General features: G+C 47.4%; 1 protein-coding gene across 3 annotated transcripts; it reads right to left on the minus strand.

Annotated features, from left to right (window-relative positions):
• Positions 1–2,741: 2,741 nt before the first annotated feature.
• On the minus strand, positions 2,742–58,274 carry LOC125686438 (mothers against decapentaplegic homolog 7-like). 3 transcript variants are annotated; one of them, XM_048930415.1, is made up of 4 exons: positions 58,228–58,274; positions 57,920–58,040; positions 44,930–45,001; positions 2,742–9,399 (listed from the first exon to the last, which is right to left on the minus strand). In XM_048930415.1, exons 2-4 carry the CDS (start codon positions 57,969–57,971, stop codon positions 8,861–8,863), a joined length of 663 nt encoding a protein of 220 aa, XP_048786372.1. In that variant the 5' UTR covers positions 57,972–58,040; positions 58,228–58,274; the 3' UTR covers positions 2,742–8,860. The 3 variants fall into 3 exon arrangements, with proteins under 3 accessions (XP_048786372.1, XP_048786371.1, XP_048786370.1); XM_048930414.1 differs by lacking the exons at positions 57,920–58,040; positions 58,228–58,274 and adding exons at positions 55,734–55,787; positions 56,459–57,049; XM_048930413.1 differs by lacking the exons at positions 57,920–58,040; positions 58,228–58,274 and adding exons at positions 55,734–55,787; positions 56,459–57,049 and having other exon boundaries at positions 44,930–45,004.
• Between the last annotated feature and the right edge of the window lie 13,815 nt (positions 58,275–72,089).

Below are 72,089 nucleotides of genomic sequence, written 5' to 3' on the forward strand. Positions count from 1 at the left end.
TGGGTAAAGGATTTAAAGCAATGGTGTTACTCACAACCTACTGGCCAATAATCCATTTCACACTTGCGTGTTGTGGAATTGCATTCATATATAACTACCTGGGGGCACTGATGGAGACACCTATGTTTTACCTACTTGCAATGTGGTATGATTTGAGTTTTGACATTTACATCCCCGAAGGAATGGCTAATTTCACAAACAGCCACATCCCAAATGGAATAGCTAATTTTACAAACAACACAAAGTTCAGACCAGTCTCCGGGTTTTCTTCTCGATTTGTCAAACGTTTTTCGAATCTTGAATTAATACTCATGTTGGTGAGTGTGTCATCAATACTCATGTTGGTGTGCATGTCGTTAATTTTCCTGAATGTACTCCAACACATTCGTAATAAAGAGTCTCCTCCAAAACTAGAGAATGATGACTGGCAGGGAATATGGAGAGGTTTAGGAAAAATCTTAGAAGCATGGGGACCCGCAATGCAATGGGATTTCACTCTTGAACACCTGTGTGATCCCGAAAAACTAAGCCATTATTTGAGTCAGGGACTATGCGGCTTACGTAAATCTAAGGAGGTACAACTTATTTGGGGTTTGGCTTGTGCTTAACCGCGCCCTATATAATACTATTCTGGAGAGAGAGAGTTTCCGAGCTGAGGTTCAAGCCAAAGGGGAAAATCTGATCGATCACAGGAGACACCAGTAACGATGTCAGTTGCCCCTGTGGAAGGCGAGAAATGTCCTCACGTCTAGAACGGAAAGAAGAAGAAGCAGAGGAGGAGGTAGAGGAAGATCCAGGTGAGGGGTGCTCCTCAGAACCACCATCATCAAGAAAGGCAAAAGAAAAACTAAGAGACATGGAGAAGAGAGTGATGAAGAAGTCTCTATTACTACTCGTCGACCTCTGATGATGACTGAAATCCAAGGCTCAAGAAAGGAGTTTAGACAGCACCTGAACGAAACTCTCATTTCCTGGTTGCTTTGCTGTTTGGACAGCGGGGCCAGTAGCTTGTCTCTAGATGGTAATGAAGCTCCCCAACTAGGATGCATTGCCAGAGATGCAGCTATTAATAGAGGGATTAGTAGATGCTTGGATGGGGCTGCCACCCTCTGGGAACAAGTGTTAACATCCGTGAAGGAAAGGTACCCCTTCAAAGATGGCTTGAAGCCTGTGATGAAAAAGTGGGATACAATTGAAAAAGGTATCCAGTACTTGAGGGAAATAGCCGTGGTGGAAATGTTGTATGACCCTAATTCTGTTCCTAACCACCTGCATCAAGACCACGACCCAGAGAGAGTGAGGACGATGCCTGATATATGGCAGAAACTCACAACAGCAGCACCAGAAAGATACGCCAGTACACTAGCAGCAACGTTTGACAGGTACAAGGACCAACACAGAAGACCCTTTGTTTTTTATTTGATTCTTACACTCCAAAGCGAGGAACAACAGCTATCCCCAACTCACACTTCCATTTCCGCCATCTCACAAGTAATGGACCAACTGAATGAAATGCGAGAGCAAGTGTCTCTATTGATTAATCGTGACAAACCTGTACCAGAAATGCTTGATGAAGATAAGGATAGTCAAAGGAATCTAATGAAGGAGCTGATCAAACTAATGAGAGTCCAACTAATTAAAGATGGTGAACCCTCCTTCTCACATGCACCATCAAAAATCTCAGCTATTAAAGGCACAAGGCATATTGCCTTGTGGTGTTCCCTAAGTGACCATGGAGAAGGCACGAGGAAGTGATATGACCAAGCTACTCGTGTACTACGAGCACAGGTGAGAGAATTACAAAACAGATCAATCACCAGTACAGTTAGTCCAGTTAATACAGGTAACGAATAGAGAGGCCCTGCCCTCAGTCAGGGGGCTGAAAAGGATAGCAGGGTTTATTGTACTGTGTGGATTTGATGGCCTGGCACATCAGAACCACAAAAATATGAGGCACTGGTGGATACAGGTGCACAGTGCACACTCTCAAGAATTGACTGTGTTGGAGGTTGAGATAAGCCTCACTGGTAAAGACTGGCAAAAACATCCTATTGTGACTGGCTCAGGGCCAGTTGATACTTGGTATCGATTACCTCAGAAGGGGGCATTTCAAGTATCTCAAGGGGTATAGGTGGGCCTTTGGAATAGCTGCTGTGGACACAGACAACATTAAGCAGCTGTCTGTTTTGCCTGGCCTGTCAGAAGATCCGTCTGTTGTGGGGCTGCTGCGAGTAAAAGAGCAGCAGGTACCGATTGCCACAAAAATGGTGCACAGGCAACAGTACTGCACAAATAGGGATTCCTTGCTCCCCATTCATAAGTTAATTCGTCAACTAGAGAGCCAGGAAGTGATCAACAAAACTCACTTGCCTTTTAACAGCCCCATATGGCCAGTGCGTAAAGCCAGTGGAGAATGGAGGTTGGCGGTGGACTACCGTGGCCTGAATGAAGTCACACCCCCACTGAGTGCTGCTGTGCTGGACATGTTAGAACTCCAGTATGAACTGGAGTCAAAAGCAGCTAAGTGGTATGCCACCATTGACATTGCTAACGCCTTTTTCTCCATTCCTTTGGCCAAAGAATCTAGACCACAGTTTGCTTTCAGCTGGAGGGGCATTCAGTATACCTGGAACCGTTTGCCCCAGGGGTAGAAACATAGTCCAACCATTTGTCATGGGCTGATCCAAGCCGCACTGGAACAGGGAGGTGCTCCTGAGCACTTACAGTACATTGATGACATTATTGTGCAGGGCAACACAGCAAAGGAAGTTTTTGAGAAAGGAGAGCAAATAATCCAGATCCTTCTCCGTGTTGGTTTCGCTATTAAGCGAAGCAAAGTGAAAGGACCTGCCCAGGAAATTCAGTTCCTAGGCATAAAGGGGCAAGATGGCCGTTGTCACATCCCGACAGATGTGATTGACAAAATCACTGCTATGTCTCCACCCATTAGCAAAAGAGAGACACAATCTTTTCTGGGTGTAGTGGGCTTTTGGAGAATGCATGTTCCAAACTACAGCCTCATTGTAAGTCCCATGTATTATGTGACGCGAATGAAAAATGAGTTTACATGGGGCCCTGAGCAGCAGCAGCATTATCAGGTGTCGCAGAAGAAGTAAAAGTCTGTGTGGGGTCCTGAGCAAAAGCAGGCGATTAATCCTTAGCAGATTAAACTGGAGATAGCTTGAGCTGTGGACCTGGGGCCAGTACGGATGGGACAGGATGTAAATAACATCCTCTACACTACTGCTGGAGACAAAGGTTCCACTCATAGTGGCGAAGAGCTTCAGGAGAGACCTGTGATCGACCCCCTTGGATACTGGAGCCAAGAGTACAGGGGGTCTGAAAAGTGCATCACCCCAACTGAAAAGGAGATCTTAGCCGCGTATGTGGGGGTTTGGGCTGCTTCCAAAGTAATCTCTACTGAAACACAGCTCCTTTTAGCACCTCGACTGCCAGAGCTAAACTGGATGTTTAAAGGAAAAGTTTAAACCCATAGCGCTACTGATGCCACTTGGAGTATGTGGATTGCGTTGATTATTCAACAAGCTCAGATGGGGAACCTCAGTCACCCAGAAGTCCTAGATGTGATCGTGGACTGGCCTGAAGGTTAAAAGTTTGAAACATCACCAGCAGAAGAGGCCCCACCATATAATGAACTACCATACAATGAAAAGATATGTGTCCTGTTCACAGATGGATCATGTCACATTGTGGGGAAGCATCGCAGATGGAAATCTGCTGTGTGGAGCCCCACACAGCAAGTTGCAGAGGCCACTGAAGGGAAAGGAGAATCAAGCCAATTTGCAGAGGTAAAGGCTGTCCAACTGGCCTTAGATGTCGCTGAATGGGAGGGGTGGCCAATGCTCTATCTTTACACTGACTCATGGATGGTGGCAAATGCCTTATGGGGGTGGTTACAGCAGTGGGAGCAAAATAACTGGCAAAGAAGGGGTAAACCTATTTGGGCTGCTGAACTGTGGAAAGACATTGCTGCCCGAACAAAGAATATGGTTGTGAAGGTGCGCCATGTAGATGCTCATGTGCCCAAGAGTAGGGCTACTGAAGAACAGCAAAATAACCATCAAGTAGACTGATCTGCCTGAATTGAGGTGGCGCAAATGGACCTGGACTGGCAGAACAAGGGTGAATTATTCCTAGCTCGGTGGGCTCATGAGACCCCAGGCCATCAACGAAGAGATGCAACATACAAATGAGCTAGAGACAGGGGTGGACTTAACTATGAACGCTATTGCACAGGTTATTCATGACTGTGAAACATGTGCCATCATCAAACAAGCTAAGAGGATGAAACCTCTCTGGGAGGAAGGGTGATCGCAGAAGTATAAATATGGGGAGGCGTGGCAGGTTGATTATATCACCTTGCCACGATCTCACAATGGTAAGCGTTATGTGCTTGCTATGGCAGAGGCAGCCACTGGGTGGCTTGAAACATATGCAGTACCCCATGCTACTGCCCAAAACACCATATTAGTCTCGAGAATCAAGTCCTGTGGTGGTATGGCAATCCAGAAAGGATTGAGTCTGACAATGGTACTCATTTCAAAAATTCTCTTGTAAATACTTGGGCCAAAGATCATGGCATTGAGTGGATTTATCATATCCCAGAATCACAGAATCACAAGGTTGGAAACGACCTGCAAGATCATCTAGTCCAACCCTACCTGCATCCCCTACCATGCACCAGCTTCTGGTAAAATAGAACAATACAGTGGGTTGTTAAAAACTATGTTGAAAGCAATGGGTGGCGGAACATTTAAGCACTGGGAGAAGCATTTGGCAGAAGCCACCTGGTTGGTTGGCACTTGAAGATCTACCAATTCCCGTGGTCCTGCCTGCTCCATACATACTGTAGAGGGATTTAAGGTCCCTGTAGTACATGTAAAGAACACGTTGGGAAAAGAGGTTTGGGTCTTCCCCGTTTCTGAGATGGGCAAACCTCTTCGTGGAACTGTTTTTGCCCAGGGACCTGAGTCCACTTGGTGGGTGATTTAGAAAGGTGGGGATTTTTGATGTGTTCCACAAGGGAATTTAATGTTGGGGGCGTGTAATCAGTAATTCTGTGTATATATTTATGTGTGTGTGCATGTGCGCATGTGTGTGTGTTTAATGCTTGTTTATTTTTGTTTTTTTACTTTGTGTATATTAATCATGATGTAGTTATTTGGAATAAGGGGTGGAATGTTACAATTTTATGGTTTTTGGTTACTGGTATTCCACATCATAACATTGTGTAGTGCACTGGGAGTTTAAGAGTTAATGCTCCAGTTCTGGGTACCTGTCCCAGAAGAGAACTACATACTCCAGAGGTCATTGAGTTCAGAGAGAGGATATAAGTTTTCTTAGATCATCTGACCTGTCCTTTTTTGGATCTTTCCTGTCTGTGCTGCTCGACCCGACTGCATGTCTCACCTCAGCATTATGGTAAAGTCTTCTGTTTTTGGATACTCTCTCATTATATTTGATCTATGAGCTTCAATTCTAATTGTATTGTATTGCAGTGTTTTATCTTGCATTCCAGTGCCATATTTAGTAAATTAGTTTGTTTCTCCTATGGTAGTTGCCGCTGTTTTAAATTTCTTTGGGGTCCCCTGTTTCCCTTTCCTGGAGGTGTGGATTTGCGAATCCCTCTTCCCCACTAGTCATGGAACCGGGCCAAACCAGCCCGTAAAACATTGATGTGGAATACCGATAACCAAAAAATCATAAAACCATGTCACCTCTTCCTCCAAAGCTCTCTGCCCCAGGTGCAACCTTGCCCATGGCAGAGATTAGAACTGGATGATCTTTAAGGTCCCTCCCAACCATTCTATGGTTCTGCAGTTCTATGATTTTTAAGGTCACTATCATGCCTAGGTTTGTCTCTCCACTGAACTGGGCCAATGTGTGGGTGCACAGGTGTCTGTATTCCACTAGGACCTAGACAGGTAGCATCACATGACCTGGTGGTACCAAGGCTCTGTCTCCAAACATGACATATATTTAAACACATGTAGAAAACACAAAAAAATGCTGTTTCCACATGAAGGAAACATGCAGGTGTTTTTTATTAATTCACCTTAAGCTGGTTCTTCCTCACTTGTGCTTTCCTGCAAACTCAGATGTGTGCATATTTAAATGTGGCTGAGCTAATGTTTTCAGATTAAGTTATGCTCCGCCAGTGCTACTTTCCACTGGTGAACACTGGGGACAAAGTACAGCACAAAGCAAATATTCTCCTAAGGTCTTGTAATGTGTGGAGCTGCCATTCTGTAAATACTCCATTGCCCTGACATCTCCATGAATCCCTTCACCCACTGGACTTGCTAAGAACCTGCAAGACAAGAGCCCACTGATTCCTTGGGGTCCTTGGGATGGTTTGGGAATGAGTCCCATGCAGAGAATCACCCAAGTAAAGTAGGGATTATTTCTGCCCTGTGGAAACCACTTGATCCAATAATCTCACGATGGTGGAGTAGAGGGAAACTGTCCTACATCACCCATCTCAGGCACTATCTTTGATCAGCAGTTGACAGTTTGAGCAGATTTCACATATGTTTTATCAAAAAAAAAAAAGTGACACGCTTTGACCCTACTTTATTGCACTCTTCTATTACCACTCAGCAACAGTTGAGAAAAAAAGGTGCAATTGTACCATAATTGACTGGGATGCAGGATATCTTCAGATGATTTACTGCCAGTTTTGCTGGAGCCTCAGTACATAGTGAGATTATGGTTAACCAGAATGGACTGATTTCAGTCATCCCAAATTCCCAAATTGCTACCACAGAACAGACTGGAGCACTCCTCCTTGACCCTCCCACACTAACTGCTGTCGCTGGTTGACCACTGAACCATGGAGATGTGATGAGGTTATTGAGTATTTCAAGTCTTCTGGAACAGAATGGAAAGGAAATGAGGTAAACTGAACTGTAGATAGTCACCCCAATGTCTGCCCTCTTGGGCACACCAAGCAAGACAGGTGGGTACATCCATCACACATTATCCAAAGCCATTTTGAAGCCCTTGAAAGGAATCTAGCTGAAGGCACAGTCCATTCAGAGCAAACCAAATATTGCATCTCAATAAATCCCTTTGGGTAGGGCATGTTGAACAGACATGCGCAGTGTCAGTTGAACCTGGTTCTCATGCTCACAAAGACTAATCCACCACCACATCCATCCACTTCGTGAAGGCCAGTAGGGTCCAAGACACAGATGCTGCACCCCTCCAAAGCCTCCAAGCTACACAGAGCTGGTGGTTTTCATGCAGAAAGGTTTACCTTCACCCAAGATGAGAGTTCAACCAGCCGTAGGGACTTCTCTCCTGCTGAGGACATGTGGATGTTGGATGTGACATGGAGTACCAGTCAAAGTGGTGGGCCAGCCCAGATCACACATTGGCCTCAGAGCCATTGTATTTTAGGTATGGGATGGTATAGGATGAGCACTGGGCTGCTGCCATGGCAGTCTGCTCAAGGTGACATGACAAGCAACAGGAACACCTATCCTGCAGCTCCTCCCCACCTCTAACAAAGCCATTCTGCTCCATGGGTCAAGTGTATACTTTTATTTCTTAATGGAACATAAACTCCTTTAGAAAAAAAAACACAATCTGGATAAGAACATGCACAGAAAAAGACACCAATCTCGTGGTTGTTTTTTTTTTTTTTTAATTTGGCATTTGTCATTAGCATTTATATTAAAGCAAAGTGCATCTTATTTTTCTCATTTATACACATTGCACATTACATAAATAATGATGCTTATAAAATGTCTTTGTATTTACAAGTAATAATATATTTATATATAACATAAAATACATTTTTTTCTTTAATAAATCTCAGTTTTTTTTTAAGGAATCCTTTTTTGTGTTTTCTTTCCAAAGCACTACAATGCCAAAGTTCCGATGTGAATGCTCTCTTGTTCATTTAAACCTTTTTAGAAAAATAGCTTATGTTAAGTTCTAAACATGCTCATTGAGCTAAGAACAATGTAAAAGTATCATACGTGTATATGAATTCAAGAAGAAATGAAAGCACAATGGCATCTCCAGATATAATTGTACCAGCATAACTTAAGTCAACAGGTTCTGACAGACTCAACTATCCTTTTTCTTTTTCTTCTACTATCTCCAACTATCTTCTTTCCTTTTTCACTTTTTCTTCCCCATTTGTTTTTATTTTGTTTTGCTTTGTGGGTTGTTTTTTTTTCAGGCTTATGTCATGTTGTATCTCAGCTCCAATTGCATAACATGAGCCATGCATGGTTTCTTCACCACTGTTTTCTCCCCTTCTACCAATCCATGATGATAAAATGGTGGAAGGATGAGTGTATGGATGGACAGCGTACAGGATAGACACAGGGACAAGACGCAAACCTAACAACAATGACCCAATGACAAAACTCAATGACAGAAACTACACGGGTGGGATAAGACCTGGTGGGAAGTTTGTGCACCATTGGTGGTAGCTACATTGGATTAGCACTTCCGGGTAGGGGTGCCACCAGCACTGGGATTGGAGAGTGTGAAAAATAAGGGGATCCCATCATGCTACCCAAGAGCAAGTGGCTCCCAACCCACCCATCACATAGGATAATCCTTTTGGAAGTGGGAAATGGTTATTGTATACAGTCTGCTCCCACTCCACCCTTTACTTGCCCTTCTGAGTTACTGGTTGTTCACACTTTAAAAAAATAGATCTATTTATCAAATACCTGGATGAAAATCTTTCCATAAGCTATTTCTTAAAATGGGAAATGACAACAAACAAAACAAGAACAAAAAGGTTGCATGAAAAGCAAGCACTCGGAAGTAATAACAGCAAAGTAGTATGAATGCTATGAGTCTGCTCCGTCTCATGTCATCGATCATTAAAAATAACTTCCAACCAGCAAGGGCAGCTGCTGATGAACTGCCTGGTATAGCATTGGCCCCAGCCCTTCACAAAGCTGATCTGCATGGTAAATCCAGTCCATGGCTGCTGCATGAACTCGTGGTCATTTGGCCTCTGCAGGCTGCATGCCTTCTCATAATCAAAAGCCTTGATGGAAAAACCAGGGAACACTTTGTGCACCAGCAACGTCCTGGAGTCAGGGTTGTCCAGTGTGGCCGACTTGATGAAGATGGGGTAGCTGCTGCGGTTGTAGACCCACACGCCGTCCACCTCCTTGGTGAGCTGGATGCCGTACCCGATCTTGCTGCGTACCTTCTGCACCAGCTGGCTTTTGTTGTCCGAGTTGAGCTGCCCGAGACAGAAGCCATTCCCCTGAGGTAGATCATAGAAGATATCCAAGGAGGGCTCTTGGACAGAGTACAGCCGACCCACACGCATCTTCTCTTCCCAGTATGCCACCACACACCAGTGTGAGTGATCCCCCATCTCCTGAATAACTTGAGAATCTACAGGGGGAGAAAAAAAGGATAAGGAGAAATTGAGGACTGGGGGCTATCGTGATCCAAAAGCGATACGACATCATAAGGTCCATCTCTTCATGATGCTCTCCACACACACCCTGACACCTTCAGCACACTGGAGGTGCCCATGGCCAGCCTGCACAGGGCCCTGGGCAAACTGGTAAGGTGGGAGGTGACACTACCCACGGCAGGGGGTTGGAATTTCAGGGTCTTTAAGGTCTTGTCTAACTCAACCCACCCCAACCGATCTATAAGGTCCCTCCAACCCAGCAATTCCACGATTATGTGACCTTCAAGGTCCCTTCCAACAGAACCATTTGCTGGTTCGAAGAACTAAAAGGTCCCCATTCTGTGGCTCCAACATTCTGTAATGATTTTATGATCATTGTGGGAATCAAATGTTGTTTCAGCATTAGAATTGGATTAAATTATTTTTATTTTATGATCTCCGCAATCATAGTTCTTTTTGGGAGTCCTTCTACTTAACCTAGGGAAGATCTCTGATAAGTTTCTGTATATAGGTGTATATATGTATATTTTATCATACACACTGCAAGAATATCCTGCACGAGAGCAAACCAGAGAACAAGCCATGGCATGCCCAAGGAAGCGCCTGAAGAGACATTGGGAAGGCCAGACATCATCCCCCAAGTGCTCTTTGATTAATGATGACTTTAAAGAAAATTGTACTTTTGCCATCGCCCTTCCCTCCAGAGAGGTTTCATCATCTTGGCTTGTTTGATGATAGCACATGTGCAACAATCATGGATAACCTGTGCAATGGCATCCATAGTTAAGTCCACCCCTCGGTCTCTGGCCCATTTGTATGTTGCATCTCTCCCTTGATGACCTGGGGTCTCATGGGCCCACCGAGACAGAAATAATTCACCCTTGTTCTGCCAGTCTAAGTCTATTTGAGCCACCTCAATTCTGGCAGCTCGATCTACCTGATGGTTATTTTGCTGTTCTTCAGTAGCCCGACTCTTGGGCACATGAGCATCTACATGGCGCACCTTCACAACCATATTCTTTGTTCGGGCAGCAATGTCTTTCCATAGTTCAGCAGCCCAAATAGGTTTACCCCTTCTTTGCCAGTTATTTTGCTCCCACTGCTGTAACCACCCCCATAAGGCATTCGCTACCATCCATGAATCAGTGTAAAGACAGAGCACTGGCCACCTCTCCCTTTCAGCGACATCTAAGGCCAGTTGGACAGCCTTTACCTCTGCAAATTGGCTTGATTCTCCTTTCCTTTCAGTGGCCTCTGCAACTTGTCGTGTGGGGCTCCACACAGCAGCGTTCCATCTGCGATGCTTTCCCACAATACAACACGATCCATCTGTGAACAGGGCATATTTCTTTTCATTCTCTGGTAGTTCATTGTATGGTGGGGCTTCTTTAGCACGCGATGCTTCTTCTCCTGGTGGTGTTCCAAACTTTTTACCTTCAGGCCAGTCCATGATGACCTCTAGGATTCCTGGACGGCTGAGGTTCCCCATCCGTGCTCGTTGTGTAATCAGTGCAATCCACTTACTCCAAGTGGCATCAGTAGCATGACGGGTGGAGGGAACCTTTCCCTTGAACATCCTGTTCAGCACTGGTAGTCGAGGTGCCAGAGGAAGCTCTGTTTCAGCACCGATTACTTCAGAAGCAGCCCAAATCCCCTCATATGCAGCTAAGATCTCCTTCTCAGTTGGAGTGTAGCCCTCTTCTGACCCTCTGTAGGCTCGACTCCAGAATCCCAGGGGTCGGCCTCGGGTCTCTCCTGAGGCTCTTTGCCACAAACTCCAAGTGGGACCGTTCTCTCCAGCAGCAGTGTAGAGGATGTTCTTTATACCCTGTCCCGTCCGTACTGGCCCCAGGGCCACGGCACAGGCTATCTCCTGTTTAATCTGTTCAAAAACCTGCTGCTGCTCAGGGCTACATGTAAATTCATTTCTCATTCACGTCACATAATAAAGGGGGGGTTACAATGAGGCTGTAGTTTGGAACATGCATTCTCCAAAAGCCCACTGCACCCAGAAAAGATTGTGTCTCTCTTTTGCTAATGGGTGGAGACATAGCAGTGATTTTGTCGATCACATCTGTCGGGATGTGACGACGGCCATCTTGCCACTTTATACCTAGGAATTGAATTTCCTGGGCAGGTCCTTTCACTTTGCTTCGCTTAATAGCAAAACCAGCACAGAAAAGGATCTGGATTATTCGCTCCCCTTCTCAAAAACTTCCTTTGCTGTGTTGCCCTGCACAATAATGTCATCAATGTACTGTAAGGGCTCACGAGCACCTCCCTGTTCCAGTGCGGCTTGGATCAGCCCATGGCAAATGGTTGGGCTGTGTTTCCACCCCTGGGGCAAACGGTTTCAGGTATACTGAATGCCCCTCCAGGTGAAAGCAAACTGTGACTTACATTCTTTGGCCAAAGGAATGGAAAGGAAGGCATTAGCAATGTCAATGGTGGCATACCATTTGGCTGCTTTTGACTCCAGTTCATACTGGAGTTCTAACATGTCCGGCACAGCAGCACTCAGTGGGTGTGTGACTTCATTCAAGCCGTTTCTGAAGGGATGCTTTTCCTTTACAGCTATTAACACTCGTTCCCAGAGGCTGGTAGCCTACTCTGATGTCCTCGAGTCATGAAGGGACAGAATCAATCCATATTTCTGGAGTGACCGGGGGCTCTCAAGAATTGACTGTGTTGGAGGCTGAGATAAGCCTCACTGGTAAGGACTGGCAGAAACATCCTATTGTGACGGGCCCAGGGGCTCCATGTATACTAGGTATTGATTATCTCAGAAGGGGGCATTTCAAGGATCCTAAGGGGTATCGATGGGCCTTTGGAATAGCTGCTGTGGACACAGACAACATTAAGCAGCTGTCTGTTTTGCCTGGCCTGTCAGAAGATCCGTCTGTTGTGGGGCTGCTGCGAGTAAAAGAGCAACAGGTACCGATTGCTACAAAAATGGTGCACAGGCGTCAGTACCGCACCAACAGGGATTCCTTGCTCCCCATTCATAAGTTAATTCGTCAACTAGAGAGCCAGGGAGTGATCAGCAAAACTCACTCACCTTTTAACAGCTCCTTATGGCCAGTGCGTAAAGCCAGTGCAGAATGGAGGCTGACGGTGGACTACCGTGGCCTGAATGAAGTCACACCCCCACTGAGTGCTGCTGTGCCGGACATGTTAGAACTCCAGTATGAACTGGAGTCAAAAGCAGCCAAATGGCATGCCACCATTGACATTGCTAATGCCTTCTTTTCCATTCCTTTGGCCAAAGAATGTAAGCCACAGTTTGCTTTCAGCTGGAGGGGCATTCAGTATACCTGGAACCGTTTGCCCCAGGGGTGGAAACACAGCCCGACCATTTGCCATGGGATGATTCAAACTGTATTGGAACAGGGCAGTGCTCCTGAGCACCTGCAGTACATTGATGACATCATTGTGTGGGGCGATAGAGCAGAAGAAGTCTTCACGAAAGGAGAGCGAATAATCCAAATTCTTCTGAGTGCTGGTTTTGCTATTAAGCGAAGCAAAGTGAAAGGACCTGCCCAGGAAATTCAGTTCCTAGGTATAAAGTGGCAAGATGGCCGTCGTCACATCCCGACAGATGTGATCGACAAAATCACTGCTATGTCTCCACCCACTAGCAAAAGAGAGACACAAATGTTTCTGGGTGCAGTGGGCTTTTGGAGAATGCATGTTCCAAACTACAGCCTCATTGTAAGCCCCCTTTATTATGTGACGCGAATGAGAAATGAGTTTACATGGGGCCCTGAGCAGCAGCAGGCTTTTGAACAGATTAAACTGGAGATAGCCCGTGCCGTGGCCCTAGGGCCAGTACGGACGGGACAGGGTATAAAGAACATCCTCTATACTGCTGCTGGAGAGAACGGTCCCACTTGGAGTTTGTGGCAAAGAGCCTCAGGAGAGACCCGAGGCCGACCCCTGGGATTCTGGAGTCGAGCCTACAGGGGGTCGGAAGAGGGCTACACTCCAACTGAGAAGGAGATCTTAGCCGCTTATGAGGGGGTTCGGGCTGCTTCTGAAGTAGTCGGTACTGAAACACAGCTACTTCTGGCACCTCGACTGCCAGTGCTGAACTGGATGTTTAAAGGAAAGGTTCCCTCCACCCATCATGCTACTGATGCCACTTGGAGTAAGTGGATTGCACTGATTACACAACGAGCACGGATGGGGAACCTCAGCCGTCCAGGAATCCTAGAGGTCATCATGGACTGGCCTGAAGGTAAAAAGTTTGGAACACCACCAGGAGAAGAAGTGTCACGTGCTAAAGAGGACCCACCATACAATGAACTACCAGAGAATGAAAAGAAATATGCTCTGTTCACAGATGGATCGTGTCAGATTGTGGGAAAGCATCGCAGATGGAACGCTGCTGTGTGGAGCCCCACACGACAAGTTGCAGAGGCCACTGAAAGGAAAGGAAAATCAAGCCAATTTGCAGAGGTAAAGGCTGTCCAACTAGCCTTAGATGTCGCTGAGCGGGAGAGGTGGCCAGTGCTCTATCTCTACACTGACTCATGGATGGTGGCAAATGCCTTATGGGGGTGGTTACAGCAGTGGGAGCAAAATAACTGGCAAAGAAGGGGCAAATCTATTTGGGCTGCTGAACTGTGGAAGGACATTGCTGCCCGAACAAAGAATATGGTTGTGAAGGTGCACCATGTAGATGCTCATGTGCCCAAGAGTCGGGCTACTGAAGAACAGCAAAACAACCATGAGGTAGACCGAGCTGCCAGAATTGAGGTGGCTCAAATAGACTTGGACTGGCAGAACAAGGGTGAATTACTTCTGTCTCGGTGGGCCCATGAGACCTCAGGTCATCAAGGGAGAGATGCAACATACAAATGGGCCAGAGACCGAGGGGTGGACTTAACTATGGATGCCATTGCACAGGTTATTCATAACTGTGAAACATGTGCCATCATCAAACAAGCCAAGAGGATGAAACCTCTCTAGGAGGAAGGGTGATGGCAAAAGTACAAATATGGGGAGGCATGGCAGGTTGATTATATCACCTTGCCACGATCTCCCAATGGTAAGCATTATGTGCTCACCATGGTGGAGGCAACCACCGGGTGGCTTGAAACTTTTGCAGTATCCTATGCTACCGCCCGAAACACCATATTAGGGCTTGAGAAACAAGTCCTATGGCATCATGGCACCACAGAAAGAATTGAGTCAGATAATGGGACTCATTTCAAAAATTCTCTTGTAAATACTTCAGCCAAAGATCATGGCATTGAGTGGATTTATCATATCCCCTATCATGCACCAGCTTCTGGTAAAATTGAACGCTACAATGGGTTGCTAAAAACCATGTTGAACGCAATGGATGTCGGAACATTTAAGCATTGGGAGAAGCATTTGGCAGAAGCCACCTGGTTAGTCAATACTAGAGGATCAATCAATCGCGATGGTCCTGCTAGCTCCCTACATACACTCAAGGGAGATAAGGTTCCTGTAGTACATGTAAAGAACATGCTGGGAAAGGCAGTTTGGGTTCTTCCAGCTTCTGGAAAGGGCAAACCTCTCCGTGGTACAGTTTTTGCTCAGGGACCAGGATCCACATGGTGGGTAATGCAGAAGAATGGGGATGTCCAATGTGTACCACAAGGAAACTTGATGCCGGGGGAGCGCAGTCAGTAATTCTATATATATATGTATATCCATGAGTGTATAATGCATGTTAATCATTTTTTGTTTGTTTTTATATATATGTGTATATATTTTAAACATGATGTAACGATGTAGAATAAGGGGTGGAATGTCATGGTTCTATGTTTTTGTTTTTGTTTTGTTTATTTATGGTTTCAGTATTCCACATCAAAACATCATGTATTGTAAGGGGTATTACAGTGTCACTGCCCCAATCCCAGGTACCTATCCCTGTACATTACAGCAGTCACGGGATCTGACCCTTCCGGGTGGGGGGGGCACTCTCTTGCTGCCTTGCAGTGGGTGCTGGAGGGTGCTTTCCTTGCTGTTCCAAGCTTTTCAAGTTTGAATTGTTGCCGCTGTTCTTTTCCTCCCTTCCTTCCTTCCCATTTTTGTGGGACTGGGGTGGGGGGGGAGGGCAGAGGCCTGTCGCCCCTGTCACGGACATAGATTGATCTAGTCAACTCCGTGACAACTGCGGGTCCCCATGCTTCTATAACCTTTCCTAAACCTCTCCATATCCCCTGCCAGTCATCATTCTCTAGTTTTGGAGGAGACTCCTTCCCCGTATTACGAATGAATTGGAATACATTCAGGAGAATTGATGACATGCACACCAACATGAGTATTAATTCAAGATTCGAAAAACGTTTGACAAACCGAGAAGAAAACCCGGAGACTGGTCTGAACATCGTGTTGTTTGTAAAATTAGCTATTCCATTTGGGATGTAGTAGTTTTTGAAATTAGCTATTCCATTTGGGATGTAGTTGTTTGTGAAATTAGCCATTCCTTCTGGGATGTAAATGTCAAAATTCAAATCATACCACATTGCAAGTAGGTAAAACATAGGTGTCTCCATCAGTGTCATTAGGTAGCTATATACGGATGCAATTCCAAAACACGCAAGTGTGAGCTGGATTATTGGCCAGTAGGTTGTGAGTAACACCATTGCTTTAAATCCTTTACACAGTGCCCCCACGATAACGAGTGGGTTCATCGGTGGTGCCTGCTAAAAAGGGGTGAATGAATTGAAGCTAACAAGAGGAGGGGAAAAAAAAAGAAAAAAGGCACTACCCAGACTAAGTAGTGCTCAAAGTTTACAAATATCCCAGAACACTGGCAGTACGCCTAATCTTTCAAGGTCAGGTTTTCCAGCACAGAAACCTGAACTACTGATAATGCTCCCTAACGAAGCTCTCTAAGAGCAGAGAGAAAAAAAGATTCGTTCTAAAAGCTAAAAAGCAGCGAGCCGCATGTTAGGCGCCAAAAATCTGTCACGGAGTTGACCAGATGAATCTATGTCCGTGACAGGGGCGACAGGCCTCTGCTCTCCCCCCCCACCCCAGTCCCACAAAAAATGGGAAGGAAGGAAGGGAGGAAAAGAGCAGAGGCAACAATCTATGAAGGAAAACTTACTTTACTATAATATCGGAATACAAGATAACACAATATATACAATTTAATTGAAATTGAGATTAATAAATCAGACAAGATGAGAGAGAGAGTTCCCGGGACCGAGTCAAACCTGAAAAGCTTGGAACAGCTAGGAAAGCACACTCCAGCACCCACTGCAAGGCAGCAAGGGAGCGCCCTCCCCGCCCACCCGGAAGGACCAGATCCCGTGACTTCTGTAATGTACAGGGATAGGTACCTGGAATTGGGGCAGTGACACTTCAATGCCCTGTACACCACATGATGTTATGATGTAGAATACTGAAACCTAAAATAAAAAAAAACAAAAACAAAAACAAAACAAAAAAAAACATAGAACCATGACAGGTGTATATATGTATATTTTGCCATACACACTGCAGGAATATCCTGCACGAGAGCAAACCAGAGAACAAGTCATGGCATGCCTGAGGAAGCGCCTTAAGAGACATTGGGAAGGCCTGACATCATCCCCCAATTGCTCTTTGTTTAACGATTACTTTAAAGAAAATCACCATATCAATAGGACAAGGAGAGCACGGAGACATCTTGGAAACAACAGGATGACTACTGACTGGCACCAGATAACAAATAAATTAATAAATAAATAGCAAATGTAAACCTTCTGATAAGATTGTGAACCTGGAGTACCCAGCCATGGGGAAACGGGAGGGGGGAGGCAAGGGGGAGAAAACCGGGTATAAAGGCTGTCATGATGTGTCCATAGGCGTGCTCCTGCTTGCAGGACACCCACCATTGCAATTGCGAATAAATTCTGCTTTTATCAGAGTTACTGTCCTGACAAAAATTACTTGGATATTTCCATCAAGTGCAAGTTCAGCGTATCACACCCGGTAATCCCCCTTTGCTGACTTCAAGTGGCATTGGTGAGCTGGTAACTGTGCTATGCCTCCCATCTTCTGCTGAGATGGAAGAAATTGAGACACTCAACCAAGATGGAAGGGATGGAGAAGTGATGAATTTGGCTGAGTTCTTCAAGGAGTCACCAGGAATTGAAGCAAAGTGCAAGAGCACTGAGCATGCCCAGAGCTAATCAAAGCCAAGGGAAATGGACACAAAATAGGACAATGTCCCTTCTCTCCTAACCTCTCAGGTCATTCACAAGGTCCTTGGGCAGGGGAACAAACAAATAGAAAAAAAAAACAAAAGTCTAGAAAAATCCTTCAGAGACAGATTTCCAGGTATGCCTTGCTAAAGCAAAGAGAAATCCAAATTAAAAAACATTGTTTACTGTAGAAAAGGGTCTTTGTGCCTTTCCTGGAGCTTGTGGGCAGACACTGCACAGGGGAATGTTTGCCCCAATCCTTTTCTATCTCAGGTCCCTTGCTTTTGATGGTCGGGGTTGTTTCTGAAAGGCAAATTTAGCGATCTTCGTGTGTTCCACTCCACAGCAATAACCCCCCAGGGATGCTCCCACTGAAGGGACCATGTTGAGTCCCGTAAACGCTGTGACAGTCAGTCATGCCAACACATGCTTCGGGAGCCCTTAATCTATGGGTTATTCACACTGTAGACCCTCACATCCCTTTAGGAGCCATTCCAGCCCATCATGTCATTGGGTGCATAGGGAACCCTTAATCCATGGATCAACAGGCTAGACCTTACATTTGTGTCACTCTCTAATTAGGCAGCTCTTATTACCCAACCTATACAGCAGTCATGCTGGCTAAAGAGCCTTAAGATGATTTCTTTAATTTATTAGTGAGTTGCCCACCCAACTGCTTTAATGGCTCCTTGATCTCAGCAAAATAAGTCAACCTTGAGTAAAAATCCATATCCATGACTTTTGTTCACAGCAGTGGGATAGAGTCTGGAATTTCCCAATGTTTCCAACCAGGGCTTTGGTTCAATCCCATTTAGTGGTGTGCAATGCATTAATGGGAGTGTTCTGCTCTATATCCCATGGGTATTCCATATCCAGGCATTCCATGGGGACCCAAGCAAGAATTTCCAGTGCCTTCACGGCAAAAATCCCTTTGTGAAATCAGGACAGAAATGAGATGGGGTTGGATGGTTGGAAGAAGAGAGGTGCTCCCTGAGGATATCCCTGATGGTTTCCAGCCCAGTGTGGTGGCACCTTGAGCTACCCTTCTTCTAAGGGAGTGTCCAGCTGGAACCTGACCCTGACCCTTGGGGCTTAATGCAAGGCATAAAAGTAAGAAAACAAACCCTATAAGGCACACTGATGGGACAGAGGGGACAGCAATGAAAGAACACAAGTGAAACTGCTGGGTTCATGGAATCCACCAACCCACAAATCTGATTCACAAACATCCTATTAGTCATTGCTACTGCCTAATTACAGTGATTAATCAATTTAAAAATTACCCGAGAAGAATCCTTTGTGCCCATTTTCTTTCCAAGCCACTGGGCTGAGCCTGATGCAGCACAAGGGGAAAAAAATCCCCATGCACACCCCAGAAGCGCCTGTCTGCCGTCTGCAATGGTTAGAGTGGAGCCAGCTGACTCCAGCTTCCTCTGCAACAGGTTTGGGGCTTCATCAGCCATGCAAATTATAGAGTAGTGCACTGTCTGAAAGCCAAATTTCGACTCAGCTCAGAGAAGGCCTTAGAAGCCTTAGAGGAAGGGTGGAGATGGAGAAGGCAGCCAAATCCATTCATAATATTTACAGTAAATGGGCCTCTTTACTGTTATTTAGTATACAGTCAGTCTAATTATTTTTGAAGTTTTAATTTAAAGAACCTTCTTTATCTGCCTTTCCTGCTACACCCCTCAAAGGTGTGGGAAACTGTTCTTTTTTCTCAAAGCAGCAGAATGGGAATTCCTCCTCCTCCTGTGCCATGCTGCACCCTGCTCGGATGGAGTGGGAAGGAAAAGGGGAGTGGGGATAGGGATACCCCTCTGGGATGGTAGGTGGTTTTCAAGGGGGTTTAAGCCAACCTCCTCACAAGACCCCATTTATACCATGTGTGTCCCCACTGCATCCCAAAGACTCTGGGATGCTCCAGCTGGGCATTTCATATGAGCCAGTATGATCTCATTTTAATGTCATTCTGGGAGATTTCAGCAAGCCCCAATGATCACAGAATCACTGAGGTTGGAAAAGACCCCCAAGATCTCCAAGCCCAACCCCAATCCATCCCCACTATGCCCACTGACCACATCCCTAAGTGCCATATCTCCACATTTCTTAAACACCAACCATTGGGGGGTGGTGCTGGCCCCAGATCCTGTCAGTGAGCCAACATCTCCCTGCCTGGATCCAGCAGAGAATACCCCTTCTGCACCTCAACCCAACCCAGAGACCTTCAGAGAAAGGAGAAACCAGCAGACAAAGAGCTCCTGGCTTCCAACTAGGCAAATCAGCCCTGAGCTTGTCAAAACTCCCACCCTGATGACAGCACCTTGCCTGTCACCCTTCCAGCACAGCCATAAATCGTGGCCATTGAAGCCGTAGCAGGTCATGGTCCTCCCAAATGCAGCCCCCAGCCCTCCCAGATCACAGAATCATTAAGGAGGAAAAGACCATTAAGATCACCCAGTCCAACCCCAACCCATTACCATCAATCCAACCCTGAAGCACAAACTGGGGAATTTGGTTCCAGAAATGTGCTGGAGCATGAAGATGTGAGGGCTCCCCAAGTGTCATCCCCCTTCTGACAACACAGAATCATGTGGGTTGCACTCTAGAAGGGTTGTAAAGGCCTTTCTAAACCCAGTGGGGCACTATTTCCACATATATACCCAACACTCAGATTTGTGCTGGGATCTGATCTTGAGTGCATTCTACACACACACACAGCATCCCATTGCAATCATGAAAAAAAACCCTCCCTGCATCATGCTGACCTGCAGTTCTCTCCAAAGTTATAGCAAGAGTGAAAACAAGTGTTTCCCTAAAAACAATAATAATTTTTTTTTATAAGCCCACCACCCACCCTGCTCCACATTCCTTCCTAGAGGGCAGGGAAAGGCTTCTGCAAAACATGGAAATGTGAAACAAAAGTCCTTTTCACACTGCTGTGCCCCTGCTGGCCCCACTGCTGGCCCCACTGCGTAACCACTATGATAACAGTAGAGCGGGGTTGGCACTTGGAGCATTTACTGCATTCCTGACAATACATTCCACTCCTGGATCTGCTGTGGAGCAGCCCTCTCCTCCTTCATTCCTACCAGCTGGCTTTACAGCCTCATTGCTGCCGTGGGGCCAGGGCCCTGGAAGGGGGGAAAAGCACCCTGCACCAGACTGGAGACAGTATGCAGACAGAGCAAGTTAATGATTACTGCTGTCTGCCTCAGTAATCTAATCACAAATGCTCCTAGGAGCATGTGGGAAAGCCCTGGTGCTCAGTGGGGCTGGGGCACGGAGACAGATGGACAGACAGATGGACAGACAGACGAACCAGCCCAGAACCCCCAAATTGGCCAACCAAGAGCCCAAGGGCCAATGAAGGATTCTAGGATGGAGTTGACAAAGCAAGAGCTGCCTGGCCATGCAGCCCTCCCCACACCTCTCATTTTGTTCAGGATTAATAATGCAGAGCAATTAGAAACAGTATTATGTTCATTGAGTAATTAACCCTTCCAGTGCTGTGGCGGAGCTGGCACCTCCATTCTGCGAGAGCTGGGGCCAGTGGCTTGTCCCAAGCCATAGAGCAGACAGGAATGAAAAACCCCAAAAGTTGCTTGCTCCCAGGTAAAGAACCCCAACAGCTGCTTGCTCTGTGCTGGAGGTGTCTTTGCCTAGCAGCATGGTGGCACCAAGGCCACCTGTCCCCACATCCCAGCTCTACTCCCACGCACCGTGCCAACTCCCCAGCCTGTCCCACAAACTGCAGGCAACGGCAGTGACACCACATTTTCTACTCTGGCTCTTATGGGGCTGTGACAAAGTGCAGCAAACCCACAGGACTCTGGGCATGAAGATTTATGGGTTTGTTCCTTCTCGTGAGCTCCAGCATCTCAGCTTGGCTTCCAAAAAAAATGAATCCATCGCTTCAAACACAGTGATGCAACCTCAGCTCCCCACTCCTTTTTCAAATAAAACTGCCGCTATCCAATTCCTGCTTGAAGGATGGCTTCATGGGTTTATCCACTTGCTCTGTTCCAAAAAATTGAGGGCGCAGCAACCCTATAGGGCTTCCATATGGAGCAGCACATCCTGGGAATTTGTAGCACACCATGGCAGTGCCATTGGTTCCACCACTGTGAGTCAACCATGTGTGAGCCAACTCCTTCAGTTGTAAAAGAAAAGGGTGTTTGGACTTCCCCCACCTCCCTGAAATCTGCATTCTCAGCCTTAAAAATGAGATTTGGGAGGTTTGGGATGGAGGGGATGGGATATGGGGTGGCTCTGTCCCATGGAGCCATGTGGCTGCAAGGCACACCGCCATGAGCAGTGTACTCGCTGAATCAGCATTGGCATCCCTAGAAACAAAATCTACGCAGAAAGAAAATTACTATACATCGACTTTGGCTGCCTTATTGTGTACACAACTATGGATGTACTTGCAACAATGCTCCAATGGCTCAACAGACAGAGTGATTCATTTCAGGCAGAAATCTGTCTTCCCACCTGCCCAGCAAAAAGGGAAAATCATGAGGGGCTGTGCTTCACTCTAAAACGTCACTAAAAGTCATAGAGTCACAGAATCATGAAGGTTGGAAAAGACCTCCAAGATCCCCAAGCCCACCTCCACCCCCACCACACCTACTGACCATGCCCCCAAGTGCCACATCTCCATGGTTATCAAACACCTCCCGAAATAGGGACTTTCAAGAAAATGGTTGATGTGGCCTGTGCTGGATGCCCCACTCCATCCCCAAGGTGGTTATGGGTACTCATGAGCTGGGAGAGTGATGGAACATTAGGGTTGTGAAAGCATAAGAAGAGACTGAGGAGAAAATGGGGGAAAATGGACAGTGAGGTTCAGAAATGGGGAGAGGAGATGAATGAGAAAAGGGAAAAATGGGCAAGAAACAAGCTGTTAACTGCCAACCATCCCCAGGTTCACTCCAACATCCTCCAACACCATGGTCACAACTTGGGGACCTGGAACCATGATGGATTCAACGCAGTGAGGTTAGAAAGGTAGAAAAGGGCTGAGCCAGCTCTTACCGAGCTTCTCCCTCTCTATTTTTTTTATTTTTTGCAAGTTAAAACCAAGATAATGTCACTGGGTGGGGACCAGTCTGGAGAGCTGAGCAGCCAAACCAAAATGCACCTCCATGCCAAGTGCTTCCCAGCCTCACCATTTCGAGAAGGAAGCTGAGAGAAGCCATGAAACGATCCCTCAGTGCACTGAGATGTGTGGCCAGGTGGAGCGTTCAGGCAGAGGTGACCCCACTAGTAAAATATTTTTCAGTGGAATGAAAATAAAACAGAGCACTCAGGCTGCAAGCTGGGCTCTGTAGGGCTGCATCCCTACTCTGCTTCTCCTTTCTCCTCCTCCTTGGCACTTCCTTCCTCTCTCTAGTAACACTGTTTTCTCACATTTCTTTTTTTTTTTCCCCCTTTCTTGGCTCTTGTCACCTAAAGCCTAATGTAATTTTGTGTCCTGTCCCAATGTTTCATGTTCATTAACAGGGTTAAAGTTATCATTATGCATTTCAACAGAGACTCAAAAAGAGGTGAAAATAGCAAAAAGCAATGGAAGAGAACATTGGATCAGATCACAGAATCATAGAATGTCCTGGGTTGAAAAGGACCACGATGATCATCTAGTTTCAACCCCCCTCCTATGTGCAGGGTCTTCAACCACTGGACCAGGCTGCCCAGAGCCACATCCAGCCTGGCCTTGAATGCCTCCAGGGATGGGGCATCCAGAACATCTTTGGGCAACCTGTTCCAGTGTGTCACCACCCTCTGTGTGAAAAACTTCCTCCTAATATCTAAATTAAACATCCCATGTCTCAGTTTAAAACCATTCCCCCTTGTCCTATCACTATTCACCCTCGTAAACAGCCATTCCCGCTCCTATTTATAAGCTCCCTTCAAGTACTGGAAGGCCACAATGAGGTCTTCCCAGAGCCTTCCCTTCTCCAAGCTGAATAAGCCCAGTTCCCTCAACCTTTACTCATAGCAGAGGTGTTCCAGCCCTCCAATCATCTCAGTGCCCTTCTCTGCACCTGTTCCAAGAGCTCTCAAGATCTTCCCCCAGCTTGTATAAATACCTGGGATTGCCCCGATCAAAGTGCAGCACCCTGCACTTCACCTTCTTGAACCTCATTAGGTTTTCATGGGACCACTTCTCCAGCCTGTCCAGGTCCCTCTGGATGGCTTCCCTTCCTTCCAATATATTGACTGCACCGCTCAGCTTGGTGTCATCCGCAAACTTGCTGAGGGTGCTCTCGATGCCATTGTCTGTCACTGATGAAGATGTTGAAGAGCACTGGTCCCAAGACCAACCCCAGAGGGACACCGCTTGTGACTGGCCTCCACCCTGACACAGAGCCATTGATCACAACCCTTTGGCTGCATCCAGCCAGCTAATTCCTAATCCATCGAACAGTCCATCCTTCAAATCCATACCTCTCCAATTTAGAGAGAAGGATGTGGTGAGGGACCATGTGAAAGGCTTTGCAGAAGTCCACGTAGATGACATCCACCGCCCTTCCCCCATCCACTGAAAACGTCACTCCATCATAGAAGGCCACCAGATTGGTCAGGCACGATTTGCCCTTGCTGAAGCCATGCTGGCTGTCTCGAATCACCTCTTGATCTTGTATGTGCCTTAACACAGCTTCTAGGAGGATCTGCACCATGATCTTCCCAGGCAGAGGTGAAGCTCACTGGCCTGTAGTTCCCCAGGTCTTCCTTTCTCCCTTTCTTAAAAATGGGAGTAATGTTTCCCTTTTTCCAGTCACCAGGGACTTCACTGGACAGCCATGATTTTTCAAAAAGCGGCTCGGCAACCACATCAGCCATCTCTCTCAGAACCCTAAGATGGGTATCATCCGGCCCCATGGACTTAATACACGTTCAATTTCATGAAGAGGATTCAGACTTGTTCCACCGTTACAGTGGGACAGAAACCACTCCCCACACCCTCACCTAGAGGCTCAGGGTCCTGGCAGACACAGGAAGCCTGATCACCTGTGAAGACTGAGGCAAAGCACTCACTGAGTACCACAGCTTTTTCTGTCTGAGGAAGCCAGCTCCCCATTACGTTTCATCAGAGGGGGAACACTCTCCTTGACCTGTCTCCTGCCTATGTACCTGTAGAACCCCTTCTTGTTATCTTTCACATCCCTCGCCAAGTTCAGCTCCATCTGCGCCTTGGCTTGCCTAATCCTATCTCTACACACACGGATAACAGCCCTGTGTTCCTCCCAGGATACACTACACTGCTTCTACTTCCTGTACATTTCCCTCTTTTTCCTCAGTTTAAGCTGCAGGTCCTTGCACAGCCACGATGGGTCGATGGGTCGCCTGCCTCCCCTGCTCAACTTCTTTTGTTGGGGGATGGAGAGTTGTTGTGCTCTCAGAAGGGTGTCCTTAAAGAGCTGCCAGCTTTCTGTGCCCATGCCCTTAGGTACAGTTTCCCAGGGGACACCACTCAGCAGTTCCTTGAGCAGTCGGAATTTTGCTCTCCTAAAGCACAAGGTCCTAGCTCTGCTTTTTGCCAGGCCCACATTCTTCAAGATCACAAACTTCACCAAAGCATGGTCACTATAGCCCAGGCTGCCTCCAATCTTAACCTCTCTAACGCTCTCCTCTGCATTTGTGAGCACCAGGTCCAGTAAGTCTTCACCTCAGGTTGGTCCATCTATATAGAAGTTCCGCACAAATGTGTGAAGGAACTTCTTTACAGTGAGGGTGACGGAGCACTGGAACAGGCTGCCCAGGGAGGTGGTGGAGTCTCCTTCTCTGGAGATGTTCAAGACCTGCCTGGATGCCTACCTGTGCAACCTGGTGTAGGGAACCTGCTTTGGCAGGGGGGTTGGACTCGATGATCTCTGGAGGTCCCTTCCAACCCCTATAATTCTGTGATTCTGTGATTACCTGGACCAGAAAGTTGTCCTCGACAGACTCCAGGAATCTCCTGGATTGTCTGCCACCCACCATGCGGCTATCCCAGTAGATTTCCAGGTGGTTGAAATCCCCCATCAGGACAAGAGCCCATGAATGTGACACCTTTGCAGCTGAAGCAAGAAGACCTTGTCAACAGCCTCCCCCTGATCAGGTGGCATGTAGCAGACACCAACCTCTAGATGCCCTTTACTGGACTGATCCTTGATTTTTACCCATAAGCTCTCAACCTGATCATGGCTGTTCCTCAGACACAGCTCTTCGCAATCTATCCACTTCCTAACATAGAGGGCAACTCCCCCACCCCTCCTACCCTGTCCCTTCTGAAAAGCCTGTAGTCCTCAATCAGGGTATTCCAATTGTGGCATTCATCCCACCATGTTTCCATAATAGCAATTAGGTCATACTTTCACAACTGCACCACAGTTTCTAGCTCCTCCTGTTTGTTTCCCATGCTGCACACATTGGTATAGAGGCAGTTCAGCTTAGCTATTGGCCTCGTTGCCTTCTCGGAGGAGCCCTCCCTAGTACCTCCAGGACAAGCCTGGGGTTTTCCCTTACCACCTCCCAAGGTGACAGCGTTCCCACACACTTCTCTGTCACCCAATACACCCCCTTCCCCCATCATATGTAGTTTAAAGCCTTGTTAACCAGCCCAGCCAGCTTGCTCCCAAGAATATTTGTGGCCCTTCTAGTCAGTCGGCTCCCGTCTGCTGTCAGCATTCCCCCTTTCTCAAGGCTGCGTCCCAAACCATAGTACCCAAAGCCCTGAGCGCAACACCATTTGCAAAGCCATTCATCCATCATGTCTACCCTCCTTCTTTTGTCTGGATCTCAGTCACCAACTGAGAGGACAGAGGAGAACACTACTTGTGCTCCTGATCCCTTCAGCAGTCTTCCCAGAACCCTGAAATCCCTTTTGATCACCCGAGAACTTCTTCTGCCTACCTCTTCATTTCCAATGTGGAAAACCAGTAATGGATAATAATCAGAGGGCTTAACCAGGCGAGCGATGTTCCTAGCAACATCTCTCACCCGGGCACCAGGCAGGCAACACACCTCCCTGTGGGACAGGTCATACCAGCATATCAGGCCCTCGGTTTCCCTCAGAAGGGAGTCCCCTATGACAGCCCTTCTTATTTTCCTGACTGACTTTGTAGCAAAACGGGGACCAATCTGATTAGCCTTGGGCAACCTCTCCTGCATGGATGGACTTTCACCGACATCCACATCCCCCAGCCTGTCCAGCTCCAGAACCTCAAACCTGTTATGTAAGGGCACCTGGGAAGGTGGGACAGGCTGAGGGGCAGTCTGCTCGTTGCCCCGAACAGGGACTTGTTTCCATCCCTCGCTGTTTTGAGGTCGCCCCTTCCCACCTCACTGAGACAGCAGATGATCCCTGTCATGGTTTTGTGATTTTTGGCTTTCAGTATTCCACATCATAACATCATGTGGGGCACTGGGACTTTAACTGTCAATGCTCAAGTCCTGTGTACCTGCCCTGAAGAGAAGAAGAACTACATTTCCCAGGGGACCTTGCGGTCAGGGAGAGGAGGTTTAACTCCTGGCAAGGTCACCTGATTGCTCTTTCTCGCCTGCCCTTCATCGTGGGCGCTGCTCCCGTCTCCCTGCTGCTCCATTCCTTTGGCCAAAGAATGTAAGCCACAGTTTGCTTTCACCTGGAGGGGCGTTCAGTATACCTGGAAAAGTTTGCCCCAGGGGTGGAAACACAGCCCAACCATTTGCCATGGGCTGATCCAAGCCGCACTGGAACAGGGAGGTGCTCCTGAGCACTTACAGCACCTTGATGACATCATTGTGTGGGGCAACACAGCAAGGGAAGTTTTTGAGAAAGGAGAGCAAATAATCCAGATCCTTCTCCATGCTGGTTTTGCTATTAAGCGAAGCAAAGTGAAAGGACCTGCCCAGGAAATTCAATTCCTAGGTATAAAGTGGCAAGATGGCCGTCGTCACATCCCGACAGATGTGATCGACAAAATCACTGCCATGTCTCCGCCCACTAACAAGGAAGAGACACAATTGTTTCTGGGCGTAGTGGGTTTTTGGAAAATGCATGTTCCAAACTATAGCCTCATTGTAAGCCCACTTTATCAGGTGACACGGAAGAAGAATGATTTTGTGTGGGGTCCTGAGCAGCAGCAGGCTTTTGAGCAGATTAAACATGAGATAGCCCGTGCTGTGGCCCTGGGGCCAGTACGGACGGGACAGGATGTGAAGAACATCCTCTATACTGCTGCTGGAGAGAAAGGTCCCACTTGGAGTTTGTGGCAAAGAGCCTCAGGAGAGACCTGAGGCCGACCCCTGGGATTCTGGAGTCGGTCGTACAGAGGGTCTGAAGAGTGCTACACTCCAACTGAGAAGGAGATCTTAGCTGCATATGAGGGGGTTCGGGCTGCTTCCGAAGTAGTCGGTACTGACACACAGCTCCTTCTGGCACCTCGACTGCCAGTGCTGAACTGGATGTTCAAGAGAAAGGTTCCCTCCACCCATCATGCTACTGATGCCACTTGGAGTAAGTGGATTGCACTGATTACGCAGCAAGCGCGGATGGGGAACCTCAGCCGTCCAGGAATCCTGGAGGTGATCATGGACTGGCCTGAAGGTAAAAAGTTTGGAACACCACCAGGAGAAGAAGCATCGCGTGCTAAAGAAGCCCCACCATACAATGAACTACCAGAGAATGAAAAGAAATATGCCCTGTTCACAGATGGATCGTGTTGTATTGTGGGAAAGCATCGCAGATGGAACGCTGCTGTGTGGAGCCCCACACGACAAGTTGCAGAGGCCACTGAAAGGAAAGGAGAATCAAGCCAATTTGCAGAGGTAAAGGCTGTCCAACTGGCCTTAGATGTTGCTGAACGGGAGAGGTGGCCAATGCTCTATCTTTACACTAACTCATGGATGGTAGCAAATGCCTTATGGGGGTGGTTACAGCAGTGGGAGCAAAATAACTGGCAAAGAAGGGGTAAACCTATTTGGGCTGCTGAACTGTGGAAAGACATTGCTGCCCGAATAAAGACTATAGTTGTAAAGGTGCGCCATGTAGATGCTCATGTGCCCAAGAGTCGGGCTACTGAAGAACAGCAAAATAACCATCAGGTAGATCGAGCTGCCAAAATCAAGGTGGCTCAAATAGACTTGCACTGGCAACAGAAGAGTGAATTATTTCTGTCTCGGTGGGCCCATGAGACCTCCGGTCATCAAGGAAGTGGTGCAACATACAAATGGGCTAGAGACTGAGGGGTGGACATAACTATGGATGCCACTGCACAGGTTATCCCGGATTGTGACACATGCGCCACAATTAAACAAGCCAAGAGGATGAAACCTCTCTGGGAGGAATGGCGATGGCAAAAGTATAAATATGGGGAGGCATGGCAGGTTGATTATATCACATTGCCACGATCTCACAATGGTAAGCATTATGTGCTCACCATGGTGGAGGCAACCACCGGGTGGCTTGAAACATTTGCAGTACCCCATGCTACCGCCCGAAACACCATATTAGGGCTTGAGAAACAAGTCCTGTGGCGACATGGCACTCCAGAAAGAATTGAGTCAGATAATGGGACTCATTTCAAAAATTCTCTTGTAAATACTTCAGCCAAAGATCATGGCATTGAGTGGATTTATCATATCCCCTATCATGCACCAGCCTCTGGTAAAATTGAACGCTACAATGGGTTGCTAAAAACCATGTTGAAAGCAATGGATGTCGGAACATTTAAGCATTGGGAGAAGCATTTGGCAGAAGCCACCTGGTTAGTCAATACTAGAGGATCAATCAATCGCGATGGTCCTGCTAGCTCCCTATATACTGTCAAGCGAGATAAGGTTCCTGTAGTACATGTAAAGAACATGCTGGGAAAAGCGGTTTGGGTCTTTCCATCTGCTGGAAAGGGCAAACCTCTTCGCGGAACTGTTTTTGCCCAGGGGCCTGGGTCCACTTGGTGGGTGATGCAGAGAAACGGGGACGTTCAGTGGGTACCACAAGGGAATTTGATGCTGGGGGAGTGCAGCCAGTAATTCCATGTAAATATACAGATTTTTGTGTGTGCGTGTGTTTAATGTTTGGTAATTACTGTTTGTATATATATATATATTAAGCATGATGTAGTGATGTAGAATAATGGGTGGAATGTCATGGTTTTGTGATTTTTGGCTTTCGGTATTCCACGTCATAACATCATGTGGGGCACTGGGACTTTAACTGTCAATGCTCAAGTCCTGGGTACCTGCCCTGAAGAGAAGAAGAACTACATTTCCCAGGGGACCTTGCGGTCAGGGAAAGGAGGTTTAACTCCTGGCAAGGTCACCTGATTGCTCTTTCTCGCCTGCCCTTCGTCGTGGGCGCTGCTCCTATCTCCCTGCTGCTCAACTGCACTGTGCATCTCACCTCAGCTTTGTGGTGAGGCCTATCCACCTTTCGGACATTCTCTCTCTCATTATATTTGATTTATTAGCTTCAATTCTGATTATATTGTATTATAGTGTGTTATCTTGCATTCCGATAATATACTTAGTAAATTAGTTTGTTTCTCCTCAGATCGTTGCCGCTGTTTTAATTATTTTGGGGTCCACTGTTTCCTTTTTTTTCCGGAGGCGCGGATCTGCGGATCCCTCCTCCCCGCTCGTCACGGAACCGGGCTGAACCAGCCCGTAAACCGTTGACAATCCCCCACTGCTTGATGAGCATCTGCCCCGCCCCCTTCCTGTAGGGATGGCAGGGTGCAACTCCACCAATGAATCCCCTTCCCACAATCCCGGATGCTCCTCAGCCTTCCTCCTTTATCTCTACCACCAGGTGGACCAGATCATCCACCTGCTCACACCGCACACAGGTGGTATCCCTGCTGCCCTGCTGTAGCAGTGACAGGGCCAGGCATTCTCTGCAGCCTGAGACCTGAACTGCAGCATGGACATTCATGCTTTCTGTTTGGGTCTCCACGTTCCTTTTAGCAGCAGCTCGCTGCCATGTGGTGACCATGGTTGCGCCTGGGTGTGTCCAGACAGCAAAGACCTGTTAAGTGACCTGTTAAGTGCAAAGTCCTAAGCCCCCTCCTATATGGCAAGGTGCCTGCTCACTGATTCGCTTGGGATTTGACCTGAAAATCACGCTCTACACAGCGAGGTAACAACCCACCTCCCCGTGTAGTCTCACGAATAGGTGGCTTACCTAAGTGATTCACACACCCTAACTCCTCCTCTCCATCCCTGCTCTCCAAGGCTTTTTCTAGGCAGAGGGCGTGGATGCAGAGCCGTTGCCCTGGCAACGCCCACTTCATGTCAGCCGATCTCGTGAGAGCTGCCGACCTGCTCTGTTGCCTCAGGGATCCCTGGATGAAGGAACCGACTGAACCCCCCCTGTACCTTGTGATCAGTCGCTGCGGTTCTGGCTGGGACAGCTCTGAAGCAGCTAACCTCGGTGATCAAGATCAGATCACCTTTCCTGTGCCACCCTATTCCTAAGAAGCAGCCAGCGGCTGTTGAAGGACAAACCAATGAGATTTCGACAAGAAGGCTGTACATGCTGTGTTTTTTTATTTGCATGCCAGTGCTAAAACAGAGACCGTGCCTCAGCGGTTAATAATATCCCAGTGCTGAAAATAAACTGGGAAGGAAGTTCTTTTGTGACAGTGGGCAGGCAGCCAGGCTGCAGTGTGGGCCATTCAATCTGCTGGGGGCTGGCACTGCACAGGGCCTGGCTTCCAATGTCTGCCTCAGGCCAAAGGGAGGGTTTGGGGACCCCAGTGCATCCTTATATTTGTCATGCATACTCCACCACCATGACTGCAGTGCTGGAATTTGGAAATGGCATCCCAGTTACCCATGGCAGGTTAATGTCACTGTTCCCATAGTTTAACTGATACCTGCACACAGACAGCGGGGATGAAATGGCTCCGGCCCTGTACAAGTGTTTGTGTCCTGTCTCAGTTTCAATGTCCCCAATGACTGAGGTTCCACCACTCACTGAGACATTTTACTTTCCAGTCAGAGCAGTTTCAGTTGCTTGCCAGTACAGATACACACCCTTTCTCAGCTCTACGCTTCCAAATCCACCTTTCTACCCTCCTTCCCCTAAAAAGCTCCAGATTGCAGGAGAAAACTCAACGGCCCCAAAGCCACATAGAATCACAGAATCATGTTTGGTTGGGAAAATCCCAAAATGGACTGCAGCTGGGAAGCGGGATGTTGCAATGTGATGCCATCTTTTGGGTTTTAATCCATCCTGGGAGAACATCTCAGAGAGCATCCTAATCATAGAATCATTGAGGTTGGCAAAGACCTCTCTAAGACCATCAAGTCCAACCATTCATTGACCCACCTCCACCATGCTTACTATGTCCCCAACACCCCACTGATCCAGAGCATTTCAAAGCCACCACTCAATGAGTGCTGATCTCCCTTAGGCTCCCACAGGTTGAGTGCCCCATAAAACCCCTCCAGAGCAGTTGGGGCCAGGCCAGCATGCCACAGTCAGCTGATGCTGAGCAGCCCAAGGCTCCTTGCCTGGCAGGCAGCCTGCTGCACATCCGCTTCAGCGCTGCTATCCTGCATTAACCACTGACAACCTCCACCCTGCAGTACACATATAAACAAACAAACAAACAAATAAATAAATAAATAAAAGGACGACGTAGCCTCACAAATAAACCAAGAATAAGTGACCTAAAAAGAAAATTAAAAAAATATATAATCCCAAGCAATTATCATAGAATCATAGAATCGTAAGGTTGGAAACGACCTGCAAGATCATCTGGTCCAACCATCCTCCCATTATAATTGCTACCACAAGCACGAAACCATATCTCCCAGCTCCTCACCCAGACGCCTCTTGAACACTGCCAGGGATGGCGACTCCACCACCTCCCTGGGCAGACATTCCAGTACCTGACCACTCTCTGAGAGAAAGTTTTTCCTGATGTCTAATCTAAATCTCCCCTGGCACAACTTGTGGCCGTTTATTCGGGTCTTGTTTGTTGCCTGGGAGAAGAAGCCAAACCCTTCCTCATCACAACCTCCTTTCAGGAAGTTGTAGAGTGCAATGAGGTCTCCCCCGCACCTCCTCTTCTCCAGACTAAACAATCCCAGCTCCCTCAGCTGTTCCTCATAAGACTTGCGCTCCAGACCCCTCACCAGTTTTGTTACCCTTCTCTGGACACGTTCCAGGGCCTCAATGTCTTTTTGGTAGCGAGGGGCCCCAAACTGAACACAGTACTTGAGGTGCAGTCTCACCAGTGCTGAGTACAGAGGGATGATTACCTCCTTGCTCCTGCTGGCCACACTATTTCTAATGCAGGCCAGGATGGCGTTGGTCCTCTTGGCCACCTGGGCACACTGCCGGCTCACGTTCAGCCGAGCATCAACCAACACCCCCAGGTCCCTTTCCTCTTCAATTGTTTATCCCTGGGACAAATATACAACCCAAACTGCACAGGAAGATGTCTCAATTTCAGATTATAATAGGATGCCCATTTGCAAATAAAGGCATTTCACTGGAGGTTATAAACCCTGCACTAGGGGAGGTGGAAGAGGAACCAGAGCCACACGGGACTGCTGGCGGATAGCTGTGGATCTGGGCAAGTTGCTGGTCCCTGATAGCAGATACCACCAGGGATCAGAGGCATAGTGCAACATTCCAGGCCTTCCCATCATCCCATAATGAAATGTCACTCAGCTGTGTGACGTCAGGACAAAGCAGATCTGAAGGAAATGTCCATCAGACCACGTGAAGTCTGTTCCCTACCTCCAACCTCCACAGGTCCTTCCCCATCTCCTCCAACATCCCATGGAGAGCTCATCCCTGTGCTGGGACCACCCCATTGGGTTTTCATCTGCTCAGGGAATTGTGTCCACTGCATCTCCCAGAGCCACTGTTTGGAAGCAGAGTCCTAACCAAACCCATTTACTGGGAGCAAGTTTCAAATCCAGGAAAAGCCAACTTCCGTCTCCTATTTGCAGGAATTATTTTTATCTCCAGAGGGATATTTTTACTTCATGTCAGGGAGACAAAGAGATGGGAGCACCCAGAATGGCTTTGGGTTGGAAGGGATCCTAAAGACCATCTAGAACAATCATCCTGGTGGGCAACGCAAGAACCACCCATTGTCATGGTTCCATGTTTTTTGTTTTTGTTTTTTCTGTTTTTGGGTTTCAGTATTCCACATCAAAACATCATGTAGTGTACGGGGCATTAAAGTGTCACTGCCCCAATCCCAGGTACCTATCCCTGTACATTACAGAAGTCACGGGATCTGGCCCTTCCGGGTGGGGGGGGCGCTCTCTTGCTGCCTTGCAGTGGGTGCTGGAGGGTGCTTTCCTAGCCGTTCCAAGCTTTTCAGGTTTGACTCGGTCGCGGGAACTCTCTCTCTCACCTTGTCTGATTTATTCATCTCAATTTCAATTAAATTGTATATATTGTGTTATTTTGTATTCCGATATTATAGTAAAATAAGTTTTCCTCCATAGATTGTTGCCGCTGTTCTTTTCCTCCCTTCCTTCCTTCCCATTTTTGTGGGACTGGGGTGGGGGGGGGGAGGGCAGAGGCCTGTCGCCCCTGTCACGGACATAGATTGATCTGGTCAAATCCGTGACAGATTTTTGGCGCCCAACGTGGGGTGACTGCTTTTTAGCTTTTTGAACGAATCTCTTTTTCTCTCTACTCTTAGAGAGCTTCGTTAGGGAGCATTATCAGTAGTTCAGGTTTCTGTGCTGGAAAACCTGACCTTGAAAGATTAGGCGTACTGCCAGTGTTCTGGGATATTTGTAAACTTTGAGCACTACTTTGTCTGGGTAGTGCCTTTTTTCTTTATGTTTTCCCTCCTCTTGTTAGCTTCAATTCATTAACCCTTTTTTAGCAAGCACCAGCGATGAACCCACTCGTTATCGTGGGGGTGCTGGGTAAAGGATTAAAAGCAATGGTGTTAGTCACAACCTACTGGCCAATAATCCATCTCACACTTGTGTGTTTTGGAATTGCATTCATATATAACTACCTGAGGACACCGTTGGAGACACCTATGTTTTACCTATTTGCAATGTGGTATGATTTGAATTTTGACATTTACATCCCAGAAGGAATGGCTAATTTCACAAACAACAACATCCCAAATGGAATAGCTAATTTTACAAACAACACGATGTTCAGACCAGTCTCCGGGTTTTCTTCTCAGTTTCTCAAACGTTTTTTGAATCCTGAATTAATAGTCATGTTGTTGTTGTTGTTTGTGTCATCAATTTTCCTGAATGTATTCCTATGCATTCGTATAAAGGGAAAGGAGTCTCTTCCAAAGCTAGAGAATGATGATTGGCAGGGGATATGGAGAGGTTTAGGAAAGGTTTTAGAAGCATGGGGACCCGCAGTGTCATGGGATTTTAAAGCACCCTCCAGCACCCACTGCAAGGCAGCAAGAGAGTGCCCCCCCCACCCGGAAGGGTCAGATCCCGTGACTGCTGTAATGCACAGGGATAGGTACCTGGGATTGGGGCACTGACACTTTAATACCCCTTACACTACATGATGTTTTGATGTGGAATACTGAAACCATAAAAAAAACAAAACAAAAACAAAAACATAGAAGCATGACAGCAGTGTCATGGGATTTCACTCTTGAACACCTGTGGGATCCTGAGAAACTAAGCCAGTATTTGAGTCAGGGACTATGCGGCTTACATAAATCTAAGGAGGTACAACTTACTTGGGGTTTGGCTTGTGCTTACCGTGCCCTATATAATACCATTCTGAAGAGAGAGAGTTTCCGAGCTGAGGTTCAAGCCAAAGGGGAAAATCCCCAAGTCAAATCTAATCACAGGAGACACCAGTAACAATACCGGTTGCTCCTGTGGAGTGCAAGAAATGGAAACGAGTGTCTTCACGTCTTGAATGAAAAAGAGAAGAGGAGGAGGAGGAGGTGGAGGAAGATCCAGGCGAGGGGCCCTCCTCAGAACCACCACCATCGCGAAAGGCAAAAGGGAAAACTAAGAGACATGCAGAAGAGAGTGATGAAGAGGAAGTCTCTATTACTACTTGCCGGCCTCTAAAGATGACTGAAATCCAAGGTTCAAGAAAGGAGTTCACACGGCGCCTGAATGAAAGTCTTGTTTCCTGGTTGGTTCGGTGTTGGGACAGTGGGGCCCATAGCTTGTCTCTGGATGGTAATGAAGCTCGCCAACTAGGTGCCATTGTCAGAGATCCAGCTATTGATAGAGGAATTAGTCGATGTTCGGATGAGGCTGCCTCCCTCTGGGAACGAGTGTTAATAGCCGTGAAGGAAAAGTATCCCTTCAAAAATGGCTTGAAGATTGTAATGAAAAAATGGGATACAGTTGAAAAGGGTATCCAGTATTTGAGGGAAATAGGCGTGGTGGAAATGTTGTATGACCATGACTTTGTTCCTAACCAACCACACCAAAACCGCGACCCTAAAAAGGTGAGGACAACGCCTGAGATATGGCAGAAAATTGTGACAACAGCACGGGACAAATATGCCTCTACACTAACGTCAGCGTGTGACAGATACCAAGAACAACAGAGAACACCCTTAATTTATGAATTAATTCTTACGCTCCAAAACTACGAACAATTGCTGTCCCCAATTCATGCTGCCGTTGCTGCAGTATCAAGAATGACGGAGCAAGTGTCTCAACTGATTAACCGTGACAAACCTGTAACAGTATCAGAGACGCTGGATGAAGATCAGGATAATCAAATGAGTCTAGCAAAGGAGGTGAAGGAGATGATGAAATTTTGGCAAGCCCACCTAACTAAAGACAATGAACCTTCCTTCTTACGTGCACGATCAAAAATCTCAGCTGTTAGAGGCAGACGCTCTCCGGCTCAAGTAAGGAATAATACACCGCGAATTACCTTATGGTATTACCTACGTGACCGTGGAGAATACATGGGGAAGTGGCACGGTCAACCTACTCCTGTACTACGAGCCTGGGTGAAAGAATTACAAGGCAGATCTACCACCAGTGCAGTTGCTCCAGTTACCACAGGTAATGAATAGAGGGGCCCTGCCCTCAGTCAGGGGGGGGAAAGGGATAATAGAGTATATTGGACTGTGTGGATTCGATGGCCTGGCACATCAGAACCACTGAAATATAAGGCCCTGGTGGACACTGGTGCACAGTGCACTCTGATGTCCTCGAGTCATGAAGGGACAGAATCAATCCATATTTCTGGAGTGACCGGGGGCTCTCAAGAATTGACTGTGTTGGAGGCTGAGATAAGCCTCACTGGTAAGGACTGGCAAAAACATCCTATTGTGACGGGCCCAGGGGCTCCATGTATACTAGGTATTGATTATCTCAGAAGGGGGCATTTCAAAGATCCTAAGGGGTATCGATGGGCCTTTGGAATAGCTGCTGTGGACACAGACAACATTAAGCAGCTGTCTGTTTTGCCTGGCCTTTCAGAAGATCCATCTGTTGTGGGGCTGCTGCAAGTAAAAGAGCAACACGTACCGATTGCTACAAAAATGGTGCACAGGCGTCAGTACCGCACCAACAGGGATTCTTTGTTCCCCATTCAGAAGTTAATTCGTCAACTAGAGAGCCAGGGAGTGATCAACAAAACTCACTCGCCTTTTAACAGCCCCATATGGCCAGTGCGTAAAGCCAGTGGAGAATGGAGGCTGACGGTGGACTACCGTGGCCTGAGTGAAGTCACACCCCCAGAGTGCTGCTGTGCCGGACATGTTAGAACTCCAGTATGAACTGGAGTCAAAAGCGGCCAAATGGTATGCCACCATTGACATTGCTAATGCCTTCTTTTCCATTCCTTTGGCCAAAGAATGTAAGCCACAGTTTGCTTTCACATGGAGGGGCATTCAGTATACCTGGAACCATATTATAGTAAAATAAGTTTTCCTCCATAGATTGTTGCCGCTGTTCTTTTCCTCCCTTCCTTCCTTCCCATTTTTGTGGGACTGGGGTGGGGGGGGGAGGGCAGAGGCCTGTCGCCCCTGTCACGGACATAGATTGATCTGGTCAAATCCGTGACACCCATAAAAATAAGGCGAAGAAAAAAACATAAATACACGGCCACCAGATCAGTCAGAGGCTTTCTAAATCCAGCTACAGGAGGCATTGCAATCACAAGCACTCGTCCTGCTGAAGGACTTCAACCACCCAGACATCTGCTGGAAAAGTAGCACAACAAGCTGTAGGCAATCCAGGAGGCTCCTGGAATGCATTGAGGATAACTTCCTGAGTCAAGTAATAGACAGCCCCACCAGGGGGGATGCAACAATAGATTGATTGCTCACCAATGTAAATGAACCGATCAATGACATCAGGATTGGAGGCTGCCTGGGCTGTAGTGACCATGCTATAGTTGAGTTCATGCTTTGGAGGGACATGAGACGGGTGAAGAGTAAAATTAGGAAGTTAAACTTTAGGTAAGCTAACTTCCAGCTCTTCAGTAATTTGATCAACAAAACACACTGGGAAACTGTACTCATGTGCAAGGGTGCAGAGCCGAGCAGGCAGATCTTTAAAGAGGTTTTATTCAGGGTGTGAGAGCTCTCCATCCCCAGGTGTAGCAAGTCAGGAAAGGACCTGAGTGGCTGAACCGGGAACTGCTGGTCAAACAGGAGAGCAAGAAGAAAATCAACAGGCAGTGGAAACAGGGGCATGTATCATGGGAAGAGCATAAGGAAGCCACTAGGCTGTGTAGGGATGGGGTCAGGAAAGCCAAGGCCCAGCTTGAAATGAACTTGGCTAGGGATGCCAAAAAGAAAAAGAAAGGCGTGCCTCAACCAGAAGAGAAAATTCAAGGAGGGCATACCCACACTTGTTAGTGACACAGGAAGCTGGTAACAACAGACAAGGAGAAGGCTGAGGTACTTAACAACTTTTTCACCTCCATCTTCCCTAATAACTGCTCACCACACAGCCCTCAAATGTTTGGTTTTATAGGAGGGGATTGGAGAAGCAATGTCCTTCCCACTTTAAGTGAAGATCAAGTTCGTGACCACCTGAGGAACGTAAAGATCTACAAGTCTATGGGTCCTGATAGGATGCATCCCAGAGTCCTGAGGGAATTGGCTGATGTGGTTGCCAAGCCACTCACTATGATATTTCAAAACTCATGGCAATCAGGTGAAGTCCCTGGTGACTGGAAAAAAGGTAACATCATAACCATTTTTAAGAAGGGTAAAAAAGATGACCCTGAGAACTACCAACCTGTCAGTCTCACCTCTGTGCTGGGGAAGACCATGGAACAGATCCTCCTGGAAGCTATGATAAAGCACATGGAAGGCAGGGAGGTGATACAAGAGAACCAGGATGGCTTCACCAAGGGCAAATCCTGCTTGACTAACCTAGTGACCTTTTATGATGGTGTTACTGCATCAATGGACAAGGGAAAAACCACTGATGTCATCTATCTCGACTTCAGTAAAACCTTTGACATAGTATCCCACAACGTCCTTTTCTCCAAATTGGAAAGATATGAATTTGATGGATGGACTGTTTGATGGTTGAAGAACTGGCTGCAGTATCGAGTCCAGAGAGTGGTGGTCAGTGTCTCAATGTCTGGATGGAGATTGATGATGAGTGGTGTCCCCCAGGGGCCGGTGCTGGGGCCGGTACTCTAATATCTTCATCAGTGACATTGACAGTGGGGTCAAGTGCACCCTCAGCAAGTTTGCTGATGACACCAAGCTGTGGGGTGCAGTGGACACACCAGAGGGACCTAGACAGGCTTGAGCAGTGGGCCCAGGTGAACCTCATGAGGTTCAACAAATCCAAGTTCTAGGTCTTGCACCAGGATCGAGGCAACATCTACTACCAATACAAGTTGGGGGATGAAAGGGTTGAACCCTCTGCTGAAAAGGACCCCCAGGTACTGGTGGATGGGAAGCTGGCCTGGAAAGCCAACCGTACCCTGGGCTGCATCAAAAGAAGCATGGCCAGAATGTCGAGGGAGGTGATCCTGCCCCTCTACTCTGCGCTGATGAGGCCTCACCTGGAGTACTGCATCCAGATGTGGAGTCCTCAGTACAAGAGAGACATAGACCTGTTGGAGTGCGTCCAGAGAAGGGTCACAAAAATGATCCAAGGGATGGAACACCTCTCCTATGAGGACAGACTGAGAGAGCTGGGGCTGTTCAGCCTGGAGAAGAGAAGGCTGCAAGATGACCTGAGAGCAGCCTTTTCGGTATCTAAAGGAGAGCTACAGGAAAGAAGAGGACAGACTCTTTAACAGGGTTTGTGGTGACAGAACAAGGGGAAATCAAGCTCAGGGAGAGTAGATTTAAATTGGATATAAGGAAAAATTATTTTACAGTGAGGGTGGTGAGGCACTGGAACATGTTATCTAGTTATGTAGTTGATGCCCTGTCTTTGGAGATTTTCAAGGAAAGGCTGGATAAGGCCCTGGGCAACCTGATCTAGCTGTGGTGTCCCTGTTCATTACAGGGGAATTGGACTAGATGGCCTTCAGAGATCACTTCCAACTCTAAGGATTCTATGATTCTATGAAATCCTGTACAAGGCAGTAAATTGGGGGACATGGGCTGTAGAGTGGGACTGCCGGGGCTGTGCCATGAGACGTGAGAGGATATGGATGTGCTGACACTGCTCAACATTCAGCCATGCTGCACGCACCCTGCACAGGTTCTTTCCTCTGGTTCTGATCTCTGGAACTAACTTCATCTCCACCCTTTTTTTCTCTTTTCCCCTTTCCCTTCCCTATGTCCCCTCCCCTAGCATTCTGTCCCCTTCCACGCTGCCACTGATGACATGAAAACACAACTACACCTCGTAGGAGGTAACCCCAAGCATTTCACCCATCCCTTTGTGATTCTGCATGTGGCCACCTGTCTGCTTCCCATCACTGGTACTCAACTGATACCCAGTTTGGTATGCAGCTGGTACCCAACTGGTCCATGCACACGTGATGCTGCAAAGCTGCATCCCTCCACCACATCCCTCCTGGCTCAGTTTTTAAACCCACAGAAATGGTTTCATTGCTTTTTTTAAAGCTCCCTCCTTGTAAGGCAGTCCCAAACTCTGGGATGTCCAAGAACAGAGGAGCATGAGTTTCTCCACAGGGAATCTGCAACCCACAACTGCCTTGAAGAGCTCCAAATGAGCCCTGACTCCTCAATGCCTCCTTCAAACACCCCCTTCTGCTAACTCAGGCATGTCCAAATCACATCCCAGGGGCTGCATGCAGCCCAGTACGGCTGTCAATGTGGTCCACCTCCTCTCCATGCTATAATGACAGCAGCTCTTCTCTGCAGAGGGGCCGTAGACATGCACCCATTGCTCAGCAACAGCTAAACTGTCAGTGCACTATTAACAATGTGTCAACTGAAAACAGGATACGGAGAGGGCAGTGCTGTGCAGTGCTGACTCAAGTGATGGCCAATAACTGTATGCATGTTGATACATTGGCTAAACAGTGAACAGTGAAGAATATGCAGCTGTGCTTTCCATTTTGATAAATAAATTTGAAAATATAATCATAGAATCCTTAGAGTTGGAAGGGACCTTTAAAGGTCATCTAGTCCAACTTCCCTGCAATGAACAAGGACATCTGCAGGTCTATCAGGTTGCTCAGAGCCCCCTCCAGTCTGACCTTGAAAGTCTCCAAGGACGGGGCATCCACCACCTCTCAGGATAACCTGTTTCAGTGCCTCACTACCCTCACTGGAAAAGACTTATTCCTTTTATTCAACCTAAATAACCACTCTTGAAGTTTGAAACCACATCCTCTTATCCCATCACAACAGACTGTCCCCTTTTAGGTACTGAAAGGTTGTTCTCAGGTCACCTCGGAACCTTCTCTTCTTCAGGCTGAACAGCCCCAGCTATTTTAGTTGGTCCTTGTAGGAGAAGTGTTCCATCCCTTGGATCATTTTTTAGCCCTCCTCTGGATGCGCTCCAGGAGGTCTATTTCTCTCCTGTACTCAGAACTCCACATCTGGATGCAGTACTCCAGGTGAGATCTCACCAGCACACAGTAGAGGTCACCTTATTCGCCCTGCTGGCCACACTGCTTTTGATGCAGCCCAGAATATGGTTAGCTTTCTGGGCCGTGAGGGTTGCCCAACCCTGTAGGGTTTGCCACGACTCAGGTGCAAGACATTGCACTTGGATTTGTTGAACCTCATGAGTTTCTTCTGGGCCCACTGCTCAGCCTATTTGGGTCTCTCTGGATAGCATCCCATCCCTTGGGACTGCACTACACAGCTTGGGGTTTCAAGGTTGAAAAAAAAAAATAATCAATTTACATTTGCAAGACCATTTTCTGTTAATACATGACTTGCAAATTTTCATATGGAATGTACAGAGTTGCAATCAGATTCTAATCATGTCTCTTTGCCAGACTTTCATAATCCTTATCTTAGCAGAGAAAAATATCCTCACTTCACAATCACACCTTATTTATGTCATCTCTTTTTCACAGTACACACATTTTGAACAATGATTTTCAAGAAGTATCTACAGGAAGAGTAAAATTTCAACAAAAATCTCTGATGAGCACCTTGAGACATCACTGAGAATTTCAGCCACTCCCATAAAACCAGACTACTGTGTTAGTTTCACAAAAACAATGTCAAATATCCCACTGGTTTTATGGCTTTTTCCTCTCTTTTTTTTTTTTTTTAATGCTTTAAGAAAAAAAATTAAAATTAAAAAGTTGAATTACTTATATATTAACAATTATGTATATTTTGCAAGGATTGCTCTGAAAGTAACGACTCTTGTTTTATTATGTTGGCCCATAACATCAAAGCCAGACATTGGTGGTATGGCAGTAGAGGCTGAACCTTCCCACCAATATCTCATTACATGTTGTTGCCATGTGACAGATGACAGAAGAGGGGCAGTCTAATAGAATGGCATCTGACATGGCTGTCTGTATGCAGCAAAGGTGTGTCATTGAATTCCTCCATGCAGAAAAAATGGCACCCATTGACATTTACCAATGCTTACTGAATGTTTATGGAGACCAAACAGTGGATGTGAGCACAGTGAAGCAGTGGGTGGTGCGTTTCAGCAGTGGCAACAGCAACAGTGGGTCACCTCCACTGGGGCACTGTTATGAGCAAGCACAGCATGCAGGCTTTTGTTCATCGCTGGTGGAAATGCAGAGCTAATGGTGGCAAGTGTGCTGAAAAAGCGTGTTTTGTAGCTGAGAATTTGCTCTATCAAATAGTGCTGTTGTGCTGTTTGTATTTGTTGTAGTTTTCACTGAAAGTTAGGAGGCATTGCTTTTGGAGCAATCTTTGTAGATGCAGCCCTATACAATTCCTCTTCACTCAGTGTGGTCCAGGCAAGCCAAAAGGTTGGACATCCATGTGCTAACTTAAATATGTCAGGAAAAAAAAAAAAAAGGAGTAAATTAGCTTTTGATAATTGCTGCAAATGGTGTTTATTTTCCTTTCTTGACTTCGTCCCTCCAGTTGGGAATTTTCAGAACTGCACTTCTGTGTGCAGAGCAGAGATGCCTGTAAATCAGAGTAAACGCAAAACAAATGCTCTTTCACATCAAGGCGCTCATCTTTGTTTCATGGCCTGTGTAGATAACCATGTCGCTCCATGAGTCAACTCTCTTATCAGCTCCTCATTATATATATACTATATATATATAATATATATAATATATAATATATATATAATATATATAATATATATAATATATAATATATATATATAATATATATAATATATAATATATATATACAATATGATATTACTATTATATATTCTATTATATTATATATTACTGTATTATTATTATATTACTATAATATAATAATATATACAATAGCTACAATTACATTTATGAAGGGAAAAGAGTGAGCAATGATCATCAAAGGGTCTGTTTCCAGGCTTTTTTCGGGGAGGAAACCTTTGATTAAAAAAAATATATATCTAATCCCATGGAATAAAAAAAGAATTGCACTTGAGAGGGGGAGAAGGAACCTTCTTTTTGGTGTTTGTTCATCACAGCCCCAGAGCAGCCCCTCCCAGCCCTGGGGAGCATGCCAGGTGATTTCCTGCAGCCCAGGCCCAACTCCCTCCTTCCCTTCAGCACAGAGCAACCAGACGAGATGTTATCAATCACTGGCCCTTGAAGAAAACACCCTGCTAAAAGCAAGTGCTTCCTCTGCTTGTTTTGTGTGATATCCTGTGGAACTGAGCTCTCTCCTCCCCTCCACAATAAGTACATTTCAGGAAGAAAAAGGAAAAAGAAACAGCAACCAAACCAAAAGCATCTAACAACATCCTTATTGTATTTTTTTTTGCTTCTCGTTTCCTTTCTTTTTCCAGTCCCTTTTTTCTTCCCTAAAGCTAGAGGCTCTGATGACAAAAAAAAAAGGAAAACGCAATGCTAAAAAAGAAAATATGCAGCAAGAAGTTGCTCCGTTCCCTCTCCCCTTCCATTTGATTAATTCTCATTAGGGCCCTTGGACAAATAATATGCTCCCCTCTCAAATAACAGCTGGGGTATATGTTACACCCAAAGAAAAACAGCTCGCTTTAAAGACATCCACACCAAACGTCATTCCTGGAAAGAGGGACCAGCACAGCCTCATGTGCGTATGCGGCCAACATATTTCTGGAATTCCATCTCAGGGCAATGCACTGTGTCAGTGCTCCACAAATCGTAAATCAGGGAGACATCCTGACAAAGGAAGCACCTTCAAACACCATGAGGAGATGCGGGTACAAGGTGTCAGACACTTGGCGAGCACACATGGTTGCTTTCATCCTGGCAGTGTCAACACATAGACACAGATCTGGGAGGGAAATGGGGTGCTGGAAGATCTGCACAATGGGAAAAAACAAGGAGGGCTGGAGAAACTGTTCTAAAAAATAAAAAATGCTGTGATGGCACCTACAAGCTGAAGGAGATGGGAAATGGAGAAAGCCAAATTTTTGAGAGAAATGCAATACTCTGCAAAGATGCATGAAATGTTAGGTGCTGGTAACAACCCTAACAAGCAGAGCCCAAGGCAGTGCCCAGGTATGGTTCTTGTCCCAGGGATGGGACAGCAGTGCTACCACTGCTAGCCAAAGGACACCACTCTTTTCTGCAAGGGACCACCACACTGCTCCAAAAATGCATGCACCTGACCAAAGCAGAGTCAGTACCATTCAGACTTCCAACACACCTTGCTCTGAAATCAATGGGGCATATGGCTGGAATACTAAGGAAACACCAACTTCTGGGGACAGACAGCTTTCCCTGGCATTTCAACACATACACTGCACATGAAATTAAACCAAATTCTCCCTTGAAGCATGCTTTTTTCAACGACACACATCCCCAAAACCCTTGACCAAGGGACCCAACAGGAAATGGCTGGAGACAACGGAGTAGAGTCAAGGAGAGATGTCTTACCTGAGAGCCCCCCAGGGGCTAGACAATTAGTTCCCCCTGTTTCAGTGGAGGAAGGCACAGAGTCTGGACAACCTGCTGTAACAGAGGGAAAGAAGGAATCAGTGTACATGCATTACTTTGCAGGCTCCAAGCAATGCTGCAAGCAACGTGCACATTTCAGTGTTCAACAGGAAACAATTACTAATTGGCTGCACAGACACAGCAGTTCATCAAGAGGCATCCACTCTAACTCATCACCTCAATCAAGGCTCTGCACTGTGCATAATCACTAGCTCTGTGCTGATTACCTATCCATTCCCAGGCCTTTGGACCTCTTCATCCCCAGCCATGCAAGCATCTGCTCTCCCTGCTCCAGGTGACAACAGCCAAAATCCAACACTGGTCCCCTGTTCCTACAGCTTTTTGGTCACAGCCACAGGGGACAGCCTGAGCGGGGATAAAGACAATAAAAAAGATCCACCAAGTTCACCCAAACTCTCAGTTCATCGAATCACAAAATGTCGGATTGGAAGGGCCCTCAGAGATCATCCAGTCCCTTGACAGGTTGCTGGAGGAATTTGGCTTCATTAGGGTGATGTCCCTAATGACATCCCTTTGCTTAGTGCTCTATCTCAAAGCAAAGGCCACCACCAGGTGAGCCCAGATAGTTCTCTGCCCACTGATAAGTCATTTTTCCAGACTTCATCCCTGAAATCTCAATGAAATAAAAAACCCTGTGTGCATAACCTCCTTTTATCAGAGTGAAGTTGCAGCCCTCACAGGAATGTACAGGTTAACAGGATACACTTAATCACAATGAAAACAATTGAGGGGACAGGAAATGGACTTACTTGTGAAACACTGTAGAGTATACACTCTAAATGCCTTGAAGTGCTTTCTGTTCTTTGAAGAAATTTGCTATTTTATTTTATTTAACCCTTTCCAACCCAGACAGAAGATTCCCTGTACTGTGTCCCTGAGACAACTTCAGCTGCTCGGATTACAGATTCTGTCTGCATGTAGGATCATCCTACAGGTCCCTGATGAGACAAACTCGGAGCCTCCCAAAACACTACAAAACACACAGGGGAAAGGCACAGCATCCCTTCATCACTGCTTTACAGCTCTCAGCTTCCAGCCTTGCAAGGTGTCAGCTGCCTCTGAGAGGTTACCCAACCTCTAGCTCCTGCATGTATCAATGCCATGGGAGAGCACTGCCAAAACATCAGCAACTCCTGTCCCACACAGGGATGGGACAAAGTATTGGATTATTGGGGGATGCTGGATTTCAATTATTTGGGGGCACCACTGCCCATCTTGCTCCCAACACAACTCGTGCTCTGCACAAAGCCAGAGAGAATGGTAGAGAATGGTTTGGGTTGGAAGATCGCCTAGCCAAACCCCAAGGTGAATGGACATCAAATCCACACCAACAAAGTCAACACATCGGCTCCACTCCTGCTTTCCTCAAGCTAATGACATAGTCCCTCTGAACCTTCACCACCTCCAAGAACACGGTAATCCCACAACGTACTGGAGAACCAAAAGTAGTGTTGGTTCACTCAGAGCTCCATATTTCCATCACTGTTATATGGTATGGTTGGACTTGATGACCTTGGAGGTCTTTCCAGCCTTAATGACTCTATGACAAGGCATGGTGAGGGTGGGTCGATGGCCAGACTTGACCTCAGAGGTCTTTCCAACCTCAGTGATTCTACAATGGAGAAATGTTAGAAGCATGTTCCCAGCTCCATGGACAATGCTACTTCTATCAAATGCCCAATGGATATCTAATATCTAATTTGTTCATGTCATGGTTTTGTGATATTTGGCTTCCGGTATTCCACATCATAACATCATGTGGGGCACTGGGATTTTAACTGTTAATGCTCAAGTCCTGGGTACCTGCCCTGAAGAGAAGAACTACATTCCCCAGGGGACCTTGCAGTCAGGGAGAGGAGGTTTAACTCCTGGCAAGGTCACCTGATGCTCTCTTTCTCGCCTGCCCTTCGTCGTGGGCACTGCTCCCGTCTCCCTGCTGCTCAACTGGACTGCGCATTTCACCTCAGCGTTGTGGTGAGGCCTATCCACCTTTCGGACATTCTCTCTCTCTCATTATATTTGATTTATTAGCTTCAATTCTGATTATATTGTATTCTAGTGTGTTATCTTGCATTCCGATTATATACTTAGTAAATAACTTTGTTTCTCCTCAGATTGGTGCCACTGTTTTAATTATTTTGGGGTCCCCCGTTTCTTTTTTTCCGGAGGCGTGGATCTGCAGATCCCTCTGCCCCGCTCGTCACAGAACCGGGCCGAACCAGCCCGTAAACCGTTGACATTCTTGGTGGAGAATGCGGGCAAAGGCTGTTTTTTAGCTTTTTAGAACGAATCTCTCTCTGCTCTCGGAGAGCTTCGTTGGGAAATTTTATCTTTTTCACCGGTGCTCACTGAAAACTTGACCTTGAAAGTCTAGGCGGACTGCCAGTGTTCTGGGATATTTGTAAACTTTGAGCACTGCTATCTTGCTCCTGTAAAGAGAGAAAAGAAAATGATTCTGCTTTCTCTTTTAAACCTGTTTGCAGAGGGAGCTGCTAATTTCACAGAACTTGGGATTTGTAAACGGGTTCCCAGTCTCTCCTTTGAATCCTTTATGCAGTTTTTGAATGCTCACCTGATCGCATTGTTAATCTCCCTGAATTTACTGTTCATTATTTCAGTCAGCTTTTGTATTTATTGTATTTTGAGGAAGCCTTCCCCAAAACCGGAGAATACTGAATGGCAGGGAGTGTGGAGAGGCTTGGGAGAGATTTTAGAGAGATGGACATCTTCGGTGTCATGGAACTTTACTCCTGAACACCTGAAAGACCCTGAAAGCTTAAGCATTTATTTGAGACAGGAATGTTGCGGCTCAGGCAGATCTGAGGAGGCACAAATGATTTGGGGCCTGGCTAATGCTTATCGGGCCTTATTCAATAGTATCCCAAAACGGGAGAGAGTTTGTGAAATTGAGAGAGAGTATCTGAGAGCTGAGAGGGATATCCTCAAGTCCGAGAGAGATGCCCTCCAAATCGAGAGAGACTCACAGAATCACAGAATTGTAGGGGTTGGAAGGGACCTCCTGAGATCATCGAGTCCAACCCCCCTGCCAAAGCAGGTTCCCTACACCAGGTAGCACAGGTAGGCATCCAGGCAGGTCTTGAACATCTCCAGAGAAGGAGACTCCACCACCTCCCTGGGCAGCCTGTTCCAGTGCTCCGTCACCTTCACTGTAAAGAAGTTCCTGCGCATGTTTGTGCGGAACTTCCTATGCTCCAGTTTCTGGCCATTTCCCCTTGTCCTGTCTCCACTCACCACTGAAAAGAGTCCGGCCTCGCCATTCTGCCCCCCACACCTTAGATATTTATAGACCTGGATCAGGTCCCCTCTCAGCCTTCTTTTCTCAAGGCTGAACAGACCCAGTTCACTCAGCCTTTCCTCATAGGAGAGATGCTCCAGGCCCTTCACCATCTTCGTGGCCCTCCGCTGGACTCTTTCCAAGAGATCCCTGTCTTTTTTGTACTGGGGAGCCCAGAACTGGACGCAGTACTCCAGATGAGGTCTTACCAGGGCAGAGTAGAGGGGGAGGATCACCTCCTTTGACCTGCTGGCCACGCTCTTTTTAATGCACCCCAGTAAGCCATTGGCCTTTTTGGCCACAAGGGCACACTGCTGGCTCATGGCCAACCTGTCATCCACCAGGACACCCAGGTCCCTTTCCGCAGAGCTCCCCTCCAGCAGCTCATCCCCCAACCTGTACTGGTGCATGGAATTATTCCTCCCCAGATGCAAGACTCTACACTTGCTTTTGTTAAACCTCATCCGGTTTTTTTTCTGCCCAGCTCTCCAGCCTATCCAGGTCTTGCTGAATGGCAACACAGCCTTCAGGCGTGTCAGCCAATCCTCCCAACTTCGTATCATCGGCAAACTTGCTGAGGGTGGCCATTATCCCCTCATCAAGGTCATTGATGAAGATGTTGACTGCAATCCCAAAGATAGAGTCTCCAGGCTGAAAAGGAGAGTTTCCAGGAGAGACTCCAAGCCGAGAGGGAGAAACTCCAGGTCCAGAGAGAGCCTCCTAGCTGAGGAACAGAATCTCCAAATCCAAAGAGAGAGTCTACAAGGCGAGATAGAGACTCTCCGGGTTGAGAAAGAAAGTCTCCAAGCCGAAGGGGAGAATCTCCGAGTTGAGAGAAGGAATCTCCAAACTCAACGAGATGCCTTCGAATCCGAGTGAGACTCCCTCTAATCCAGACTCAACACCCTCCAAACTGAGGGAGATACCCTCCAATCTGAACTAACTACTCTCATAGTCGAACACCACAGACTCCAAGCAGAGCTAGAGGTTGAGAGCATCGTAACTGACCAACCTGATCAACCACAGGAGGCAACACAATTGATGCCAGTTGCCTCTGTAAGAGGACGGAAAATGAAACGAATCTCAACTCAGTGTCATGGTTCTATGTTTTTTTTGTTTTTGTTTTTTGTTGTTGGGTTTCAGTATTCCACATCGAAACATCATGTAGTGTACAGGGCATTAAAGTGTCACTGCCCCAATTCCAAGTACCTATCCCTGTACATTACAGAAGTCACGGGATCTGACCCTTCCGGGTGGGGGGGGGCGCTCTCTTCCTGCCTGGCAGTGGGTGCTGGAGGGTGCTTTCCTAGCTGTTCCAAGCTTTTCAGGTTTGACTCCGTCCAGGGAACTCTCTCTCATCTTGTCTGATTTATTAATCTCAATTTCAATTAAATTGTATATATTGTGTTATCTTGTATTCCAATATTATAGTAAAATAAGTTTTCCTCCATAGATTGTTGCCGTTGCTCTTTTCCTCCCTTCCTTCCTTCCCATTTTTTGTGGGACTGGGGTGGGGGGGGAGGGCAGAGGCCTGTCGCCTGTGTCACGGACATAGATTGATCTGGTCAACTCCGTGACAGATTTTTGGCGCCCAACGTGGGGCTCGCTGCTTTTTAGCTTTTAGAACGAATCTTTTTTTCTCTCTGCTCTTAGAGAGCTTCGTTAGGGAGCATTATCAGTAGTCCAGGTTTCTGTGCTGGAAAACCTGACCTTGAAATATTAGGCGTACTGCCAGTGTTCTGGGATATTTGTAAACTTTGAGCACTACTTAGTCTGGGTAGTGCCTTTTTTCTTTTTTTTTTTTCCCCTCCAGCACCCACTGCCAGGCAGTTGCTCCAGTTACCACAGGTAATGAATAGAGGGGCCCTGCCCTCAGTCGGGGGGGGAAAAGGATAATAGAGTATATTGGACTGTGTGGATTCGATGGCCTGGCACATCAGAACCACTGAAATATAAGGCCCTGGTGGACACTGGTGCACAGTGCACTCTGATGCCCTCGAGTCATGAAGGGACAGAATCAATCCATATTTCTGGGGTGACCGGGCGCTCTCAAGAATTGACTGCGTTGGAGGATGAGAAAAGCCTCACTGGTAAGGACTGGCAAAAACATCCTATTGTGACGGGCCCAGGGGCTCCATGTATACTAGGTATTGATTATCTCAGAAGAGGGCATTTCAAGGATCCTAAGGGGTATCGATGGGCCTTTGGAATAGATGCTGTGGACACAGACAACATTAAGCAGCTGTCTGTTTTGCCTGGCCTGTCAGAAGATCCGTCTGTTGTGGGGCTGCTGCGAGTAAAAGAGCAACAGGTACCGATTGCTACAAAAACGGTGCACAGGCGGCAGTACCGCACCAACAGGGATTCTTTGCTCCCCATTCATAAGTTAATTCGTCAACTAGAGAGCCAGGGAGTGATCAGCAAAACTCACTCGCCTTTTAACAGCCCCATATGGCCAGTGCGTAAATCCAGTGGAGAATGGAGGCTGACGGTGGACTATCGTGGCCTGAATGAAGTCACACCCCCACTGAGTGCTGCTGTGCCGGACATGTTAGAACTCCAAAATGAACTGGAGTCAAAAGCAGCCAAACGGTATGCCACCATTGACATTGCTAATGCCTTTTTCTCCATTCCTTTGGCCAAAGAATCTAGGCCACAGTTTGCTTTCAGTTGGAGGGGCATTCAGTATACCTGGAATCATTTGCCCCAGGGGTGGAAACATAGTCCAACAATTTGTCATGGGTTGATCCAAGCAGCACTGGAACAGGGAGGTGCTCCTGAGCACTTACAGTACATTGATGACATCATTGTGTGGGGCAACGCAGCAAAGGAAGTTTTTGAGAAAGGAGAGTGAATAATCCAAATTCTTCTGAGTGCTGGTTTCGCTATTAAGCGAAGCAAAGTGAAAGGACCTGCCCAGGAAATTCAGTTCCTAGGCATAAAGTGGCAAGATGGCCGTCGTCACATCCCAATAGATGTGGTCGACAAAATCACTGCAATGTCTCTGCCCACTTATAAGAAAGAGACAGAATCGTTCCTGGGTGTACTGGGTTTTTGGAGAATGCATGTTCCAAACTATAGCCTCATTGTAAGCCCTCTTTATCAGGTGACACGGAAGAAGAATGATTTTGTGTGGGGTCCTGAGCAGCAGCAGGCTTTTGAGCAGATTAAACATGAGACAGCCCGTGCTGTGGCCCTGGGGCCAGTATAGACGGGACAGGATGTGAAGAACATCCTCTATACTGCTGCTGGAGAGAAAGGTCCCACTTGGAGTTTGTGGCAAAGAGCCTCTGAAGAGACCGGAGGCCGACCCCTGGGATTCTGGAGTTGGGCATATGGAGGGTCGGAATAGCACTACACTCCAACTGAGAAGGAGATCTAAGCTGCATATGAGGGTGTTCGTGCTGCTTCTGAAGTAGTCGGTACTGAAACACAGCTCCTTCTGGCACCTCGACTGCCAGTATTGAACTGGATGTTTAAGGGAAAGGTTCCCTCCACCCATCATGCTACTGATGCCACTTGGAGCAAGTGGATTGCACTGATTACACAACGAGCACGGATGGGGAAACTCAGCCATCCAGGAATCCTAGAGGTCATCATGGACTGGCCTGAAGGTAAAAAGTTTGGAACACCACCAGGAGAAGAAGTATCCCGTGCTAAAGAAGCCCCACCATACAATGAACTACCAGAGAATGAAAAGAAATATGCCCTGTTCACAGATGGATCGTGTCAGATTGTGGGAAAGCATTGCAGATGGAAATCTGCTGTGTGGAGCCCCACACGACAAGTTGCAGAGGCCACTGAAGGGAATGGAGAATCAAGCCAATTTGCAGAGGTAAAGGCTGTCCAACTGGCCTTAGATGTTGCTGAGCGGGAGAGGTGGCCAATGCTCTATCTTTACACTGACTCATGGATGGTAGCAAATGCCTTATGGGGGTGGTTACAGCAGTGGGAGCAAAATAACTGGCAAAGAAGGGGTAAACCTATTTGGGCTGCTGAACTGTGGAGAGACATTGCTGCCCGAACAAAGACTATAGTTGTAAAGGTGCGCCATGTAGATGCTCATGTGCCCAAGAGTCGGGCTACTGAAGAACAGCAAAATAACCATCAGGTAGATCGAGCTGCCAAAATCAAGGTGGCTCAAATAGACCTGGACTGGCAGAACAAGGGTGAATTATTTCTGGCTCGGTGGGCCCATGAGACCTCAGGTCATCAAGGGAGAGATGCAACATACAAATGGGCTAGTGACCGAGGGGTGGACTTAACTATGGATGCCATTGCACAGGTTATTCATAACTGTGAAACATGTGCCATCATCAAACAAGCCAAGAGGATGAAACCTCTGTGGGAGGAAGGGCGATGGCAAAAGTACAAATATGGGGAGGCATGGCAGGTTGATTATATCACATTGCCACGATCTCGCAATGGTAAGCATTATGTGCTCACCATGGTGGAGGCAACCACCGGGTGGCTTGAAACATATGCAGTACCCCATGCTACCGCCCGAAACACCATATTAGGGCTTGAGAAACAAGTCCTGTGGCGACATGGCACCCCAGAAAGAATTGAGTCAGATAATGGGACTCATTTCAAAAATTCTCTTGTAAATACTTCAGCCAAAGATCATGGCATTGAGTGGATTTATCATATCCCCTATCATGCACCAGCCTCTGGTAAAATTGAACGCTACAATGGGTTGCTAAAAACCATGTTGAAAGCAATGGATGTCGGAACATTTAAGCATTGGGAGAAGCATTTGGCAGAAGCCACCTGGTTAGTCAATACTAGAGGATCAATCAATCGCGATGGTCCTGCTAGCTCCCTATATACTGTCAAGCAAGATAAGGTTCCTGTAGTACATGTAAAGAACATGCTGGGAAAAGCGGTTTGGGTCTTTCCATCTGCTGGAAAGGGCAAACCTCTTCGCGGAACTGTTTTTGCCCAGGGGCCTGGGTCCACTTGGTGGGTGATGCAGAGAAACGGGGACGTTCAGTGGGTACCACAAGGGAATTTGATGCTGGGGGAGTGCAGCCAGTAATTCCATGTAAATATACAGATCTTTTTGTGTGTGCGTGTGTTTAATGTTTGGTAATTACTGTTTGTATATATATATATATTAAGCATGATGTAGTGATGTAGAATAATGGGTGGAATGTCATGGTTTTGTGATTTTTGGCTTTCGGTATTCCACGTCATAACATCATGTGGGGCACTGGGACTTTAACTGTCAATGCTCAAGTCCTGGGTACCTGCCCTGAAGAGAAGAAGAACTACATTTCCCAGGGGACCTTGCGGTCAGGGAGAGGAGGTTTAACTCCTGGCAAGGTCACCTGATGCTCTCTTTCTTGCCTGCCCTTCGTCGTGGGTGCTGCTCCTATCTCCCTGCTGCTCAACTGCACTGCGCATCTCACCTCAGCGTTGTGGTGAGGCCTATCCACCTTTCGGACATTCTGTCTCTCATTATATTTGATTTATTAGCTTCAATTCTGATTATGTTGTATTCTAGTGTGTTATCTTGCATTCCGATAATATACTTAGTAAATTAGTTTGTTTCTCCTCAGATCTTTGCCACTGTTTTAATTATTTTGGGGTCCCCCATTTCTTTTTTTCCGAAGGCACGGATCTGTGGATCCCTCCTCCCCGCTCGTCACGGAACCAGGCCGAACCAGCCCTTAAACCGTTGACAATTCAATAACCCATGAGGGCACCAGTCCAACCCAAGGTCCCATGCTGCATCCAAAGATGCACCAGGTCGAGGGCATTGTACTATCCCACTGCCATGCACTGTCCCTAACCCAAAAAACTCAATGTATAGGTGGGAACTGAGGGAGCACAGCAAGGACAGATAGATGCTGGGACACAAAATCCCATAGCTTGGTGCAAGGCAAGATGCAGAGGAAGCCCCAGTCACCTGCACCAACACACTGCGAGCTCCTCTCGCCCAGCAGTCGCAGTTCAATTGCCAAATGGGCTTTTCTTTCAAAAGGGAAAAAAAAAAAAAAAAAAAAAGAGGGCTTTTTGGTGAGTAATCCAGTTGCAACCATGCTTCCAATTGGCAATGTTAATCACTTCCTATTGGCCGATTCACTGTTTACACACATTTTGCTACTTTACGTCAACACTTGTTAATGAATAAATACGTTGCTGGGCTGCTGAGAGAGAGGCCCTGGCAGAAGCAGATGGGATGGTTCAACCCTGCTAATGAATTGATCCCAACATCTCTGTCAGGCATTAACCCTTTTGCCCATCAAGGCAGAGCCCTCTGTAGAGCACATTTCATCTCATGGATGGGGAGAAATAAAGGTTACAAAGGAACAAGTCCAAATATCACATGCTTTTGTGGGAAGCATCCCCTTATCTGGGTGAAATAATGCCACTTTGTCTTGAAACTACAAATCCTGGAGACCTCAGGGCATGGGATGCTGAGCCTCTCCCCATCCCCTCCTTCCATTAATCTTTTCCCTTGTGTTTTTTCACCCCAGAGCAAAACAGCTCATGCTCTGCAACCCAACAGCAGCGCTCCTTTCCCTGTGGCTTTGCACTGCTCCTCGGGGTTTGCAGAACAGAAAACCCAGTGGTGCTATGGGGTAGGATGGGATCCCACCACAGGACCCAGGTCACCACAGCACTGGGGCTTTCTCCATTCATTTTCTAAGAAAACAGTCAAAGATGAAAAGGCCAGTTCTAGTCACTTCCATGTGGTCATCCCAACTCCATCAGCCAAGCCTGAAAAGTGCAGAGCAGTGATTGTAGGAAAACTGATCTTCTGACAGAAAAAAAAAAAACACGCCAAAAAAACCTAAAAATTGTAGGCAAAATCATAATAAAAACCCAGTGCTGCTGTCCAAAAATACATCTAGGAATCACTCTGCCAAGGGGCATCACCATGGAGGCACTGAGCAGTGCACCGGCCCCACTCATCTTTGGGGATGGAAGACATGGGGATGTGGGGTCATGGGGACATGGCTTTGGCCCCCAGGCTCCCCCCATTTTTAATCCTCCCCACCTCAGCTCCACGTGTTGCCAAGCAGGAGCTGATGCAGAATTGCTGGTGTCAACCCCAAATGGGGTTCCTCTTGGCACCAAAAAAGTCCTATTTTCCTGACACCCCTCCCAACTTTTCCTCATTTTCCCAAGCTGATGGTATGGGATTAGGCCCCCTGCAGCCCCACACGTCTCCCCCAGTCCATGCATCACATCTCATTGCAAGCTGTGGCCATCACCTCGGATCCCAAATTCTTCCTTCCCCACTGCCTGGAGGGCAGCCAAGGTCCCACAGCAGCCCCGAAGCCATCGGGGTGACAAAGGCAAATTTTTTATTTTAAATAAAAAATAGCTGTTTTCCACATTTTTAATCCGTTTTCCCCCACTTTCAACTCGTTTCCCCAACTTTCCCCAAATTTCATGGCATGCAGAAGCTGCACTCACCCGTCGGCTTGAGGAAATCCATGGGATATCTGGAGTAGGGTGGAGGGGGTGACTCTGCAACGAGAAAAGTCCCGAGAAAATGAAGGCAGGGCCATGAGAAAGAACAAACAGAGCGATAGGCACTGCGATAGTGGCATTCCCGGCGTTTCGCCGGGGCCGGGCGGGACGGGACGGGACGGCCGTCGGGTAAAAGCTGCGCTGGCGCAGGCGCTGCCGCGCGTCAGCAGGGAGCGCGAGGCCGGGGGGAGTAGTATCGAACCCGGCAGCGGCACTCGGCCCCGACGGCTGTCCCCTCCCCGCATCGGAATTATGATTTTTTTTTGTTGTTGTTGTTTTAAAAAGGATGCATGCAAAGGGTTTGGGGGTGGGAATTTTTTTTAGGGGGAAAAAGTTGGTTGCATCCTCGACCCCATTCCTATGACCCCATTCCTATATCCTCATCCCCCCATCTCCACCTCCATCCCCACATCCCCATCTCCGCATCTCAAAGTTTTTTGAAGGTTAAGAATTATTATTTTTTTCCTGGGGGAGGGAAAGATGGTTGCATCCCTGACCCCACTCCTACATCCCAAACTCCATCCCCACATTTCCATTTCCACCTCCATTCATGACCCTATCCCCATTCCTCACATCCATCCCTGACTCCAGCCCATACCCCAGCCCCAGTCCCAGATCCCTACCTCCATCTTCATCCCCACCCCATCATACCCACACCCGCCCCGTACCGAGATCGCAGAGGCGGCTGAGGTGGTGCGGGTTGCAGCAGACGAACTCGGTTGTCGCCGCGCCGTCGGCCTGGCAGCAGCCGCGGAGCCTCTTGAGGGGCGCGCCGTGCCGCATCTCGGGCCAGCGGAACACCCGGCACAGCAGCGCAGGCAGCGCGTCCCGCTGCGCACCCAACCGCGCCTCGATGCGCGCTGGTAGCAACACGCATGGGGTGCGGGTCGCCCCGCGGGACTCGACGGCGTGCAGCAGCCCCTCCAGCTGCCGCTCTTTGCAGCGCTTCAGCACGGCGTGGGTCAGAGCCTTCAGTTCGCCCTCCGCCGCCCCCCGGCCGCCCCCGCGGGAGGTTTTGGACGGGCAGCACCCCCGGCCACCCCCGCCGCATGAGTGCGGCCGCGACTCGGCCAGCGCTCCGCCATCGCCCGTCTCCTCCTCTCCGCCGCCGAGTGCGCGGCTCCGCCAGAGCCGTCGGACGAGGAGCGAGCGTTTGGTCCTGAACATGCGGGACGTGAGGAGGGGCCCCCGACTACGGCACGGGCATGGTGAGCGCCGAGCATGAAGGGGCCGGCAGCCGGGGCGAGGCGGGGGGCAGCGGCGAGCTGGGGGGGGGGCGGCCGTGATGGGGCATGCGCCAGGCTCCGTGCTTTGATGGCGGGGGTGGGGGGGGGGGCGGGGGTGGGGGGGGGGGGCGGGGGGGGGGGCGGGGGGGGGGCGCGCAGCGTGAGAGCTGCTCGCGCTGTGCGAGGTGAAAAGAGAGCGGGGGGAAACCGCCCAGCAGGATGGTGCTGCTAGCCTTAAAAAAAAAAAAAAAAAGAGAAAAAAAAAAAAGGGGAAAAAAAAGTGACAGAAATCAGAGCAGTTTTACAGCGCTTTGCTTGGAGGGGGAGGAGGGTGGGCAGCACAAGGGGTGACCTCGTTGTGAGGTGAAATGAAAAAAAAAAGCGGGGAAGTAAGGGGAGAGATCGAGGGTGGAAAAAGGAGAGGAAAAAGAGAAAAAAAGGAAAACGGTAGAAAGCGGCGCAGTTTTACAGCGCTTTGCTTGGGTGGGGGAGAGAGGGGTGAGCAGCGCAAGGGATGCCCGTGCTGCGCGAGGTGAAAAGAAAAAAAGTGTGTGTGGGAGAGAAAAGCCCGAGGGTGCCGCTCTCCTTTAGAAAAAAGAGAGAAAAAGGGGGAAAAAAAGGAAATGGGAGAAATCGGCGCGGTTTCAGAGCCTGGCTCTACGGCACATCGCGCGGGGGGGGGGGGCGGCCCTGTGCGGGTGCGGGGAGAGCACAGAGCCGGGGGGAGTCGTGAGGCTGCCGAGGTCCGCAGATCCCATCAACGCGTCGCGCTAGGAGGGGGAGAGGGGCGAAAAAATGGAGAAGGGCGAGGCAAAGAGACCGGGAGTTAAAAATAAAATAATAATTAAAAAATAAAGTTTTAAAAATTTAAATAAGATTAAAAAAGGAGCCCGGCGGCCCTACGTGCGGAGCGGCCTTGGCGCGTTCGTAGCGGTCCCGCGGAACGGAGCAGCATCGTGTGTCCCCGCGGAGCCCCTTCTGCGCTCCGCCCGCCGCCGCCCGATGTCTCCGCGCCGCTTCGCCACTGCGAAGGAGAGAACGGAGCGCGGAGTGAAGAGCAGCCGCGGCACCCCCCGCACCCCCTCCCCCTCTCACGCAGCCACTCGGAATTTTCTCGATTATTATTTTTCCTCTTCCACCTTCTCCTCCTCTTCCCCCCCCCCCCCCCCCCCCCCCCCTTTTTTTTTTTTTTCCTCGCTCCCCGCACGCACCCGCACCGGCGTCTCCGTCGTTGCCTTTTGCCTTTTTTATTTTTTTGGAGGGGGGGGGGGGGGGGGACGGGAAGCGGCGGTGCGTGCGCGTTGGGGCCCTTCCCCCGCCCCCCCTCCCCCGCCTCCGTGTGCGCAGCCCCATCACGTGAGCGTCTAGACAGCGCGTCGCTCCGGGAGGGGAAAAAAATGGAATTATATATTTATCTCCATCCGCCCGCACTGATCCGACAGCCCTTTGCACAACGCGGCTCGAGGTGCCCGGTGGGGGGGGGCGGCTGCCTGCGGGGGGGAGGAGGGTGGAGACCTAGGGAGCACCCGGGGGCGCCACCAGCATTAAGCCCTAAAGGATGGAGTTCCCCCCCACAAGCCTGGGGCAGCCCCCGCTGTAAATACTGAAGTATTAAATCTGAGCCATGCATTTATATATATATATATATCATATATATATAGTGTGTATATATACTATATGCTGTATGCTATTATATATCAATCTGTGACTGTGGGCACAGCACACACAGCAATCATACTCATAATAACACTGTTCACATTCCCAGGACCCATCTCCAGAGGAAGGGACAGTGTTTCCCACTGAGGTGGGTGGGGGTACTGAACCACCAGGAGGTGATTGGAGTGCAGGGAGGTGGGGGGACCCCATGGAACCAGGGTGTAGAAGTCCCCAAGGGTGTGAACAGATGGACACCATAGAACTGGGGTACCCAGGTTTGTAAGAGCTCCAATCCCATACATACTTATAGGAATGTGCTGATGGACTCCATAGAACCAGGGTACACAAGTCCTTGGGGTCCCAATCCCATGTACACTTCTATGAGTGAGAGGATAGATACCACAGACCCAGGGTAAACACATCCCTGAGGGTCCTGATGCTGTGCATGCTTCTAGGGCTGTGCTGATGATGCATAGAACTGGGGTACACAAGTCCCTGTAGGTCCCAGTCCCATGTACACTTATATGGATTAGCGGATAAACCCCACAGAAGTGAGGTACACACGTCCCTGAGGGTCCCAATCCCACGCACACTTATAGGGCTGAGCACATGGACCTCAAAGCCCACATCTGTGCTCAGTGATAAATCAGTGCACCACACCACACCTTCCAAAACCTGCAGCCCCCACCAAACTCCCCATCGCCAGCCCCACTGCTGTGGGTTTGTGGCACCTCCCAGCCCCAGCTGTGTCCATGGGGCTGCAGCAAACCATTGCAGTGCAGTTCTGCCACCAGCAGACTGTGAGAGGCTGGGTAACATGGTCCACAGCACTCTAGGGGCAGTGCCTAAGCGCTACACAGAGGGAGAAAACCTGACAAGGAGAGAAAAAAAAACACCCTTTCCCAACACCATTACCAGGCACAGACAAATGGGGCTGGTCCCCCTGCATGCATGTTGTGGGGGAGTCAGCAACATGCACACATTGGCACCACAAGATCCCCAAGTCCAGCCCGAACCCATTCCCATAATACCACTAACCAGACCCTAAATAGAACCATAGGAACATGAAGGTTGGAAAAGACCTCTAAGATCTCCAACTCACTCCCACCATGCCCACTGACCATGTCCCTAAGTGCCACATCTCCACAGTTTTTGAACACCTCCAGGGATGGGAACTCCCTCACCTCCCTGGGCAGCCTGTGCCAACACATCACTGCTCTTTGGAGAAGAAACTTCCTAATCTCCAACTTGAACTTCCCCTGGCATAATGTAAGGACATCTCCTCTTGCCCTACAATGCCAGAATTGGAGCACTGCCCTCGGCAGCACACAGACCTATGAGAACAGCCCATGTCAGCTTACCCCACACTTCATCCACACTTATACAGGGGCAGCTTGTTCCGAGAGAGCTCTCTGCAGAGTGCTGCAGCATTTTGCCAAGTGGGGAAACCAATGTTAGCATAAAATAAACAATAGCAGAATGTGCTGTCATAGGTACAACTCCAACTGTCTTCTAACCCAACCATCCCATGGTTCTATGATATTCAGGGACTCTTTGAACCCAACTATACTGATGTTCCATGGTTCTGTGGTTCTATGGTTCTATGAACTCCAGACCAGATAACAATTTCTAGTAGGCATGGTGGGGATGGGTTGATGGTTGGACATGATCTTAGAGGTCTCTTCCAACTTCAGTGATTCTGTGGTTCTATGATTCTATGAAATTCAGCCATGAGACAGGGATGTGTGATTCTTCGGACACAGCACTGTAGAGCAGGAGGAACCCACAGTTCCTTCAATACCATTACAAACCAAGCTTTTCCTGGGAAAATCTCCACTGATGTCAATGCATTCAATGGGATCACTGTTCTATAAAGAGAATTCCCAAATTTTCAATGGATTGCTCAGGATCAGCATTCCCCATGCTGACCCATAGTTCTACATGAAAATAACAATCAGTGACACCTGAGCTGTGAGCACTCAATACAGCAATGATATTCTGATAGCAGAGCACTGCCATTACATTATCCAATTTTAAAGAACGTTTGATATTTCTTGCCCTCAAATCCACAAAAAAAATTCCTCATTTTAAACAGCAAATCCTCGGACACCTCTCTATTCTGTTCTATTTCATCCCATACCATCTCCATGGATGACCTTTGCTGCCATGAGTCCCTGAGGTGGGTCCTGGTGACCACCAAATAAATCCCCATATTGAGCTATGACCCCAAATCCTTCCAGCACTCTTCCTCAAAATAAAATAATGGAAACAGGGAGCACTTTGGAAAGAATTAAAGATTTTACAGCCATTGCTTATAATACAGTTAACACTGTGCTTAAAGGAAACATGACACAATTTACAGCCTCCTGAAGGACTGAAGGAATCTGAGCTGCAAAGCTCCTGCCAGACCCACGGATATCACAGTGGTCTGAGAGAACCATAGAACCAGCAGGCAGCTGCCCCATAGATTCATGTGCATCACTCATAGCTGATCCATAGATCTACAAGATGCTGCCCCATAGATCTGTGTGCAGCTGCCCCATAGAATCAGTGAGTAGTGTCTCCATAGATGCACACATGGCTACACTATAGATCCATTAGGTGACCACCCTATAGATCCATGAGTGGGCACTGCATAGATGCATGCACATCTGCCCCACAGTTCCACGGAATGCGAGCAGGAGACAGACTGTCAGAGTAATTCCCTGTCATATCTGTGAGAAAAGCACCAGGATGATACACCACAAATAATGGTAGACCCCCTGTCCTGTAGCCATCAGGCAGAGGGAGGGGACCTAAGAGATGGGGAGGAATGGATACAGGTCCCAGCTCAGCATCACAGGCAAACTTCTTCTCTACCTACCTCACCTTCCCAGGTGCCCTTATGCAGTAGGTTTGAGGCTCTGGAAATTGAGGGAGAGGTGAGTGAGGATGTGGTGGAAGTTGCACCTAGGAGACTGCCTAGGGTGAGGTGGTCAATTCCATGCCTCAAGATTGTCTCTGTCAAGAAGGAAAGAAGGGTAATTGTCGTAGGTGACTCCCATCTGAGGGGAACAGAGGGCCCCATATGTTGGCCATACCCTAGCCATAGGGAAGTCTGCTGCCTACCTGGGGCCCAGGTCAAGGACATTACCAGAAAACTTCCTGGCTTGGTTCACTCCTCTGGTTATTATCCTTTACTGCTAGTTTAGGCTGGCTGAGAGAAGCCTGAGGGCTATCAAAAGGGACTTCAGGGGATTAGAACAGATGGTGGATGGAGCAGGAAAACAAGTGGTGTTCGCCTCTATCCCTTCAGTGGCAGCAAGGGATACTGAGAAGACCAGGAAAACCCATCTGATAAATACATGGCTAAGTGGCTGGTGCCACCACAGGAATTTTGGCTTTTACAATCATGGGGCAGTTTACTTGTTGCCTGGCCTGATGGTTGCTGATGGGGTCCACCCAGGACAAAGGTGGAAGAGGATTCTGGCCCAGGAGTTGCTTGGGCTCATTGACAGGGCTATAAACTAGGTTTGAAGGGGGAAGGGGGTAATAGTGAGCCTGCCCACAACAATGTGTGGGATGACAGAACTAAGTTAGAAGGACAAGGTGCTAGTGGGGGCCCTTAACCCCTGCTGCATCTCATGATGATGAAGGCAACAGGGAGACTTGAAGGATGCAAGAAGGGCCCCACAGTAAATGATGAGAAAAGGGCTTCACAGGAACTGGGGATAGAGATAGAGGTAGCTGACAGAAGCAAATATGTAGAGGTTGTTAGAAGAATGGTGATTGCAGACACTGGGTCTGAGACAATGAGGGGGGTAGAGAACATAAAGATAAGAGTTTGAGAACAGCCCGAGGACGTCTGGCAGGGAGGTGATAAGATGTCCTCAGGGCAAGCTAGAACCAGTTGGGGGGCTGACCCTCCTGCGAGGTCAGAAGTTTACAGAGAGGAAGGCTACAAGCCTTCGTGAGGATGGTGATGATTCTTCATTGTCGCCATTGTGATTCATTTACATTTTTGTATGAATTTATGAATGGGGATGACGAATCCATAGCGAGATGCCCATTCCATTTGGGGAATGAATGTCAACTCGTCCATGTAATATTGTGTTCTGCTTGCGAGGAGGTGTGTGAGGGAGGTGGGTAAATCAGTGCTGGTTCTGTGGCAAGGTGTATATAAATGAATGATACAGATTGTTAGGGGAAAGTTGTATGGTTATATGAGAGTTTGGAAAGTGAAAAGTTTGGGAAGGACACAGGCTGAGGAATGCAAAGATGAGCAGAGTGTAACAGGGATGTCAGGACTGAAGAGAGGTGAGTGATAAGAAGGAAAAAAAAAAACAACAGAAAAAAACACCTGATTGAGAAACAGAGATAGTAAGGAAATTGGGAATAACAGCAGCTGGTTACTTTCACAGCACTAGAGCAGGGCCATAGGACCCAGAGATCCCCTTAGAGAGAGGTGGGGGGGCTGGTAGAGTCCAGGGAGGGCTCTGCCCCACTGGAATGAAAGCAGTGTGCAAACTGCAGGGAAATGGGACACTGGTGGAGAAATCCTATCAAGCTGAGTGAGAAGGTGTCTCCAGGCTGTCTCTGGTTGCAAAGCTGAATGATGGGAACCTGGGAAGTTTACCCAAGCAGATCCACTGATTAACTTGCAGCTAGGGGAGCAGGATAAAGAGGTTTATTTTCTGGTGTGTATGGGTGCCTCTTACCACCCGTAGATGATTTTGTAACAGTAGTAGGAGCTGCTGCCCAATAAGAAAGGGCTTACTTTTTGGGATCAATTTAATATAGGCTGAGAAAACAAGTAGGAATACATAAATTCTTGTACATGTCAGGTTACTCTAGCAAGATTTATTACAACAAATTAATGCAGAGATTACATTCAATAAAACTGGAAGTAAGGGTCAAATAATACTAACTGATTGAGAATTTTAAGTCTACCTTTAACACAAACTGGGAAAAACAAGGTTGTAGCCCCAGAAGTTAGAGAAATCTTGAATAAGATATGCTTAGGAGAATGGGTATCAGTGATACCTGGCAGAGCCAAAAATGCAGCCCTAAATAGAAGTTAAGTTAAAAGCAAGAGTTAGCCCAGTCAGGGTAAAGCAGTGCCCTTTGAGGATATGTGATTGTAGCCAAAGAAAATCCAACTAAAGCAAGTGCTATAGTTTGGTACAAGATTTGAGGGCAAATAGTAGAATTGTTGAATGCATGCACTCAGTGGTGGCACATCCATACACTGTATTAATCAAGTTAAGGAACGATTAGGTGGAGTTTACCTTCTGGATTTGAAGGATGCCTTTTCTGCCTGGTTTGGCCAAAGGAAACCTAAGGTCATTTGCCTTTGAATAGGAAAACCCCAAGATGGGGAGAAAAAGACTCAGTTAACCTGGACAGTGTTACCCAGGGTTGTGAGAACAGCTCAATGATTTTTGAGAGCAGGTCAACTAGTGAGCCTGAGACTTGGGTTCCTCCATCCCAGGGTGAAACTTTACTGCAGTACATGGATGTCACAAAAACAAAAGAGGTCTGCGTGCACTGGACTGTGAGTTTGCTGATTTTCTTGGTTTAAATGATTATCAAGTTTCTCAACAGAAAGCACAAATAACTCAGCAGCAAGTGATGTGTTTGGGATATGAGATTACAGCTGGACTTCAAACCTTAAGGACTGTCAGGAAAGAAGCCATTTGCCAAACCCCTGAGCCACAAACTGCCAAGGAACTCTGTACGTTCCCAGGAATGACAGGATGGTGCCAACTGTGGATACACAGCTACCAGACATGACTAAACACTTCTGTCTGTTCTTGTATGAAAAACAAGGAATAGCCCTGGGAGTCCTTGCCCAGAACCATGAACCATATTGAAGGGCAGTGTCATACTTCTCCAAATAGCTTTATGAAGTGAGTAAAGGATAGCCAGGGTGCTTGAAGGTGGTGGCTGCACTAGTACTCAATATTCAAGAAGCCAGTAAATTTATGCTAGGCCAAATAATAACAGTTTTAATATCTCATACAGTATCTATTGTATTGGAGATAAAAAGTGGGCATTGGCTCTCACCCCAAAGGTTCCTGAAATCCAGGCCATCCTGGTAGAGCAAGATGATGTAGAAATAATTGTAACTAATATTGTCAACCCAGCATCTTTCCTTAGCGGAACTCCTGGAGAACCAATATTTCATGACTGCTTGGAAACAACTGGAGCTGCATATTCCAGCCAGTCAGACCTGAAGGACGAACCGTTAAAAGATACAGAAGACACCTGGTTTACCAATGGTAGCAGTTTTGGTAGACAAAGAAACTGTAAAGAAACATATGCAGTAACTGCTACTGGCAAGGTAATCAAAGCACAACCATTACCTGTGGGGACTTTCCCTCAGAAGGCTGAAATAACTGCATGGACAAGAGCCTTAATTATATGGACAGATGCTAATTATGTATTTGGGATGCTACACGCTCATAGTACCATCTGGAAAGAGCAAGAATTGCTCACACACAAGGAAAACAGCATGATGTAAACCTACCAAAGAGCATGGCTATTATACATTGTAAAAGATATCAGAAAGGTAACACTGTACAGGAAACTGGAAATAAGATGATGGGTCAGGTGGCAGAACAAGTAGTTGAAGGCGTCTTTAATTCCAGACGGTAAAACTAAAATCTCTGAATCTGAGTCAGAACCTGTAAAATATTCTCAAGTGGATAGAAATCTAATTAATGATTTAGAAGGGGAGAGAGGAAGCTGACAGATGGATGCATGCCCAGATGGACGCATTGTTATGTAGAGTCTTGCATCTGTAAGTCTTGCATCTTGCAAGTGTAGAGTCTTGCATCTGGGGAGGAATAATTCCATGCACCAGTACAGGTTGGGGGATGAGCTGCTGGAGGGGAGCTCTGCGGAAAGGGACCTGGGTGTCCTGGTGGATGACAGGTTGGCCATGAGCCAGCAGTGTGCCCTTGTGGCCAAAAAGGCCAATGGCTTACTGGGATGCATTAAAAAGAGCGTGTCTAGCAGGTCGAAGGAGGTGATCCTCCCCCTCTACTCTGCCCTGGTAAGACCTCATCTGGAGTACTGCGTCCAGTTCTGGGCTCCCCAGTACAAAAAAGACAGGGATCTCTTGGAAAGAGTCCAGCGGAGGGCCACGAAGATGGTGAAGGGCCTGGAGCATCTCTCCTATGAAGAAAGGCTGAGTGAACTGGGTCTGTTCAGCCTTGAGAAAAGAAGACTGAGAGGGGACCTGATCCAGGTCTATAAATATCTAAGGTGTGGGGGGCAGAATGGCGAGGCCAGACTGTTTTCAGTGGTGAGTGGAGACAGGACAAGGGGAAACGGCCGGAAACTGGAGCATAGGAAGTTCCGCACAAACATGCGCAAGAACTTCTTTACAGTGAGGGTGACGGAGCACTGGAACAGGCTGCCCAGGGAGGTGGTGGAGTCTCCTTCTCTGGAGATGTTCAAGACCTGCCTGGACGCCTACCTGTGCGACCTACTGTAGGGAACCTGCTTTGGCAGGGGGGTTGGACTCGATGATCTCTGGAGGTCCCTTCCAACCCCTACAATTCTGTGATTCTGTGATTCTGTGATTGTTATGCCCTTTAGTATTTTACGGAAATTGGTTCTAAGGGAGGGTGAGAAAATACATTGGGCAAACAAGCACTACAAAGTACGATCCTAGTACCAGGAACGGGGAACAAGTGGGTCTATTGGGAAAGGGAACCTTCTAGGGCAAGACTGGCAAATTGATTTGTCAGAACTCCCAAGAAAAGGGGGGTATCGCTGTATGTTGGTACTGATACCTTTTTACAGTGGCCAGAGGCATTCCCTTGTAGAACTAATAAGGCACATGGGGTAACTAAAGTATTGTTACAGTAGGTTATTCCAAGATGCTGAGAAACTGCTTGGTCTGTCAAGGAAAGTGCACCATCAAAAGTTAAACTCATAAAGAAAAGATGAGTTGGTTACTAATTTGCTTTTTCTCAGTGTACATGGGGTGGTGTCTGTGGCAAGTTGATGTTGCGTGCTGTTACATTTTGCATTTCGGTTGTAATAGTACTATGTTTTGTGTTGTTGTAGGTGGTAATGTTGTACCTCTATTTGTTATATTTATTTATTTGTTTGTTATTATTAAATGTATGATTGTCATTCTTCTTCCTTCTATTTGGATCAACCTTACATTGCCATATTTAACAGTAGCCACTATTAAGGAAAGGAATAATACTCTCATTAGTGGGCATGAATATAATAATGGAAGTAATATAGTGAGTAAGTGTCATTTGGGTAAAGGTTTCTGGTGGCTGTGCGGAGATGGGAGATCTCGAAAATCAGTACCAAGAAATTGGAAAGGACATTGTATAGGAGGAAATTTAGCACCTCCTACAAGCACCCATCCAAGACAACTCCCACCAGGCATAGTGAGAACTATGTGGAACCAGTATCAAAATCCAAGGAGGGTTAAAAGGGTAAATAACCGATTGGTAAGGTATAATACAGGATACCATAGCTTCGTGAGAGCCCTTATCCCAGTCTTAGGAGTAGTACTTCTGGAAAAGGCTATAGTGAAACTTTAGAAATGACTGAGAATGCTACGGCAGATGCCCTACGGGCAATCCAAGAGGAGGTATCCTCTTTATCCAAAGTTGTATTGCAAAGTAAAACGGTGCTGGATTTGTTAACTGCAAAGGAAGGGGGAATGTGTACTCTAATAAACCAAAGTTGTGTATATATAAACAAGGATCAGAGGATTGAAACAGATTTAGGAAAAATTTGTGAACAAACAAAAGTCTTGCATGAAGTAAGCAGGGATAACACTAATTGGGGAATGGCTTTCTCTGCACTATGGGATAAACTTACTAGTTGGTTACCAAATCTCGGAGGGCTAAAGCAACTTTTCTTGGCAAAGTATAGCTCTATTCTTCTTGGTAGGTTTTACGTGTTTAGCCCTAAGGTGCTCATTGTGCTTATGTCAGAACACAGGGAAGGAGTATGAAAAGTGGAAGAGGCATGAGCTGAAACAAAAGGTGGAGAGTGGGGCATATTTCAGAACTCATTAGAGAAGTATGGGGTAATTTAGCAGTCAAAAGTCCTGCTAGATTAAAGAAAAGGGGGGGAATTGAAGGATGAGAGAAGGGTTTCACAGGAACTGGGGATAGAGATAGAGGTAGTTGACAGAAGCAAATATGTAGAGGTTGTTAGAAGAATGGCGATTGCAGACACTGGGTCTGAGACAATGAGGGGGGGTAGAGAACACAAAGATAAGAGTTTGAGTACAGCCCGAGGACGTCTGGCAGGGAGGTGATAAGATGTCCTCAGGGCAAGCTAGAACAAGTTGGGGGGTAGCCCCTCCTGCAGGGTCAGAAGTTTACAGAGAGAAAGGCTAGGAGCCTTTGTGAGGAAGGAGATGATTCTTCATCTCATGACCACCAGGAGGAGACTCCCACGACTCACTACGCACGTGTGAGGGAAAGGGACCACATGCTAATGGGTTCTCGGAAATCTAATGAATGTGCATCCGAATTCCGGGAAACAATTGATTATGTATTAGTTCGGCCTATATATGTACCACGCTTTTGCTTCCCAGTGTGCAAGTTTGCTGGAGCTATCCCCCTTGCACCAGGGTGTATGCGCATCGCTAATAAAAACATACCTGATCTATATCCTTATTCAGGTTATAGGGTTTGATTTCCACACATCAGACTCAAGGTAAATACTACATAGAAATTAAGGACTTATCCTCCAAGAAGGTGACAAGATCAGCTGCACAACTGAAGTGCCTCTACACAAACACATGCACCTTGGGAAACCACTGTGCTACTGGAAAACCACAACATAGTTGCTGTTACTGAAACCTGGTGGGATGATTCCCACAACTGAAATGTGGCTATTGACAGCTACAAGCTGTTCCGAAGGGACAGGAGAGGAAGGGGGTGAGGAGGCATCAAGGAAGGATGAGAGTGAAGAGCTGCCCCTGGAGAATGGCCATGAGCAAGTCAAAGCCTATGGGTGAGACCAAGGCAACAAAGGAAGTCTTGTGGTTGGGGACTACTACAGGCCACCCAATCAAGCAGAGCCTGTTGATGAAGCCTGCTTCCTTTAGCTACTGTAGGTGTTGCGATTGCAGGCTCTTGTTCTGCTGCTGACATCTGCTGGAAAAGTAGCATGGCAAGCTGTAGGTGATCCAGGAGGCTCCTGGAATGCACTGAGGATATGATTGAGGCTGAGACCAGGGAGGTGCAACGCTGGACCTGTTCCTCATTAATGCTAGTGAACTGTCCCTGTCACAGAGTTATCTCTAGGTCTATTTGTATCCGTGACGGGAACAGCAGGCCCATAGACCTCAAAAAAAAGAGGGGGGGATGATGGGGTGTCAATAGTTTACAGGATGGTTCAGACCAGTGCCATGACTAACGGGGCAGGGGGACCCACCGACCCACGCCCCAGGAAAGGGGAAAAGGGGGAAGGGTAAGGAGATGAGAGATGGGCCTAAAAACAAAACAGCGGCAATGATATGAGGAGGAAAGTTAATTTACTAAATATGATATCGGAATGCAAGGTAAAAAAATCATAGAATCATAGAATCATAGAATCACCAAGGTTGGAAAAGACCTAAAAGATCATCCAGTCCAACCGTTCACCTATTCCCAATAGCTCCCATTAAACCATGTCCCTCAACACGACATCCAGCCATTCCTTGAACACCCCCAGGCTCGGTGACTCCACCACCTCCCTGGGCAGTCCATTCCAGTGCCTGACCACCCTTTCTGAAAAGTAATACTTCCTAATGTCCAGCCTGAATCTCCCCTGCCGTAGCTTGAAGCCATTCCCTCTGGTCCTATCACTAATGACACGAGAGAAGAGGCCGACCCCCAGCTCACTACAACCTCCCTTCAGGAAGCTATAGAGAGCAATGAGGTCTCCCCTGAGCCTCCTCTTCTCCAGGCTGAACATTCCCAGCTCCTTCAGCCTCTCCTCATATGGCCTATGTTCCAGACCCCTCACCAGCTTTGTTGCCCTCCTTTGAACACGTTCCAGGGCCTCAATATCTTTCTTGCAGTGAGGGGCCCAAAACTAGACACAGTACTCGAGGTGCGGCCTCACTAGTGCTGAATATAGGGGAACAATCACCTCTCTGCTCCTGCTTGCAACACTGTTTCTGATGCAAGCCAGGATGCCATTGGCCTTCTTGGCCACCTGGGCACACTGTCGGCTCGTGTTCAGCCGAGCATCAATCAATACCCCCAGGTCCATTTCCTCTACGCAGTCCTCCAGCCACACCGCCCCAAGCCTGTAGCATCGCCTGGGGTTGTTGTAGCCGAAATGCAGGACCCGGCATTTGGCTTTGCTGAAACTCATCCCATTGGCTTCAGCCCAGCTCTCCAGCCTGTCCAGCCTGTCCAGGTCCCTCTGTATGGCCTCGCTACCCCCAGGCAGATCCACACTTCCAGCCAATAAATATTATTATACAATAATATATTTTTATATATTATACAAATATACAAAATATTATACAATATAATTGGAATTGAGGCTAATAAATCAAATAAAATGAGAGAGTGTCCAAAACTGAAGGCCTTACTCTAAAGGTGAAGGCAAGATGGATAGGGAAACATGCACTGCTGAGACAAGCAGCAAAAAAAGAGAGCAATCTAGTGACTTGCAAGCAGTTTTTTCTTTCTCTCTGAACAGAAAACAGAAACACAAAGTCCTTTGGGGTATGTAGTTGTTCTTTTCTGAGAACCAGGTCCCCATGAAAATCAGCAGTCCACAGAACTGGAGCATTAACTCTAACTCCCAGTGCTTTACATGATGTTATGATGTGGAATACTGATAACAAAAATCATAAAACCATGAGAGTCCCACATGACATTCTGGTTGCCAATTGGAGAAAAATTAATTTGATAGATGGACTACTTGTTAGATAAGGAATTGGCTGGATGGTCACATTCAGAGAGTTGCAGTCAGCAATGAGGCAGGCCTCATTGAAAGATCTTTAAACTAGGTAAGAAGGGGGAAGGGGACAAAATGAGGACTGCTGAGGTTCAGGTAGTTCGAGCTTCAAAAGTGAACTTGATGGGTGACGAGGGTGGAGTTCGAAGGGATGGAGTGTGGCAGGGGAATGCTGCCTCCCTGAAGTGTCTATACACTAATGCGCGCAGTATGGGAAATAAACAGGAAGAGTTGGAGATCTGCGTGCGGTCACATGGCTATGATCTCAATGCGATCACAGAGACGTGGTGGGACAGCTCACATGACTGGAATGTTGTCATGGAGGGCTATGTGCTTTTTAGGAAAGATCGGCCGGCGAGGCGGGGTGGTGGAGTTGCTCTTTATGTAAGAGAGCAGCTTGAATGTATTGAACTCCACCTGGGGGAGAGTGGTGTAGCAGTGGAGAGCTTGTGGGTAAGAATCAAGGGGCGGGCTGATATGGCTGACACCGTTGTGGGTGTGTCACGGAGTTGACCAGATCAATCTATGTCCGTGACAGGGGCAACACGCCTCTGCCCTCCCCCCCCACCCCAGTCCCACAAAAATGGGAAGGAAGGAAGGGAGGAAGGAAGGGAGGAAAAGAGCAGCGGCAACAATCTATGGAGGAAAACTTATTTTACTATAATATCGGAATACAAGATAACACAATATATACAATTTAATTGAAATTGAGATGAATAAATCAGACAAGGTGAGAGAGGGAGAGTTCCCGGGACCGAGTCAAACCTGAAAAGCTTGGAACGGCTAGGAAAGCAACTGCAGCACCCACTGTCAGGCAGCAAGAGAGCGCCCCCCCCACCCGGAAGGGCCAGATCCCGTGACTTCTGTAATGTACAGGGATAGGTACCTGGGATTGGGGCAGTGACACTGTAATACCCCTTACAATACATGATGTTTTGATGTGGAATACTGAAACCATAAATAAACAAACCAAAAACAAAAACATAGAACCATGACATTCCACCCCTTATTCTACATTGTTACATCATGCTTAAAATATATATACATATATACAAACAAACAAAAATGATTAAAATGCACACATGGCTATATACATATACATAGAATTAGTAACTGCACTCCCCCGGCATCAAGTTTCCTTGTGGTACACATTGGACATCCCCTTTCTTCTGCATAACCCACCATGTGGATCCTGGTCCCTGGGCAAAAACTGTACCACGGAGAGGTTTGCCCTTTCCAGAAGCTGGAAGAACCCAAACTGCCTTTCCTAACATGTTCTTTACATGTACAACAGGGACTTTATCTCCCTCTACGGTATGTAGGGAATTGGATTGGTTAGGACCATCACGATTGATAGATCCTGTGGTATTGACTAACCAGGTGGCTTCTGCCAAATGCTTCTCCCAGTGCTTAAATGTTCCGCCACCCAGTGCTTTTAGCATCGTTTTTAACAATCCATTGTATCGTTCAATTTTAACAGAGGCTGGTG

The sequence above is a fragment of the Lagopus muta genome, chromosome W (assembly GCF_023343835.1).
Source record: "Lagopus muta isolate bLagMut1 chromosome W, bLagMut1 primary, whole genome shotgun sequence".
In the NCBI taxonomy this organism is placed as follows: Eukaryota; Metazoa; Chordata; class Aves; order Galliformes; family Phasianidae; genus Lagopus; species Lagopus muta.

Coding starts and splice junctions, on each gene's coding strand:
- LOC125686438 (XM_048930413.1), bottom strand. CDS start 56,957: ATGTTCAGGACCAAACGCTCGCTCCTCGTCCGACGGCTCTGGCGGAGC. Junction 55,788..56,458: donor CAGCCGCCTCTGCGATCTCG/GTACGGGGCGGG, acceptor TTCTCGTTGCAG/AGTCACCCCCTCCACCCTAC. Junction 9,400..44,929: donor AGCCCCTGGGGGGCTCTCAG/GTAAGACATCTC, acceptor CTCCCCCTGTAG/ATTCTCAAGTTATTCAGGAG.